Source organism: Muntiacus reevesi, chromosome 18, assembly GCF_963930625.1.
Source record: "Muntiacus reevesi chromosome 18, mMunRee1.1, whole genome shotgun sequence".
Taxonomy (NCBI): domain Eukaryota; kingdom Metazoa; phylum Chordata; class Mammalia; order Artiodactyla; family Cervidae; genus Muntiacus; species Muntiacus reevesi.
The window spans coordinates 55,746,483-55,818,571 of NC_089266.1; the positions used below are offsets into that span (position 1 = coordinate 55,746,483).

Below are 72,089 nucleotides of genomic sequence, written 5' to 3' on the forward strand. Positions count from 1 at the left end.
AGAGAAAACTCACTTTCTCTTTTGTAACTCAAGCAGACATAACCTGAATTTCCTGTAAATAAATTATGAGATAATGGCATCTTAGTTGCTCAGTCATGTCTGACTCTGTGTGACCCCATGGACTGTAGCCCACCAGGCTCCTCTGCCCTGGTATTTTTCAGGGAAGAATACTGGAGTGGGTTGCCATGTCCTCCTCCAGGGATCTTCCAACCCAGGGATCAAACCCATGTTTCCTGCGTCTCCTGCATTGCAGACAGATTCTTTATCTGCTGAGCCATGGGGGAAGCCACAAGATAGTAGATGCTTGCTTTATTAAGTCAGGGAATAGGAGGATCTTGAGACATAGTAACTCTGAGGTGGGCTGGCAGGTGAAACACAGGACTCTCAGTTAAATTAAATTTAAATTTCAGATAAATAATGAATAAACAAGGGTAGATGGAAAATGTTCCCTGCCACATGAGTAGAGAAAGGATGTTGTAGTCATCAAGCCGTCAGTCCCTGCAGCCATCCTGACTCTCACCCTGAGAGGATTCAGGATAAAAAAAAAACAGGATACTGGCCCTAGGTAGTTAGGTGCATATCAAAGAAATGATTTCAATGAGCCCAGACTCTTGCATCTTCCAAAACATAGAAAAGAGCTAAATTCATTCATTTGAGATGTCTGTTTTTTCTTTAATAAGCAATAATCTTTTCATGCCCTGACTATCTTTTGTTTGTTTGCAAAAACTCCTATATGGAGTGGCTGTCTCTCAGGTCTAAGTCCTCAATATATTCACCAAATAAAACATAATTCTGAACTTTAAGTTGTGCATTTATTTTTTCAGCCAAAACAACCAATACTTCGTGGGATGAACTTATACTAAGAAATTATTTGTTTTTAACTAAAATTCAAATTTCAGGCCGGTTGTATCTTTCTGGGACTTATCATCCCCTGTCCAGAAGACTTATCACCCTCCGCCCAAATGAGGTGGCACAAATGCCACCTCAACTGAAGAACACCCAAACACCCCGCCTGATTAACGTTTCCCTTATCGCTTCCACAAGCCTCTCTTTATTTTTTTTTTTTTTTTTTTAAATATTATTTTATTAGTTGGAGGCCAATCACTTTACAACATTTCAGTGGGTTTTGTCATACATTGGCATGAATCAGCCATATAGTTACACGTATTCCCCATCCCGATCCCCCCTCCCACCTCCCTCCCCACCCGACTCCTCAGGGTCCTCCCAGTGCACCAGTCCCGAGCACCTGACTCATGTATCCCACCTGGGCTGGTGGTCCGTTTCACCATAGATAGTATACATGCTGTTCTTTCAAAACATCCCACCCTCACGTTCTCCCCCAGAGTTCAAAAGTCTGTTCTGTACTTCTGTGTCTCTTTTTCTGTTTTGCATATAGGGTTATCGCCACCATCTATCTAAATTCCGTATATATGTGTTAGTATACTGTAATGTTCTTTATCTTTCTGGCTTACTTCACTCTGTATAATGGGCTCCAGTTTCTAATGAGATGGAAGCCTCTCTTTAAATATGGAGCCTCCCTGATCCCTCTGGCACCCAGCCTGGTCTTTAGGCTGACTGTCGCCCTTCCTTGCCTGAATAAAGGCAACCTACTTCCGTTGAGGTCATCTCTCCTTCTTTTCTGCCTTAGCCCGAACTATACTTTACACAGGGGATCTTCCCAACCCAGGGATCAAACCCAAGTCTCCCACACTGCAGGCAGTTTCTTTACCAGCTGAGCCACTAGCTACTGACAGTAAGGGAAAGAGTTGAATCCCATTCTGTTGTGTGCAGAGGTATCTGACCTGTGCAGGGTTGGGTGTGTAAAGGGAAGATGAGCCAGTGGAGGTTGAGGGGGGAATTGGAGACTCAAGTAGCAGAAGTGAGAAATTACAAAAGGTTAGTCAGTGTAAATCCAGCAGCCAGCTGTGTTGGGTAGCTGGCATTTACTAAAGTAAGGAATCTATCCTCCCACCAAGACTGGAGGACAGGCCTTTGGTTCCAATTCAAAGGAATAGCTTTCAGGGGAATTTCTTGGCAGTCCAGCGGTTAGACTCTGCGTGCTCACTTCAGAGGGCTCAGGTTCAGTCCCTGGTTGGGGAATTCAAGTCCCACAAGTCTCTCAGCATAGCATCCCTTCCCCCCAAAAAAGGAGGAGGAATCGCTTTCAGAAAAACACCCCCAAACCTATCGGAACCAAAGTCACCTGCCTAAGACAGGAAATAGTTTCCTGCTTACATTCACGCTGTCAGTAACAGGACTGAGCTTGGCACAAGCCAGACAGGCTTTTTTACTCAGTGGCCAGAGACTGTAGAAGAGGCGCTCATGACTCCGAAGAGAGGAAAGTAGGGGACTTCAGGGACAAGAGGCAGGTGCATCATCAGAAACTGGGGAGGACAGGGATCTCCAGGAACAAATGGCACATGCAGGCCCTCAGCCTCCCTTGCTCATGGCACAAACTACCCCTTTGGGCAGACATTTAGCAGGGCAGTGAAGCAAAGTAACTGTCAAGCACCTCCAGGTTTCACCTGAACAGGCTCATTCCTGTGGTCAAACCAGAGCCAGTTTGAAGCCGTTGACTATTGTATATCTCTCCAAGCAAAGCATCTCTGTCAGACATCAAGTACTCTCGAAACAAACAGAGACATAAATCAAGGCAATGAAAGTGGTGACTATCAGCCTACTTGGCCCACTCTCTTGGATCCAACTGGTCAGCTTTGGTTTGTTGAGGACCTTCATGGCATCTTGTTCATAAAACACAGTTAGTCTATATGATTAAAAACTGTTTTGGGTCCGGAGGCCTGACCTGCATAGTAAGGGTGACAGTTCCTTTTTTCATTCAAAATAGTATAAGATCTTTCCTAACCAAACTGTATTCAACCAGAATTTTTTACAATGTGAAGAAACAGCTTTTGATGCAAAGATTTAGTGTAAAAAAGAGAATAGAAAACTTGCTTAACTTGCTTAAAATATCATTATCTTAAGAAACTATGGGCAAGCAATGGACATACGGCATTTTAAATTAATCTTATTTTTTCATTAGGACATCTTTTAGCACCTGCCATCAATGTTTTTGTTGACATGGAGTTGGTGATCTATAGGCACAAAAGACAGATATTTAAATTATTCTAGGAGTTTTACTGTAAGTTAGCTCTCAGGAACTTAATCCAAAGATTTCTCAAGTTTCTGAATAGGTAAGGATACTACATTGATTTAATTTTATCTGTATTGCTACCAACCTGAGCTGAGTGTGGAGAAGAGCATATGTCCTAGTTTTGTTTCTCTTTACTCATTAGATTTCTATTTTTAAATCATACTGAACTGTGAGTTTAACTTAATGCTCACAGAAGCAGTCATGGATGGAACGATTCCTCCTTGAGTTTTCACAGATTCAGGCTTTGTATAAAGAGCCCTTTTATCCTTCTTGGATGAGCTCCCTTCTCCACTTTCCAATGACTTTACTCTACTCTGCTTCTGACCTGCATCACTTTTTGGCTGGATTATTCTAATCATGTTTCACCTGCTCGCTCTATTTCCAGCTTTAGTCACAGAATCCTTTAGAATAACTTGCATGTGAGAGAAGCCCAGAATAAGAGTGGTATAAATAAGACAAAACTTTATTTTTCTGTTGCTCAAAAGTCTGGCTGTCATGACAACTCTGAACCATGGGGGCCCAGTCCCTTCTGTCTTTCTGCCCTGCTCTGCCACATACTCCCCTACACTGCAGTTCAGTCTATGGAGAAAGGGACCTGGGTGAGGGGGAAGTCCCTCATCCATCATCCAGCAACTGCACTTCAGCTCACAAATCTCATTACCCAGAATGTAGTCATATGACCCACACTTAGCTATAAAGCATCTTTATTTTGTGCAACCATGCACCCAGCTAAAAAACTGGGTCCCTCTTAGGACAGACAAAAAGGAAATGATATATAACAGTGATGCCCAAACTGGTAGCCACTAGCCATGTGTGGCCATTTACATTTAAATTTAGTAAAATTAAGTATAGCAAAATTCAGTTTTTCAGATGCACTAGCCACATTTCAAGTGCTCAGTAGTATAAGTGGCTACATACCATGATTTTGGACAGCATAGATATAGAACATTTCTATCATCATTGAAAGTTACACTGGATAGAACTGACAAAGATAACCAGCAATCTTGTCCACACCCCTCCAGTTCTCCAAACAAATTTCATCATTTACAACTGACCACTTAACTTGTGTGTTTAAAGTTTTTCAACAGGTCTCTACTGATTTCAGAAAAAAATGCCAAATCTCCTTAGCTTAGCACATAAGTCCTTTGTTTAATCTGAACGCTTCTTATGACTCCATCTTCATCTATGACAATTCTCCACAAATGTCTTTGACCTAAAGCATGTGGAATTGCAGCTCTTAAAACATACCAAGCTTTTGCATATGCTGTGCTCTCTCTGTTACCCCCAAATCGAGTTTGCCTCTTGGTAGGTATCAAGCCAAAAGACACTGAACCTTACCTGCTTACAAAATCTCCCTTTGAGATACATCACTCTTCAGTCTCAAGCAGTACAGGGCCAAAGTCAAGTCTTCTGTAACTGCTTCCCACTGAGAATAGGTGTTGTAGTATCCCGAGTTAGATGAGTGAAACTCTTGATGCTCGAGCTAGATAAGTTTTGGAGTCCACTGAAGTAGCATTTGAACCTCACTTGAATAGGATTATTCTAGCATGTATAGGAGAGGCACAACAAGAGAGACAATTAACGGAAACTTTGCAATGTAGAGATATGAGCCAAGACACCCCTAAATCAAACTAGTTTTCTAATATTTCCCCTAAACTAGGAAGAGGTTTCCCAGATAGCTCAGATGGTAAAGAATCTACCTGCAATGCAGGAGTCCTGGGTTTGATCCCTGTGTTGGGAGGATCTCCTAGAGGAGGAAATGGCAACCCACTCCAGTATTCTTGCCTGGAAAATTTCATGGACAGAGGAGCCTGGTGAGCTACAGTCCATGTGGTCACAAAGAGTTAGACACAACTGAGCAACTAAATACAGGAAGGGAATAATTTAAAGATGAGATTTGATTTTATATATATATGTCATAAGTTGAATCACATTAGAAGGCTCATCAAGTATAAGAAAGTATCATTTCATACGTATTATATAATAACATAAGTTCTTTCTTGAGAGACTGTTAAAATATCAAGAGCCATATGTTTTCACGGGACTTTTTTGTTTTTTAATCATAGAGACATTTGAGTTCAGCAGATTGGCATCCTGATTACTATCTTTTAAGGCTTGCAGGGTAAAATTCCTTAAGGCCTCTGTGTGAATAACAATGTCCTCTATTTTTTTATTTCTAAATGTATTCCCCTCCTCAACAGCCAAAGCAGATGTACAATGCATGCTTATAGGTCACAAAACAGACCACTCTAGTCAGTGTAAAGTTTGATTTAAATCATGTGCAGGTCACAATAACCTCTTCAGTTGGAAAATTTCTATCTTTTGATTGCAAATCTTTTGATAGATCAAAATATTTGTCCCTACATGCAAGGGTGCTTGCTGCCTGCCATGACTCCATCATGTCCATCAATGCAAGGCCTCCTTTTTGTTCATATATTTGCCTCCTGCTGCTGCTACTGCTGCTGCTAAGTCGCTTCAGTCGTGTCCGACTCTATGTGACCCCATAGATGGCAGCCCACTGGGCTCCCCCATCCCTGGGATTCTCCAGGCAAGAACACTGGAGTGGGTTGCCATTTCCTTCTCCATTGCATGAACATGAAAAGTAAAAGTGAAGTCGCTCAGTCGTGTCTGACTCTTAGCGACCCCATGGACTGCAGCCTACCATGCTCCTCTGTCCATGGGATTTTCCAGACAAGACTACTGGAGTGGGGTGCCATTGCTTTCTCCATCATATATTTGCCTAGTCATCCACATTTGGGGAAAACTAATCAGACCCAGTGAACAAGCTTAGAGCTACGTTAATGGGGAAAAATGTTATAGACTATACATGTTATCAACTATACTGAATTGTCACAGAAATTTTGTACACATGCTTCTAGCAGTAGACTTAAAGCAAGTCATAATACAGACCATGAGTAGTTATATTCCGTGACAATTTCACTAGAGAATTTCCTTTCCATCCTAAACATTGAGGGAACTTCCAGTGTTGGTAATGAGACAAACATTTGGTAAAAAGCTCAGTTAAATGAGTAGGAGGGGTCTTGGTCTTGGTCCAGATTCCCAGGTCAGCTGTCTATCACTGCTGCTGTCTTTTCCACTCCTGGTGTGGATGTCGTCTGGGGTCAGCAGGCATGTGCATAGACCAGGTCAATGTAGCGGCCCTTCTGATAAGGATCACTTTAATAATTCAATTAAACTTTACAGTATATGTAAAGTAATTAGCCTCCAACTAACAAAAATAAAATGGAAAAAAAAAAAACCTTTACAGTACTATAACATAGCAGCAAGGAACTATCTGGAAAGTGAGTTTTAGGCAGTAAATACAGGCCTTAGTTAACAAAACTAGAATTCAATATCCATTGAAACATAATATTTTTCTTTCTAAAGTCACCCTCATTTTTACCAAGTATAGCCAAATAAAAACTAATTTGCTTGCAAAATTAAGTCTGGTTAATGGATCACGTAGGCTCTTTTAAGTTAGCTGTACTGAAACTTTTCATAAGGTAACTAATCCTTTCTGTTAATAGTTTTATGAAACCATTGGGGTTTTCACTAAGATGCTTTAATTTACTACCCAGTTCAGCAGTATGATCTGAAATTTATCATAAACAAATAATTGTCAAAAGTCCTTCCTGTGAATCTTCTTAAAGATAAAACACTTTTGCAAAAACATTGGAGTTAAACAAAAGCTGTCTATGAATAGCAAGAGACTTTAAAGGCATGATTAAATATTTGATCACAATCAATTGACAAAGAAACTTGGCTATAATAGCTAGAATTATGGTTGATAATACTATATATTATCAGGACATACCAGATTTTTAGGAATTTCATATAATTTTTAGAATACCTATATTAACAACATTTACCCATACAGCATAACCTGAGAAGGTTTATCACTGCTCATTTTACAATGTTCCCCACATAATTTCTGGAGAAAGGAGTGGCTACGCACTCCAGTATTCTTGCCTGGAGAATTCCACATACAGAGGAGCCTGGTGCGCTACAGTCCATGGGTTGCAAAGAGTCAGACATGACTGTGTGACTAACACTTTCCACATAGTTTAACATACCCAATAAACCTAATTAATTTAGTCTCTCTCCGAGATTCCCCAGGATTTCTCTGAAGCATCCCAAAGTTATCTGGTCAAAAGAACTTTAATTAGCATTTGGTATTTGGGAAGCTTGTAAAAAATATCAAAAAATTTCAAAACACCTAGTCAAATAGGATTAGAGGTCACTGTGAAATACCCATTCACTTAACCAAAGTGACAATAAAAGATCTCATTGGCAAATACAGAAAATTCCAATCTGACCTCTCAAAAGGCAAAGAAACTGATAAATTATTATCAGCAACTCAACACTCTAAGAAAACTTTGTTTCCCAGAAGGGAAAAATCCAAACCTCAGTCTTGCATCAGCCTACTCTGAATAACAAAATGTATTTACTTAATTAAGTTCAGTCTAATCTTAGCCAATCCTAACCATTTACAAAACACTGGAGTGGGTTGCCATGCCCTCCTCCATGGGATCTTCCTGACCCAGGGATCCAACCTGCATCTTCTATTTCTCCTGCATTGGCAGGAATGTTCTTTACCACTACCACCACCTGAGAAGCCTCCCAGAAAGCCAGTTGTTACTGAGTAGCAAATCCAGTTTTAAAATGTCAAAGGAGCCCCATCTTGGCATTCCAGGGTCAGATTTCCTAGTATCTTTCTTTCCTGAGACTCATTTGAGATTGTATTCCCTCTTGGAGAGCAGAACACCTTGGAGTTGTCAACACGAAGAATGTATCTGGTATCTATCAAAAATTCAATTGGTTCTTCCCTTATTTCTAAGGTAAAACAGGGCTCCTCAGGAAAGATTGAGATGGTGCTTTGAAGACACAGTTGGGGAACCCCCAGGGTCCACCAGCTCTCTTCTTTGGCTACTGGGAGCTGAAAGGAAGGCTGTTGAGTTCAGGCCTTCCCTCTCTGGGAACAGTCGGAGCATCCCCTTTACCAATATCCCTCTTTCTCAGTAAGCTCATTGACTAGGTGTCACCTTTGCTGGAGATCTTCATGTCCCATGTTGGGGGCGGGAGCACTACCCATACCTGAAGTGGTCTACTTTTTGTCTTCATTTTCTTCTTCCATCATGTCCCACTTTTTGAAAACTCTAAAGACCAGTGCAACTAGTTGGGAGATGAGAGTGTTAGCTGCAATATTTTGAAATTTGCAGCTAATATTATACCTGAAACATTCTGAGATATGACCTAAGTGTTTATTACCACTGCACTTCTTGGGTCCTCAGGGTCCAGGACGGGGTATTGCCTAAATCACTCTCTAATCTTCTCCAAAAAGGTGGAGGGGTTTTTATTCCTTTCCTTTTACAAATACTTCAAGTTGACAGATGGTGTTATAGTTTAATCAGCCACCCTCTGGCCATTTCTCTTAGTCACCTAGATTGTATTGTGGCCAGACAGTGTTACTAAAAAAAAAAATTTTGTCATTGGGATATAGCTATACAGTTTCCAATGACTCAGAATGTACCCTAATTTGATGTCTGAGGAGAAAATATCTGTTTTCCCATATCCTCAGATCCTGGTTGAGGATTTGTCTTCAACTCCAAAAGGTCTACAGTAGGGGTTGATGGAGACACAGATTGAGCCATTCTTAGCCCAGTGAAAATTTCCTTATTTAGAGAGTTAGTAATAATTTCTTTCAATTAATAATTTAAGTGTTGACTATTCACCTGAAACTATCATGGCATTGTTAATTGACTTTGTGTGTGTATTAGTTGCTCAGTCATGTCCGACTCTTTGACAACCCATGGACTGTAGCCCACTAGATTCCTCTCTTCATGGGATTCTCCAGTCAAGAATAATGGTGTGGGTTGCCATTTCCTTCTCCATAATTGACTATCAGTTCAGCTCACTCAGTCATGTCTGACTCTTTGTAACCCTGTGGACTGCAGCATGCCAGGCCTTCCTGTCCATCACCAACTCCTAGAGTCTACTCAAACACATGTCCATTGAGTCGATGATGCCATCCAACCATCTCATCCTCTGTCATCCCTTTCTCCTTCTGCCTTCAATCTTTCCCAGCGTCAGGGTCTTTTCAAATGAGTCAGCTCTTCACATCAGATGGCCAAAGTATTGGAGTTTCAGCTTCAGCATCAGTCCTTCCAATGAACACTCAGGACTGATTTCCTTTAGGATGGACTGGTTGGATCTCCTTGCAGTTCAAGGGACTCAAGAGTCTTCTCCAACACCACAGTTCAAAAACATCAATTCTTCAGCACTCAGCTTTCTTTTTTTTTTTTCAGCACTCAGCTTTCTTTATAGTCCAACTCTCACATCAATACATGACTAATGGGAAAACCATAGCTTTGACTAGATGAACCTTTGCTGGCAAACTAATGTCTCTGCTTTTTAATATGCTGTCTAGGTTGGTCATAGCTTTTCTTCCAAGGAGCAAGCATCATTTAATTTCACGGCTGCAGTCACCATCTGCAGTGATTTTGGAGTCCCAAAAACAAAGTCTGTCACTGTTTCCACTGTTTCCCCATCTATTTGCCATGAAGTGATGGCACTGGATGCCATGATCTTAGTTTTTTGAATGTTGAGTTTTAAGCCAACTTTTTCACTCTCCTCTTTCACTTTCATCAAAAGGCTCTTTAGTTCTTCTTCGCTTTCTGGGTGGTGTCATCTGCATATCTGAGGTTATTGATATTTCTCCTGGCAATCTTGATTCCAGCTTGTGCTTCATCCAGCCCAGCATTTCTCATGATGTACTCTGCATATAAGTTAAATAAGCAGGGTGACAATATACAACCTTGACATACTCCTTTTCCTATTTGGAACCAGTCTGTTGTCCCATATCCAGTTCTAACTGTTGCTTCCTGACCTGCACACAGATTTCTCAAGAGGCATGTCAGGTGGTCTGGTATTCCCATCTCTTTAAGGATTTTCCACAATTGACTACACTTCAATACAAAATTAAAAGTTGAAAAACATTTTTAAGTGTATATGCAGGTTGTTCAGGTATACCAAGCTGGCACTCCTCTAGAAATAATTTAAGTTACCAGAACCCCCTAATGAGGGTCAAAACCAAGAGAAATACAGATTGTCTCATTGAAGGGTTTCACAATCAGGCATCCCTGATCAGCCTCCAGGACTCGGAGGGCAGGGATGTCTTACAACCTCTCAGACCTCTCAGACTCTTCAAGACAACCAGAGCAAATCTGATTACTTATTCAGTTCCTGAATTATTCCTTCTCCCACTTTGAGACAGGGACAGAGCCTTGAAGTTAACTTGTGGAATAAATGTCACTCACCTCTCCAAAGCAACTCCTTAAATCAAGATGTCCACAGCTGTCCTCTGTGCACAGACTTGACAATCAGGTGCCAAGAGGGATTCTCCTATGCCCTTCCCCACAGTCCCCCAGAAAACACAGACAGATTCACCCAGGTGACCTACCGTAGCCCACTCCATAACCTATTAGGAGTTGGAAGAAGCCAAAGAGGTTAAGTGAGATATCCCATCAGGGCAAAACTTGTTATTGGAAAACTGAGTTCACCTTGGTGTTGGGACAAAAGACACAGACAAGCCAAATAGCAGGAGAAGGAAGGATTGCTTATTTACAGCATGCAAGGGAAATACTGTGGCTCTTTCCCAATGCAGTGTTTCCAAGAACAGCAAAACTGGGCAAGTTTTAAGCTAATGGTACATGTTCATATATTCATATTCATGCCTTCAGCAGAGGGGAATTCAGCACAGAATTGGGAGTTAGGTCAACAGAGTCCAAGCTTTAGCTGATTGAAGGCACAAGGGTCAATTAAGGTCAACATCCCCCAGATTATGGAAAGTTTTTCTCTCACTCATTTCCGTCTTGTAAACCAATATAGCCTCTCTGTCAGGGCCTCTTTTTTCTCTCTAGATCTTTCCATTGTTTTCTCCAACTGTTTTCATTGTGAAAGTCTAGGAAGTGGACATGAAAGAGACAGGTATTCCTTGAAGGTCAGGTTTTAGTCTACTTGGGCTAGTTAAAATAAATAAATAAATAAAGATTGGGCAGCTTATCAACCACAGACATTTATTTTATACGGTTCTGGAATCTAGAAGTCCAAGATCAGACTGCCAGAATGATCAGGGTCTGATGAAAACCCTCTTCAGGGTTGAAGACTGCTGACTTGGGTCTTCACATGATGAAAGAGGACCAGAGATCTCTCTCATGGCTCTTTTATGAGGGTATTAAACTCATTCATAGGGTGGTGGTTGACCTAATCACCTCTCACCCCTCCTCCCATCACCCCACTAATACCATCACATTGAGCATTAGGATTTCAACATAGGCAGCTTGGAGTAGGGACAAAGACAATAAGGAAAGGTGGGCAAAACACTAAGAACTAAGACTAAGATAGCATTCCTGTCTTCAGGAAAGGGAAAAAAGGATGGGGGCATTTGCATTTTAATAACTGCTTTACATTGTCCTATTTGTAAAGAGATACACTGAAAGCCAGTCATAGAATAAGACTTGCAATCAGGAGTTCAGGCAACCTCCTTGGTCATCTGGGGCCACAGTCTGCAGCAGAGCTGCTACTTTCTGATTGGATGATGGCAGCTGAAGAACTAGGTTTCAGGTGCTTCCTAGTATGGTCAGCATCCGGTCAGGAACTCTGTGGCCCTCAGCAAGCAGGGCAGGTGTTCTCCCAAGAGATTCCTCTGCAGCTGGCATCTGCTCCTTCGCAAATCCTTTCTTCCAGGCAGAGGCTATGCAAATAATTGTCTGCTGTTTTGAAGAAAGAAGAACTACTATATTAATGAGCTCAACAAAAATGTCACATCCTGCTAATGTGAAAAACTCCATTTTCTTCACTTCAAAATGCTAATCTCTGAGTCGAATCTAGTACCTCTTTTCTGAAAACATACTCAGGATTTCTCCTCAAAAAGATGAAAACAATAACAGAAAAGATTCAAATGGACAGTAAAAAAATAGGGAGGAGAGGCAGGTGTTTATGTAAATAATCCTAAATTCTTTCATGGTTTTTATCTTTCAAGAATTGCTTTCACTTGGGAGAGTCACCAAGAATGAGGTTGATTTTACTCTGTGATCATGTTATTTACACAAGCCATTTTTAGTTTGCTAATATTCCTGTGTATTATATTCCTACAATATTTCTGTGGAAGAGACCACTATAGGTCAAGATATTTTATTCTGATTTGATCTAATTTTTATCTCACTCATTTTCCCCCACTTTGATAAATGCCATTCATAATGATGTTTCTAAACCTAGGTGGCCATTCACAAGTTTTCCCCATTCTGACCATATCTCCCTATGTTTTCCAAGCTATTGTACTTTACGAAAGGATGTGTGCCAAGTCATGCCCATCATCTCTTTAAAAATGCATCTCCAGACTTCCTTCTCTCATGCGTCCCATTCCTTAATTAGCCTCACCACACTAAGTGTTTCAGTCTCCTGCACATTCCTAAATCATTGCTAGGATGTGACCTAGCATCTGCTGGTTCATTGTTTTTTCAATTCTTCCTATGTTACTTCATATTGTTATTTTTTTATCTGTTTTTATTAGTTATTTCCTTTGTGACCTTTCCCTCCCCCATCAATTCATTTAACCCAGTGGCTGGACAGAGCAGTTTAGTAAACCTTCAATCCATGGTCATTTTTCTGACTTTCAGAAAAAAAAAAAATTAAATATGCTACTTTGCAACCTAGGGAGAGGCAGTTTGGGGCTGAAAGGATCTGAGGCTTTAATGTTAGACAAAGCTAGGAACAAATCCTAGTCTTGCCTTTGGCAAGATTCTAAACTTCTCAGCCTCCTTATCCTTGAAGTGAGTAAGATAATGCTTATCTCCTGGGAAATTGATGAATAACTATGGAAAGCACCCTTCTAGATCCAGCCAACTTGGAAGGTGCTAAAGGAAAGGAAACCAGAATTTTGGGTGAACTACTTCTCAGCTTTTCAGTGTTCCCACTGCATGTCGTAATAGGCTGACCTACTGTCCCCCTGAGAGCCTGAAATTTGGGGTGTCAGTGATGGTGTGGACAGGATACCTGGAGAGAGCCATATCTAGCGAAGGAATCAAGAAATCAGCCATTTGGGACTTCCCTAGAGGTCTGGTGGTTTGGGACTCCTGGCTTCCACTGCAAGGGCACAGGTTTGATCCCAGGTTGGGGAACAAGAATCCCACAGGCCATGTGATGCAGCTGAAAAAAAATATTAAAATTAAAAAAGAAAACCAGGGGCTCCCCTGGTGGTTCAGTGGTAAGAATTCGCTTGTCAATGCAAGATACACGGCTTCCATTCCTGACCCATGTCAGTTCCCGCCTGTCATGGAGCAACTGTCAAGCGCCACAAGTACTGAGCCCACGGGCAGAAACTACTGAAGCCCCTGTACCCTAGAGCCCATGCTCCCCAACATGAGAAATCCTCACACCACAACTAGAGAGTAGCCCCCCACTCAGGGCAACTAGAGAAAGCCTGCACAGCAATGAAGACCCGGCACTAAATAAATAAATATATAAAAATTGAAAAACCAACTATCATTGAGGGCTTTGAAGATGATTAAAAGCTGTACATAGCTTAGTTCATCCGAAGAACTCTACCCCCAAATTAAAAAAAAAAAAAAGTCATTCATTAAATATTCTTTGAACCTCTTACAGGAAGCCCTCTGAGTTTAGATTTTTGCCACAGGACCCTGATTCAAATCTACTTTTGGGTGTATTTAGAAGTTGCTTGGAGTAAGCAAAGAGTCGGACACGACTGAGCAACTGAACTGAACTGGATTAAGCAAATAAATGAAAGGATTACATGTAAGCATCCCTACATGACAGGCGAGGAAAGATTTTAAAAATCTACCCCAGAACCTCGCATAACAGCCTCAGGGTAGCAGACCTTGAAAATGATGAAGGAATAAATGAACGGAGGGATGAAGAAACGAATACTGAAGAACGAAAGACACAGTCAGGGCTAGAACACAGACAGAGGTCCTTGTTTGTTGCTGTTTTCGCCACAGTCACTTTCAAGAGCCGTGCCTCACATCCTCCTTTACCATTTTCCTTCCTGTCATTGGGCCCTTCTATCTTCTCGCTCCAACTCCACCCCTGGAGCCGTGAGTCGCCCTCTGGTTCCCGCCCCGCCGGGAGGCCCTGTCCCTCCTGTCGCCCCGCCCCCGGCCTGGAGCCCCGCCCCCTGCCTGGCCCCGCGGGATGAATGGCAGCGCGGCCGCGGCTCTGCTCGGGCGCTGATTGGCCCCCAGGCGCGGGGCGCTCGGGCGGCCGCGGGAGCACGCAGGCGGGCGGGGCGCGGGCAGCGGGGGGCGGGGCTGGGCGCCGGGAGGGGCGGGGCCTCCGGGCCGGGAGCTGTGGGGCCGGGCGGCCGGAGGCGGCGGGAGGCGGCCGGGCCGTTTAAGGGCCGCCCTCCCGCCCCCAGGCGCCCGGTCTGGCTCTGGCCCGGTCCCGACCCCCGGCCCGGCCCCGTCTGCGCTGCCCGGTTCAGCGGTCCGCCGGGCCCGCGGCGGCCCCCGGAGCCGCCACAGCTCCTGCGGGCCGCGCGCCCGGCCGCCGGCGCTGACGAGACGGAGCTCGCGGCCCCCGCGGAGGAGCAGGAGCATCGATGCGGTTCCAGAGCCGATTCCAGCGGTGAGAGGCCAGCGCCCCGGGCCCGCCGCCCGCGCGTGTGGGGCCCGGCACCCCGCCCGCTCTTCCTCGTGTTCCTGGGACTCCCCGCCCCGCCGTCCCCGGGCGCCCCCGCTCCGGGAGCGGGGCTCGCTCCGGCCCGGGTCCCCGCTGCTCGCTGCGGGCTGCAGTGCCCAGCCCTCGGACCCCGGTTGCCCTCCCGGAGCGTCGGTGGCCCGCCCGGCTTCGTCCTGCAGGGACAGCCTCTCACTTGGTCCGGGGACCTGAACGCCGGCCGCAGGCACCGGCCCCGGATCTTCCGACCCCAGCCTTGGCCTGCACCCCTGCCCGGGCTTGGGGGGCCCCCGAGACGCCCAGACCCGAGCCAGGTTGCCCAGCCGGGGTGCTGAGGGTTTCCGGCGCTTTGTCTTTGAACGGCTGTGGCGGTGGGGGAAACTGAGGCAGGCTTCCCCGGTTTAGGCTTGCCTGCGGGGTTCTCGCGCTTCAAGCCCCAGCGTGTGCTATTTTGGGGCACCGCGCCGGGGCAGGTTAGCTTCTGGGCGGTGAGAACTGCAGTTGAGGCGCCTGGGTTAGGAAACGAGGAACCGAGGAGGCCCCCCGGAAGACTGGCCTGCTGCTCTTGGGTTGGAGGGCCGGTGGGAACTCCAGCCTGGGGAGACACCGTGGCCTTAATCCTGACTCCAGGTCTCTGCCATCTAGCAATGAATGGAGGCTGGCCATAATTCGAGAGGAAGCTCTGCGCTTTTTTTATTTCCCCCTCATTCTCCTTCGTGTAAGTGGGTGAAAGTTCACCTCTCGTGTGTTTGTGGTAATTCTCCATCCCTTTGTCTGAATCAGGCAGGCATCCCAACTCCCAGGCCTTCACCCTGAGCAGGCTAGCTTAGAGTGCAGTGACGGGGGGAATTTGAAAAAAGAAAAAAAAAAAAGCATGAAATCTCCCAAGGTTTTTGTTTGAGTTTTTAGGCATTGCTTTTTATTACAAGATTTTAAAGTACGCTTTTTTTTTTTTTTTCCTCCTTTCTTTCCAATGCTTTAATCCCTAGAAACCCTCTCACCTATTCTGCTGGTCTCATTCCTTCTCCAGAGTGACATTTGCACAGGGAGAGTTGGGGTGATCAGGGTGAAGACTTGGATTAACTTTTGAACATTGCTTATCACTCAGGGTGTTGAATGCCTGGCGGTGTTCACCTAATGGGAACATCATAGCAGTTCTTCCAAAGGCAAAAGGGAACCATGATGTTCTGGCTTTAGAACATGAAGTCAGCCATGAGGACTGGAGAGGCTTTACAGGAGGATGTAACACAGGTTCAGCAATGGTTGGCAAAACCCTGTATGTGTGGTTTGTTTGATTTGGTTTTACTTCTCTGCACATCTGTGCTCTTCCTGTTTTCCGGGAACAGTGGCAGTATTCTGTGCATTTACCGGTTTTTGTTAGATTAAAGAGTTCTATTTCTTTTCTATTCTTTCCATTCTTCTTCACAAAAAGAAGGGAAAAAAGGAACTTGTGTTATTGTTTGTTGTGCAAACATTAGCAGTATTAAGAGGAATGAAAAACAAACACATCTTTATTTAAGATCCTACCATCTCAGCTGTCTGAACTCTTCTATTTTGCTGGATATGAATCTATCCAGTCCTTATTATCACAATTGTAATGTGATTTTGTGCTCTACTCCGTTCATTTAAAAGTTAAAAATACAGGCATTTTCTTTTGGTATAGCATAGACATTGTAATTTCCGCAGCAACTGCACAGTGTCAGTGGATATTTCATAGTTATTTTCTTGATGACATCTAGACCTACCCTGATTTTCTTTGCAGAATGAATGATCCCAAAATTTATTGTTTGGAAAGATATTTCTATAAATCAATTTGAACTTAGAAATAAAGTCTGCAAATAAGTAATATATTGTGGTCTGTACATTAACATATTGAGAGTACTGTTCTGCACCTCTTAAAAGCTGTGTTTGTTGTCCATCTTGTGAGTATTTAGGATAGTTACAGGTTGTAAATGACAGAGGAACTAGAAAGAGGAACACACTTATCTTTGAGCCCCTGTGTTCCTTCTGATAGATTCACCAGGACTCCATTGGAGAGCAGTAAAAACATTTCATTAGCCCATCCTTTGTGGCTGTGTCTAAATTATAAGAAAACTTGAACCCCCTGCTGGCTTGTTCATAATGGAAACTTGGCGGTCACTGTGGCTTTGGATCAACTTCCAGAGCTCTGCCATATCTGGAGAAGAGCTGTAAGGATGCCTAACCCGGTATAGTAAGTGGAGGGCTTTATGCAGGCATAGCTCCACAAAAATCTTAGGATGTGAAAAATCCCACTGGGACACCTTTTATCTTTTGTGCTGTATCCCTTTCACACTTGATTCCACCCCCACACGGCACACAGAGTCATTCTCTCCCTTTCACAGCATCTCTGACTGATTAGAATACTTGCTAACGTTTATTGAATGCCTATCGGTGCCAGGCAGGTAGCTGGGTATTTGTAAATAACTCATCTCATCCCTACCTATAACCCTGAAAGGCAAACTTTCTACCCATTTAATAGAAGAGCCTTAGAGAATAAAAGAGCCTGCCATCATCACACAGCTGGAAAGGGGCAGACAGAAGGGTTCATGTCCCTTTCCGCCACCCATGCAGCCGTTTACCTCTGTCTCCCCGCCCACACACATCTCCGTGATTGCGCAGAGGCCTAGGACCCAGAGCTGCTAAAGTGCCTCACTGGTATCCTGTTGGTGTGTGCCTGTTTCTTGAGCCTGGCAACCAGAAATCCAAGGAGAAGGATACTGCTTTCCGTAGCTCCAGCCTCATGACCGCTGGTTAGTTTCAAATTGAATATGTGGGGAGGCGTATGATTCTAAAGCATTAGGAAGTGTTCCAGTGCTGCCTGTGGCCTCTCTCTTTGTTCCAAGTTCTCAGAGCATTGAATCATACATCGAGATTCAGTGAACACTGAAGAACATTGAAGTTTCCTTATATGTGCCATTTCCCTTACTTAGTAATTAAGTTAAATGTCCCCCACCGCTATCACCACCTCTGGCTGCAGACACTTTTTGCTAAACATCATGCTTGTTCATACAGGACAGCTAATCATAAGGTTGTCAGAGGGATCAGTTCTGTTGCTCCATCAAATGATGCTGAAGGAGCCCTTGAAATGTTCATGGTCTCATCCTTTGTCCATTTTGTTTTCACGAGATTGAGGATTCTTTTGGCTCTAAGACTGCCTGTTTTTATTGCATACAGAAATCCCCAGTGAAACTAACTGATGACAGGATCTCTCTCAGTTAGGATAATAAAATGCTTCAACAGCAGGCAATATCTCTGTCTTTTTATTCTCATTCAACGCTTATTTATTAAGCTCCAACAATCAGCAGGACTTTGTGTTTGGGCCTGGAAATGAAAAGGTAGACAAGGCAGCCTTCATGGAATTCACTTTACAGTGGGGAAAGATGAAATAAAAAAATACACAAGTTCAAAAACTCCAGTTCTTACTATGATAAGGGCTCAACTGAATCGATACTTAGGTAGAATGTTTGAGCTGAGTTTGACAGGTGAGAGGAGGGCTGAGCACACTGGAGGAGAATGTTCTGGGCAGAAGTAAACAGCAAACACAGATGCTCTGAGTCAGATCAGACCTGGTTGGTTTGAGGAGCAGAAAGGCTGCAATTGGCTGGAGGGAGGGAGAGGAAGGGAGTCCCCAGCTGGAGAAGTCGGGAGGGCTCGCGGCCTGCAGAGGAGGTGGTGTTCCCAAGCACTTTGGGAAGCTGGACAGGTTTTAAGCTGGGCTTAGCGTGTGATGTGATCTGGTGGTAACAGACTCGTGGCTGCTGGGTAAAGAAGAGAGTCCGTGTGCGGGCGGGCAGGGAGACCAGAGCCTATGTTTACAGACCAGAGGAGTCGGTGTCTTGATTTAAGGTAGTAACTTTGAAACTGTAGAGAGTGGGACTGTTTTGGAATATATTTTGCAGATAGCACAGACGTACTTGCACTTGGAGTATGGGGAACACAGGAATCAAGGACAGCTTCTGAGATTTGATCTCAGGCTCTGAGATCTGATGGAGCGTTGCGGATTTACCTTCAGAAGGCCCTGCTTTGGGCTAAAGATTTGGGGGGAGGTAGGGAGGCTGTGCTGTCTCTTCGCTGTAGCATGTGGGCCCTTTCTTGGGGCACAGAGGCTTCCTCCGGGCTTCCCATGAGACACTGCTGGCAAAGAACCCCCCTGCCAGTGCAGGAAACCTAAGAGACCCGGGTTCAGTCTCTGGGTCAGGAAGGTGCCCTGGAGGAGGGCATGGCGACCCACTCCAGTATTCTTGCCTGGAGAATCCCATGGACAGAGGAGCCTGGCGGGCTGCTTGTCTGTAGAGTTGCAGAGAGTCAAGACAACTGAAGTGACTTAGCAAGCACGCGTGGGCTTTCTCTAGTTGTGACACTTGGGAGGGGGGCTTCTGTGTTCCGGCGTGGGCAACACACCCGGTGTTAGAATGTTTTCTAGCATTGGATGGCCATCAGGACAGCTTTGCTTTAAGTGGAGGTGTCTTGCCTAAGTGGGTGCTGTTTCCCATAACTCTTGAGAACCTTCCTCATTCTTTTTGGGGGGAAGAGAACAGCCTCAGTGTGTGGGGTTTATTTGCATTTTACATCTGCTTTTCATGTAGGCCTTGGGTGACTAATTTCTTCTAATGATTTCTTCAAGAGGCAATGGGAGGCATGATTGTATCAGAGAGAAATGGAAAAATGTAAATTTCCCGGCGGAACCATGTGCCATCCCACGGGGCCCCAGACAGTGCCTGGCATACCTGCTCTTCCCTTTCCTTATTGCCAGGATCTTGACCCTGCCCTTAAAGGGAAGCTACCTTAAGTCACATGGGCAGAATATTTTTCTCTGCAACTTCTGAGTTTATATTTAACCTGAGTGATTCCAGGTGGGCACAAACATGTTAACACACATGGCCACTCAGCTTCCTTGCTTTTAAAGTCTATCCCTGTCTCTGTGTTATAGCCTGACTATTTTTAGACTGGGCTGCCAGAGATATAAATTACTATTTTAGTCTGCAGGCTGGTGGTGGGTGGACAAACCGTACTGAGCATGCCCTGCACAGAGAGCTCGCAGTTTAGGCTGCCCCCAGCCGCCCTGGAGCCCTGCTCTTTACAGTCCCTAGTGGGGGTTGCTGCTTATAGCCCTGTCGTTACGTCTCAGGCTGAGAATCTGTAGGCCCTCGAATGCTGGGGACACTTTTAAAGCCTCCTTCCCAAGAGTGTAATTATTTTCCTTTTTACTAATAACTGCCGTATAGCAACAGTCTTGTCCCTTAGGAAATTAGTGAAATTATTTAAAGGATTGTCAGGGGAGAAAAGATTTATTTATCTGTGTGTGAGAATATCTTGGAATAATTCTGCAGCTGTTAACTGTACACTTCTAAGTTTCCATGCCATGTGATGAATCCCATTCAGTATGTGTATCTTTTGCATGTTAGTTAGATAGCTGCCCATTGCTGTTCCAGGGAAGGTATCTTCACAGTGCCAAATTCATTCCCTAGGCGATCTTCCACTCAAACTTTCAACGTCGGATTGGCAGGGACTGCCACTTGATCTTTACTCATTTGCTCTAGGGATACCAGGCCCTTCTTTAATTCAGGGAGAAAGTGTTGGCTGGTCTTCTGTTCATAAACTGGACACTTTGGAATTGCTTGGCCACGTGTTTTAGTCAGTTTTGGGCAACCTGTCTGTGCCTTTCGGTTTAGCCTGGTACCATTTTTCCATCGTGTGAATTGATAAGACATGACTAGTCAGAACTCATTAGTGACGAGTAACAACGTCTCCTCCCCCTACCCACACCCCGTCAGCTAACTCAAGCCAAAACCTACATTACTGTGCAAAGCCTGTTGACATCTTGCAGGCCCCAAGCCCAGGAATGCTGCTTGAATGCTCAGACCTGAGCGTCACCAGGGCTCTCAGACCCAGATGCCACCACGGTGCCCTTACCGCTGTGTGCTCTGCATCTGCTGCATTCAGACAGCTGCCTTCTTACCTGCCTGAGCTTATATCTCACTCCTCCCAAAGAACACAGACTAAACCAGACTCATTCGTGAAACACGGCAGGGGTGTGAGTTGGGCTTGGGGACTCTCACCCACACGCTGAAACAGAAGGCAGCTGTTCTCTCTGTAATGCACAGCGGTATTGGTGCTCTTCACTGCTTTACTGGTTGCCACAAAATTAGCCCAGAGAGGGACTGGAACATGGACACGTGTCTGTCTGCATGGTACAGACCTTACACCAAATGTTGGTGTTCAGATACAGGCACACTTTGGGCTTCCCAGGTGGCTCAGTGATAAACAGCTCGCCTGCCAATACAAGAGACGCAAGAGACGCAGGTTCAGTCCCTGGGTTGGGAAGATCCTGGCAACCTGCCCCAGTACTCTTGCCTGGAAAATTCCATGGACAGCGGAGCCTAGGGGGCTACAGTGCATGGGGTCACAAAGAGACACGGCTACACACATGCACACATGAGTGTTATGGCCAGGGCGTCAGGCACTAGTCACACATTTAGATTTTGAAGCAAACTCTTTTAGTTCAGGAAGAATGCAGGTGAAAATGAACCCCTTGTTTCAAGTGGCCTGGAGGCAGCCAAGTATCATTTATTTAAGCTCTCTGGTGCCGGAACAGGTAATGTAATACAGGGAAACTAGTTTGGCAGCCCTGCTGATAATGGGATGGAGCCTTTAAAGATCTACATGTATAAATAAAGCTTTATACATTTTGAGAGACAAAATAGGAACTTGGAAATGCGTTGAATTCACTAAATCGTGGTTACTGGTATTTGTAAAGTTTAGGAAAATGACCTTGATTTTTTCGATTTCAAGTTTGGTTGTGACATTTTAATTTTTTTTTTTTAAACTATCCCAGTTGAAGAGTACCAGTTGAAGGGGATAGATGTGAGTTTTGTTTGCTTTTGGTTGGTAGGTTTTTTTGAATGAATTGAAAGAATACTTAATCCAGTTAACTAGGGCATTCACTTTAGACCATGGCTTTGGTTCAGTTTACACCAATGCTTTGTGGCTTTGGTTTTATTCCAGTAACTAGGTATTTCCAGCAGTCACCTCTTCAGTTCTGACAAGCTTTCCCATCGTTCTTTACACACTCTGAGCTTTTCTCATGGGATGTCTTTCTTTCTACAGGTTCATGAACCACCGGGCCCCCGCCAATGGCCGCTACAAGCCAACTTGTTACGAACATGCTGCTAATTGTTACACACATGCAGTGAGTACGAGCTTTCTGCCGTTTTCATGCTTCCCAAGCACTTTGGTGGGAAGAAGGGGCGATCATTTCTGTTAGTCTCAGCCCCGTTAATCCGGTTCACCCATCCCTGTGACCTTTCCTAACCTACTATCAGTTCTCGGTCATGTCACCAGAAACTGCGAGCCTGTCAGATACTTTGAATGCTCTGACCTACAGTTGATCCTGAATTTGCTTTCTCAGATAAGATCTTCTTTGAAAGAAAGTAAGTGTTTAGTTATAAGAAAAACCAAACGAAATTATTTGCAAAGATTGTCACCCCTGGAAGGAAATGAATTACCTTTTCAAGACAGTCAGCTGAGTTCATTTAGCAGGAAGAGTTCACCATTTGCTGAGAAAGGTTTTTTCCCCCAGTGATCCCTGAAAACAGGTAGCCACATCCTTCCCATCCCCACGGTCACCATTGCTTCTCAGAGCAGATGTTAGTCCTCACTGCAAAAGAAAAGTTTAATTCCTGAATTCAATTTTTCTTCCTCCTAAAAGCAAAGCATGTTCATTTTAAGAAAAATGGAAAATACTGAGAAATACATAAGAAAAGCAAAACTACCTAGAAAGTGAAGTTACTCACTCGTGTCTGACTCTTTGAGACCCCATGGACTGTAGCCCGTCAGGCTCCTCCGTCCATGGAATTTTCCAGGCAAGAACACTGGAGTGGGTTGCCTTTTCCTTCTCCAGGGGATCTTTCTGACCCAGGGACTGAACTCAGGTCTCCTGCGTTGCAGGCAGACTCTTTACCAACTGAGCGACCTGGGAAACCCAGTGTTTGTGTTTATGTGTATATTTTCATAGTTTCCCTATTAATTTCATTTTATTAGCACTTTCTTGTGTCATTATAAATTTCCTTTTATGTATGATTTCATTATTCCCTTTGAAAGTTGCATCTAGTGAAATTTTTTGAGGGGAAAATGGTGGCTGGTATATAGTCTGAAGATAAAAGATGGCAATCAATTTATCCCTTTAGTGAAGAGTGTATAAAACAGGCTGATTCAGTTATTTTAGACAGTGTTAGTATAATATGTAGGTTACATATAAATGTTACTAGAATAAAATTTGTTTGAATTCAAGTTGTACCTTTTCATTTCTTTAAGCCCCTTCTCCAAAGAATAGTCAGTGTTTCCTATAAAGGAACGTGATACCAAATAAGCCTGAAATAAACTAGTTTTGGTAGATTCCCTCGTAATCTAATAGAACAATGCTGTGTGGTCATTACTTAGCAGAAATCAGACTTTCCAAAGTATCAGTTCTATGTATTATAATAAAGTGACGTGAAAGTGTTAGTCACTCAGCTGTGTCCAACTCTTTGAGACTCCATGGACTGTAGCCCACCAGGCTCCTCTGTCCATGGAATTCTCCAAGCAAGAATACTGGAGTGGGTTGCCATGCCCTAGTATTATAATAGTAGAATTCAAATGTTATTTGTGGTATCGAAATGTTATTCTCTTTTATCACTGTCCTTTTTCTTTAGGTGCGCAAAAGATTTTTATTTAAATATTTGAAATGCTGAAATCTTGCTGAATATTTTTTCTTTAGAAAAGAGTTTCTACCTACTTTGTTTGTACATGCTTGCCCTGGATTTCAGTAATGAAATTTGGAGTAACCTCACTAGTGGACAGTCTCCCTGGACCTGTGGCTTAGATTCTCAGGCCAGGAAGGATTTGGTGAAGTTCTCTAGACTTGAGCTGATCCCTGTCTTTGCATTAATGACACACACTTTGTGAAGTGAGCTTCACAACACCAGAGGGTCAAAATGTGTAGAGTCCAAACTTAAAGAATGCACAGCCTAATTTGACTGTTAGCTGTACTTTCTAGATATCCATCTTTTATTCTTTTTTTTAATTGAAGTGTAGTTGATTTACAATATTATGTCAGTTTCAATGGTACTGTAAAGTGATACAGTTTTCTTTATATATACATATATATATATATATATATATATACACACACACACATTTTTCTGATTATTTTTCATTTGTTGTTGTTCAGTCATTAAGTCGTATCAGACTCTTGTGACCCCGTGGACTGTAGCACGCCAGATTTCCCTGTTCTTCACTATCTCCCAGAGTTTGCTCAAATTCATGTCCATTGAGTCAATGATGCCTTCCAACCATCTCATCTTCTGCCACTTTTCTTTTCCCTCAGTCTTCCCAACATCAGGGTCTATTTCAATGAGTTGACTCTTCGCATTAGGTTGCCAAGGCACTGGAGCTTCAGCTTCATCATCAGTCCTTCCAATGAATATTCAGGATTGATTTATTTTAGGATTGACAGGTTTGATCTCCTTATAGAAGAAGGGACTCTCCAGAGTCTTACCCAGCACCACAATTTGAAAGCACCTATTCTTCAGTGCTAAGCCTTCTTTATTGTCCAGCTCTCACACTTGTACATGACTCTGAAAAAACCATAGCCTTGACTATATGGACCTTTGTCAGCAAAGTGATGTCTCTGCTTTTTAATACACTGTCTGGGTTTGTCATAGGTTTCTTTCCAAGTCACAAGCGTCTTAAAATTTCATGACTGCAGCCACTGTCCACAGTGATTTTGAGCACGAGAAAATAAAATCTGTCCCTGTTTCCACTTTTTCTCCTCCTCTTTGCCATGAAGTGATGGGACCAGATGCCATGATATCATTTTTTGAATGTTGAGTTTTAAGCCAGCCTTTTCATTATAGGTTATTATAAGATGTTGACTATAGTTCCGTCTGCTATACAGTAAACCTTTGAGCTTTTCTATTTGTCTAGTGGTGTGTATTTGTTAATCCCATAGTGCTATCTTGTCCCCCACTCCCCTTCCCCTCTGGTTCTCATGTTTATTTTCTATGTCTGTGAGTCTGTTTCTGCTTTGTATATAGATTCATTAATTTTATTTTTTAGATTTCACACATAAGTGATATCATATATTTCTTTGACTTACTTCACTTAGTATGATAATCTCTAGGTCCTTCCATATTGTTACAAATTGGCAATATTTCATTTTTTTAGGACTGAGTAATATTCTGTGTGTGTGTGTGTATGTATATATGTATGTATGTGTATATGTTTATACATATCCCACCTTCTTTATCTGTTCATCTTTTGATAGACATTTGGGTTGTTTCCAGTTTTTATTCTTAACTAAATGTCTGATGAATTTAACAGAGCTAAAAGTAAAGTTATTTCTTAAGATAATTGTCCATAGGCCCTTAAGAAAATAAGCGTGTGTGTGTATGTGTGTGTATGTATTTAAGTCTACATCAGGATTAGGATATAAGGGATATGAAAGTTTGAATAACAGTTTATATGGCCTTTTCTTTCACTTACTGTTCCAGTATACAGCCATCATTTTATCCATTTACCAATTGCAAAGTACTGATAAAAGTTAGAAAAACAGTGTCCTGATAGTTTTCAAAATACTGACCTATAAAAGCAACCAGTGAAGTGCTTATTATTTAGCATAATGCTGAGCATTTAAATATAATTGTTTGGTTGTTGAGATGCACAGGTCACTTTTAAGAATAATATTTTCTTGAAATAGGCCTGAATAATCCTTTAGTTTATCTGTCCTGGATGGTCATCAGGAACACTTAAATAAACCAAAGTTAAGGAAAAACTGACAAAACATACACATTATTTTTTTAGAACAGAAAATGTCATCTTATTAAACTTACTAGACTGTATCCCTGATTTTTGGATTTCAGAGAGCATTAAAATTTCTAAAATCGACAAAACAAAAAACTTCCATCTAAATTTTCATTAACAGGAAGATACTTTAACATAAAAAAAAATAGAAAGGACATAATCTCAAAATAAATTAAAGTTTGTTTTATGAAAAACTTACTTTGTTGTCCCTGATTTTCACATTTTGCTCTGGGCCATTATAATCAGCATTTGAAATTCAGTGCTGATCCTATCTGGAGGATTTAATATTCTGTTGTAAGAGAGAAAACATAGGTGTTGAAAGCAAAAGTAGATGAGATTTCTAAAGTTTGCATTCTTTGCCAGGTATGTTTATTCTGGTATCTAATGAAGTAGTTTATTTCTTCGGATGAGTTCTATTATTATAAAATGTTTATTAGTCATACTGTTATGACTAGACTTTGCTCTTTGTGTCCATATGTAATGTAAAATATGGTGCAAAAGCAAAATTCCCTCTTAAGATTCTCGTCTCTTATAATTATTTGACTCGGTAGGAGTGGATTACCCTTGTCTGCTTGAAAGGTACTATTAAAATTGAAATAACCCGGGAACGTTCCTGGTGGTCCAGTGTCTGAGGATCCATCCTCCCAGGGCAGGGTGCCTGGGTGCAATCCCTGGTTGGGAAGCTAGATCTCGCACGCTACCACCAAGATCTGGCACAGCCAAATCGGTAAATAAATCTCAAAAAATGAGATAACCCAAAGACCCTTTCACCCCTTTCATTCTGCAGTAGCCCCCAAACTGGTGGAATGTAGACATCCTGACTAGAAATGAGGACCTATGATTGGACAAATGATTTGAGTGTGGTATGTGCATTATACTTACTGATTTGATTCATTTAGTTACCCTTTGCTGAAATTTGGGGTTTCAGTAGCACTTTGGGAAAATAGGAAAGACTATCTAAAGATCAAGTCATCCCTGGGAAATCTGGGTACATGCTTGGTAGCGAAATAAGGATAGAGGACGTTTGTTTTGCAACAGTTGAGTAATTTTGCTGCCTGACTGTCCCCATTGGCAGGCACAGGTTCCGGGCCCTAAATACAGTACCTGTTCTCACTGCGGCAGAACATCAGCTTCATCTGGTTCTTGTTCTAATTATCCAGGAAAGGAAATGTTTGTTTTAAAGTGATCTTCCTAAAGTTGTCCCTGGTAAACCTGGGTATTTTTAACAGTTCTCAGTTCAGTGTTTTACTGAATATTTATTTTTCTTTCCCTTTCTCTCAGTTCCTCATTGTTCCGGCCATTGTGGGCAGCGCCCTCCTTCACCGGCTCTCTGATGACTGCTGGGAAAAGATAACAGCTTGGATTTATGGAATGGGCCTCTGCGCCCTCTTCATCGTTTCCACAGTATTCCACATCGTAGCATGGAAAAAGAGCCACTTAAGGTACCGTGAATGGCAGTTGTTTCCACAGGTCACACAGAATAACTGGTTCGGGGTGGCCTTTCTTGCTGGCATGCTTTGGGCAGGGGAGGCAAGGAGTGGATGTTTCCCTTCCTGGCAGACTCAGCTGTCCCATTGCTCAGGAAATTTTCTGTGGACTGGAAGGAGTTTGAGGACCCCCATGTGTATCTTTAAAAGGCGCGTCTTTGTTCAGAAAACAAACAAAAACCACATTGCTGGGAATTCCCTGGCAGCTCAGTTAGGACTCTGCACCCTCACTGCTGGAGCCCCGGGTTCAGTCCCTGCTCAGGGATCCTACAAGCCCCGCTGCACAGCTGAAATAAAACCCAGCCAGCCAATAAGCAAACAAACCCACGTTGCTTCCCTGGGGCTGACCGTGTGGAATCCTGACGCCTGTTTTCCGATGCAGCTGCGGGGTGGTAGGCAGTACCCCGGACTTGAACTCATCAGTTGGGTTTTGAGTCCCAGCCCTGCAACCTAGCCTCAGTTTCCTCATCACTAAAATGAGAATGGTAATGCCCGACTGGTGGGCTGTTGTGATAGGTGAATGAGATTAGGCATGTGAGAGTGACTAAAAATTACAATCACTGCAGCTATACTGCAGGTATATTACAGCTCGGGTTACTGTTTTGCAAAGTTCAGCTTTCAGAATTAGGTCTGGTGTATCTACTCAAACAAAGCACACGTATGTTGCTACTTATTAGCTATTAAACGCTTTCCAAACAATACTGTGGTCCCTCGCCTCCCAACAAGAAGGATATAAAAACGCTCATCCTTTGAGTGACAGGTTAACATGGGGGAATACAAAGGTAGAACACACCATTTAGTTGCTTATGAAATAGATTCTGCACAACCCCAAAGGGCAAAGTTTCTTCTCCGAAAGGAAGATTTAGGGTAGACCTAAAGTGATTAGAAGGTAATTTTTGGTTTTATAGAATGTTCAAAGAAATCTCAAGCTATTTGGACAACCTAACATTAAAAAGATACGCTTTATTTAAAAGCAGGGTTTGGGATTCTGCTGGTGATGAGGTGGTTGCTAGCTTCCTCACATTTACAGATCAGAGTTTTAGAACCAGAAGGATCCTTAAGGAACATTTAATCCAAACCCCATCATTTTCACCTGGGGAAACAGATCCAGAGAAGCGCCCTGACTGGCCCGAATCATTGATAACCAGCAGAATCTGATCATCTCAGGTCCTCTGACTCTGGTTCTGAGGTTTACTTCCGCCACCCTTCACATTATTGCTTATAGTTTGTAGTCTGCTGCCTTCACCCAGAAGCTGACAGTTCCGAGCTTAAAACCACAGCGTTGAATCCTGAAGGAGCCGTGGGACACACTTAGGCTAGCCTGCAAAGTACCTTTCCTGACACTTCAGGACACACAGTCGCAGAGGCCAGAGCACCTCATTATCTTTTTGGCATAGTGCAGTGCCTGTGATTGCCTTGTCCGACTTGGCTTTGCTGGCTAGATTTCTGAGTCAATAAAGAGTTGTAGGTACCTACTTCAGTATTCAGGGCCTCCCTGCCAGGGCCTGAGAAGAAGGTGTAAGAGAAACCAGTCTCTCTTGAACCTTGCAATAGCACTGCTAGAATCATAAGCTATGGGTGGACTTTTGTTCTGCATTAATTCTTAAAAGTATCCCAGTATATCCTTAATTTAAGTAAAAGAGGGAAGGGAATGATCATTGCTTAAGTACCTACTGTGTGCTGTCTAATCACATGGCTACATCATCTCATTTAATGCTCATATATACTCTGATAGAGATGTTGTTATTTCTGTTTTACCTGTGAGGAGGGTGAGTGTCAGAGAGGCGGGTGGTGGGATTTTATTTTATTTTATTTTTTTTAATATTTTATTTGTTTATTGTTTTGGGGGCTGCACCAGGCGTTAAATGCCACAGGTGAACTCTTAGTTATGGCAGGTGGGATCTAGTTCCCAAGCCAGGGCTCATGCCCAGCCCCGTGCGCTTGCAGCGTGGAGCCTCAGCCCTGGGCCTGCAGGGCAGTCCCTGGGGGGTGGGTCTTGGACAAGCTGCAGTTTGACTTTGGGTGCTGCCACCATCTGGAAGCAGAATTAGAAAGGCCAGAACTGGCTCAGAATCACAGTCGTGCAAGCAGTTGAAAAAAGAGATTTCCTTCTTCCCTCCACCTCTGCCTCATCTTCTAGCCCTGTTAAGTCAGCATCTTCTGGACTGGAGTTTGTGACTGTATTGTAACTTCCCCGGGTGATTCTGAAAGGCATTCAGGCTTGAGAACATTAATGTAGTGACCAGCACTGCCCGGCTGAACACCCTCGGCCTGCCTGGCCGCTGCAGTGTGTGTGGTGAGGCAGGTCTAATGCTGGTGAACCACCAGGCCATCATGTCTACCCCTTGGGCCCAAAGTGGATTAAAGACAGTGCAGTGCGTTTGTCCTTTTTACGTTCCCTCAGCGAAGGGCAGATCCTGTCTTATCCGCTCTGTGAATAGACCTCAGAGAGCCAGATCGTGTATACTTCCTGACCCTTCAGTTGCAGAAGGAGAAAACCTGCTTAGAAGCGCAGGTGACTACCCTCGTGACAGCAGATACACCTTTTTCTCCCCTGGTTTGTGTCGTTGCTGTTCCTAAATTAGTTTCTAAATTTGCTTTATTGCAACTTACTGTCTGCATTAAGATATTTGGAGTAAAGGCTGCTTCAGAGACTTTCGAAAAAGACTGGCTTGAGGGAGTATTTTACTGAGCCTTCACAGATTTGTGCCCTGCACCGTGGTAGGGGTTGAGAGGTGGTCTGCCCTCATGGAACTTCATTTTCCTGTTAGATAGGATCTAAAAGAAACGGAAAACATCAGAAAGCACAGATTTTGCTTGTTAGTTTTTAACAATTTCAGAGTTTCTGATTGTTGTGGGATTCCTACATGAAGAGGATCTTCGGTATGTGTGATCTTTAATAATAAAATAAAGCTTTTATTTGTGGCTTCATCTTATTAAAAAAGCCGTGTGACTTTGTAAGCCAGTTTGCGTGTGCCCTGAGAACTGAGGACGGTGGCAGTCGTGGCCTAGCGGCGTGGTAACCCCTACTTCCGGTCTCTCATTTCCTGAGAACTTGGTCTGATGTGTCTCCCCCGCAGGACGGTGGAGCATTGCTTTCACATGTGCGACAGGATGGTCATCTACTTCTTCATTGCTGCGTCCTACGCGCCATGGTAAGATACAGTTTTTCTGTTTCTGAAGACAGCATTTTTATGAGAGAATTCTCAGTCCTTCCCTCCTGTCTTCCTGTCCCTGCCCTCCACATCCATACATGGTGTTTTTTTTTCCTTTCCCACTTTTATTTGCTTGAGTCAGATTGCAGATTTTAAGGAAAGAAGGTTGCTGACGTTCAGAACACACATCTGCACTGGAATGTTTGAGCTAAGTGCTACAAAGTTGTGTGTAGGCAGCACGCTCACTTTGAAAATGCATTACCTTTGCCTTCCATGTTCTTTCTCTGTGCTTCTGCTATTCAGAATACTTGGACATCTAATTGTTTAAATGGAAATGCTATAAATATACATATATAAAGAAAATAAGCTCACTTTTGAAATTTATATTGCTTGTCTTCACAGCACAGTAGCTACTATATGTGGAGTGCGTCTCTCATTTCTTCAGCTATATGAATAAGAGAGCTAGCCTAATTAGTTAGCTATTTAAAATGCCTAGTATTCAGTTCAGTGTCCTGGTTCTTCCTGTCTTTTTGGTATAGACAAGATAGAGTCTTTTGCTGTTTTGAATCTGTAATTAAAGAAAAATTAGTTTTCCTCTACCACGGTGTGGTCCAGTTTTAACCACTAGGAAATTCATATTATGCCGTCAACTACTATAGTCATTACAAACAGCCGGTCTCTGGATTCTGACTAATGTGGCATCCATCATTCAAAAGAAACCTAATTATGTGTTGTAGTAAAAAGTAAGTGCTGTCTCTCCCTAGTACCTGTTACTAAATTATAGGTCTGCATCATGTTGGAGCCAGAATACTTGGAGGCTTTTGTGAAGTATACCTCAGTTTAAAATAAGTAAATAAGAATTTTAAATGTAGACTGAGGAAACAGATATTACAGTAAACAGTTTGTTCACATGTAAGTCTCCGATATGCAGATGGTACCTTTTCCATTTGGAAATATTAATTTTATAGTAATAGTCATTCAGAATAACATTTTTTTCTCCATATCTATTCTTAATCAGAATTTAGTACAGATGAATTTGTAGCATTTTAAATTCAGGCTTCGCAGGAGTCCATGGTTAAATTCTAACAAAATATCTTACATGATGTATGTTGGGCTAATTCTTCTGATGTTTTCTCTTGGCAGAGATACTTGGTCTGTGTATTAGGTATCTGGTGTGTGTGTGTGTGTGATCCAGGTCAGGGTTTTGTTCTCAGTAATCTTTGCAAACAGTCTGCTCTCAAGTACGCAGTCAGGAATGAGAAGGCAAGTGCTTTGCAGCAGCCCGCCTAGTCAGGAAAGTCGGGTATCACGGTGTGCTGGGACTCAGCTCTACATGTCTCCTTTCAGCTGGTTCTGTTTGTAAACCACACTGAAACTGATTCTACGTCTTAGAGGTTGAACAGCAATTTTATCCTTAAGTTATTAATTTTACCCCAGTTGCCCAAATACCTCCACCACGTGTTGAGTGCTTTTCTTTCTGATCTTATCCTCGTACCCTCTCTCTCAGTTTTCAGGACTAGAGGAAAACACAGGTTGTATGAATTCCTTTCATTTATCACTTCTGTTCTCTGTTGTCATGTTTACATTTTTAGGTTAAATCTCCGTGAACTTGGACCCCTGGCATCTCATATGCGTTGGTTTATCTGGCTCATGGCAGCTGGAGGAACCATTTATGTATTTCTCTACCATGAAAAGTAAGAGAAAATAATTTACATTTAATACCTTTAAAATTAACTTCCTAAATTTTATCTACATTACAGTATGATTTACTTTATATTTGCACTTCAAAATAGTAGAAATACATAAACAGAATATATATTGTTTTAACAAATCGTCAGAACCATTTTCTCTTTATCATTGGTGGACAGATTGCTGCAGCCAGATGAATGGTACCTGTGTAACACATGATGTAGCCGAAGGACAAAGTAGACTTCTCCCTCATCGGCAATGGCAGTTCAGTTCTGACTCCGAAATGAGTCAGACTTCACTTCACATCCTCAGTCAGACTAGTCGTATCTGCAAACTAGCCTGATTCTCTGTGACTTACAGTTACCACATGAGAAAAATAACTGCTTTTCTAAGTTTCTAGGAAGGTTGAAGATAATCGATATTAAGCCCCCAGCATAACACTTAACCTAGTTAGGAACCCAGAGGCTGTTCTAGGACTCCTGGGAAGGGGGATGTTTGGAAGGGTATACAAACTCTTAGTATCCTCACCATGGAACACATTTTTTTTAACCTGTTATTCATAGGTCCTAGTGTGTGAAGCAGCATAAAAAGAAAGCTTATTGAAATTTAGTGTCTTAGTTCTAGAGGAGACCTTCAAGTCATCTATTTCTGCTTCATGCTTGAAAACTGAGAACATTTAGTACATGCATGAAATCAGTGACACATCTGGAATTAGGACCCAGGTGGCCTAGTTCCTATTCCATGGCTCTTTTCATCATTTCATATGCCTGAATTTGAGAAACTCACAACTATGAAATCATTTATTTGGATACAGTTTATTAAATTCTTTATCTGTTGTTTTTGGCAGAATGGCCCTCAGAATTGAATATAACGTGCGCTTGTCACAAAGTAATACATTGTTTTCTCTTTTCAGAAGAAAATAGTAGTTTTAGCTAACTTCTCTCTAACTTTGAAATTCCCTTAAGTGCATTTTTGACCATAATTAGCAATTCTGAGTGGTGTTATGCATTATATATAGCCAAGGGAACAGTTTGCTTCTCAGACTCAAACCCCTAATTTATACCCTTGGATAAAATAGGAAGTAAAGTAAGACAACTATTTTTTCTCCTATTTCAGGCCTTCTGATGTAAACCAAACCCACATTCTTCCCCAGTTCCCTGATATGCTTACTTCCTGGTGAACTTTGAGCACAAAACACTAAGAACAAGATGCAAGTCACCCTTGGCCATTCGGTTTGGCAGGTATTAGGGAAAACCTAAATGGTGCCACATACTGGTCTAGGCCCTGCAGGTCCAAACATAAATATACTTTGGTCCTTGCCTTCGAGGAAAAGTGTAGTTTGGCTAGGCATAAATATAACTTGAATTTCAGTACAGTATGTTTTTATAGCATTTTCAGATAATCTGCATCTAAGGTGATGAGGCTTACAAATTAAGAGTTTGTGCAGATACAAAATAGACAATCAGAAACACGTTCCCTTAGTTCTTTAAGGCCCGCATCCCTTGGCCACTGACAGAGGAGGCGCCAAGCTATTCCTCGTGCAGCTTCTTAATTTCAGTGTCTTATAGTGATGGATTGGAATGGTGGTGAAGGCAAACACTGGGATTAGGAAGGGAAAGTGCATGGTTAATTGGACTCAGGGATAACTTCTGGCTAAGAACATTTTCCATGTAGCATGTAGAATTTGATGCCTCATCAATCCTGAAAGGGCTTCCCCGGTGGCTCAGTGGTAGAGAATCCACCTGCCAATGCAGGAGATTCAGCTTCAGTCCCTGGGTCAGGACGACCCCCTGGAGAAGGAAATGGCAACCCACTCCAGTATTCCTGCCTGGAGAATCCCATGGACAGAGGAGCTGGGAGGGCTAGAGTCCATGGGGTCACAGAAGGGTCAGATAGGATTTAATGACTAAAACAACAACAATCCTGAAAGAAATATTAGTTCATTGTTACTCAACTACAGTATTTCAGTTAGAGGCTTAATGGTCTCCTATAGGGAAAATACATTTCATTTGAAATGAAATATATTTCATTAAGAGTTTAATTTGTTTTTCAAAAGAAAAAAAATTGGTAAGGAAGTGGTGTAAGTGGTGTAGGAATAGATAAATTATGTTAACACCTTTCTCTTCCGCAGGTATAAGGTGATTGAGCTCTTTTTCTATCTCACAATGGGCTTTTCTCCTGCCTTGGTGGTAACCTCAATGGTAAGAAGCTTCTTCATAATTTAGTTATTTCACCTTATTTTCTTTCCAATTACTGTGACTTTTAATATATCTATAGATAAAATCTGTAGCTTCTGTAGCTTTTATTTCTGAAGTTAAAATATGCCTATTAATTAGAGACTCAAAAGAAAAAATATATAAATTACAAAGTGCCACAACTTGCACTACTTGCTGTCTATAGTTTGGAAAAGCTATATATCTAAGTGTCTCCTTCCATATGGTAATCTGCTGTATTTGTTCTTTGGGATAACCTTTCTATTCACCCCATCTCCACTTCCACCCTTTACACAAAGAGGTGTGAGATAATGTGGAGGTGGGAATAAGTTACTTAGTGTCCTAAACTTAAATCCATGGACAAGGGTAAATTTTTTAATTTTTTAAAACCTTTTTATTTTATATGGAGTATAGCTAGTTCACAGTGCTGTGAAGTCTCAGACGCACAGCGGAGCGCCCCTGCACACACGTGTGTCCGTCCCCCCAGCGCCCCTCGCAGGCATCTGCTGTACAGCGGGCCTTCTGGGTCCATTTTACACACAGCAGCGTGTGCGTCTCAGTGCAGACTCCCTCACGTCCCTTCCCGCCCGCCTCCCCACCCGGCAGCCATAGCTGCCTTTTCTGAGTCTGTGGATAAGTTCATTTGTTTCATTTCTTTTTAGATTGCACATAGAAACGATGTCATAAATCTTTCTCCTCTGACTTACTGCACTCAGTATGGCAGTCTCCAGGACCATCCATGTTGCTGCAAATGGCATTAGTTCATTCTTTTTAATGGCTTGTAATATTAAAAACATTACTCAATTATAGTGGAGTCATATTCCACTGTATACATGTACCACATCTTCTTTATCCATTCCTCTGTTGATGGACATGTAGGTTGCTTTCATGTCTTGGCTATTGTAAACAGTTAAATTAATGACTCCTTAAAATTTAAGCATTGGAAGGACTTCAAAAGGTCATTTGGCTCAACATTTTATTGGGTATTCCTTAATCCCTTCACTCTTACATTTCCTTTCACTTGCTTTTAAGTCACGCTATTTCTCTTTCCCAAGAAAGTGCTTTTTTTTTTTTTTTTTTTTTAAACTTGGCCTGAAATTTTCCTGGGGACTTTAATGAGGGAAAGTGAGGCATTACCTGTAGGAGTCAGTTGCACGTATGTTTTGTAGCCCCAGTCAGACTAATCAGTGTTGAGAAATCCATGTGTATTTGTCAGTTTGGAACAGTAATGTAATGACCTCACAATCCCGCCCACTTGTGCCTTTAGCTTATGTATTTCCAGTCTATACTCCGCATTTTTGGGTACTGACTATGGGTATTAATTAAGGAAGTCATGGTTTGTTTACTTGAACTCTCTTCTTAGCCTGCAAGGGTCAGAAATGTACCCATAATTTCACTCCTGAGCTCGCAGGTACTCTGTAAGAATTTTTCTGTGTATAGTTCTCACCCTGGTCACAAAAGTACCTGTAAAAGATTTAGGATTTATGTTTGCTTATGTTTTTTCGGAGGGTATGTTTTATGAGATTGTAACAAGATATGTTCTTTGAGATAAGAGATTTATAATGGCTTTAGTAATTTACCTTGCACCAAAAATATATGTAGTTTAGTTGGTAAAGGCAACAGGGAATGATGAGAGGAGGGAGGTGAAAGACGAAGTGAGAAAACCTGCCTGGAAGGCGATTGAGGACACCCAGAGCAAGGTCTGTTTGATGGGTTACTAATCATTAGAGTGAAGCTTCAAGTAAATTCCCTCTGGGTATCGTAAAAAACAAGTTTATCCAGTATTTTTACTAGTGTAATCTTTCATGGACATTTTCAAGTGGTACAATAACAGGTGACTACTGTTCATGTTAATCAAACAGGAAAATTCCCACCCTTGCCCTGACAGAACTTAGAATCAAGCAGAAAAATACAGTTCATATAAAATGAGAAGCGGCCATCAAGTTTTATGTCTCTTGACTGGGGAAGGTGCAGCCTGCTCTGGGAGCACCTGTCAGAGGTGCCAGAGGAAGTGCTGTTTAAGCTGATTCAGGACTAATAGGAACCAAGAGATGAGAGTGGTACAAGTGGCATGGAGGATGGACACAGCGTGAAGGAAGTCCCGGAGCACGGGCACGGCATTAAGGAAGTCCCTGAGGATGGACACTGCATGAAGGAAGTCGCGGAGGATGGACACAGCGTGAGGGCAGTCCCGGAGGGCGGGCACGGCGTGAAGGCAGTCCCGGGGACGGGGAAGCAGGAGCGACTGAATGTGCTTTTACATGTGAGGGGTGTGACCGTGCAGCTAACACAAGTTCTGTGATGAAACCTGTGAGCGGGACAGAGACCAGGTCAGAAGGAAGCACACGGGCCATCTGAAGCAACAGGAACAGTACAGACGATGAAGACTCAGACCTTCGGTGTTGCAGTCAGAATAACGGGTATCAGAATCACCCTTCTACCACAAAGAGCAATAAAAGTGGGTAAAGTGCATGAACAACGATTTTTTGGCATTGGACACAGACATAGAGGACTATGATTCTTGAGGAGAGAGAAACCAAAAGATGAGCTTCAAATGCACTGCAGTTTTCTCCCTGTTTGGAGTCCAGGAGAAGCTGTCTGGGCGGAGGAAGCAAACCAGCAATTCAGCCCCCCGGGCTGGGGCAGGGTCCTGGAGACGAGGGAGCTTCACAGAGAAGAGTCTCCGGAAATCTAGAAAGGGATTTCCTTGAGTCCTTGCCCAGATACTAAGCGGCATTTGTGCAAGGCAAGACGCTGCATATCCTGGCTGAAGATAGCTATTGAAAGGCTGTGAAGCAAGTGGATATAACTGAATGAGCCCAGTACTGGAAACCCCAGAGTTCCGACCAGCCAGAATGGAGAGACTAACGCAGAGCAAAACAAGTATTCCATGTGATCCTAGCAAGATCACAACAATAGATGGGATACTGCAGAAAACAAGATCAATGAACTTTAATAGGTCTCAGGCTGGGAGAAATTATTTGCTTTCTCTTTATGTATCTGACAAAGGATGTGTATGAAATACTGTAGCACTCTAAATCAGTAATAAAAAAGAGATACAAGTATCCAGTAAACCCTTGAAAAACTGTCCAATGTCACCAGTCATCTAGGAAATCAGGGAAATGAAAATTAAAAGCTTACCACCACACCATACTGAATAGTTAAATTAAAAAGGCTGACACCACCAAATACCAACAAGTTTGTGAAATAACTAGAACCTCGATCCATTGTTGGGGAAAATATAAAATGTAACCACTTTGGTAATTTGCTTAGCAGTTTATTATAAAATTAAGCATATATTTATAGTTCAGCAAAAATGAAAACATGTATCTACAAAAGGACTTGTAAAACAGTAAAAGTATTAAATTTTATTCATGATAGCCCCCAAATGGAAAGGATAAACAAATTGTTTTTTTTAATTCAGTGAAATGCTAAGTAATAGAAAGGAATGAATGACTTATATACATTAGCATCTGCATGCATATATGTGTGTGCTTGCATGCTAAGTTGCTTTAGTTGTGTCCAGCTCTTTGTAACCCCATGGACTGTAGCCCGTGAGGCTCCACAGTCCATGAGATTTTCCAGTTAAGAATGCTGGAGTGGATTGCCATTTTCTCGTCCAGGGGCTCTTCCTGACCCAGGGATTGAACCCACACCTCTTACATCTCCTGCTTTGGCAGGTGAGTTCTTCACCACTAGCACCGAAAATATTATATTGAGCAAAAAAGAAGCTAGACCCAAAACTCTACATACAGTATAATTCCATTTATGTGAGGTTCTAGAATGGAGAGGCTTAGTCTGTGATAATAGCAACAAGAACAGTGGTTGCTTTAGTGGAAGGGGTTGTCTAGGATTGGGAAGGGGTACCAAAGAACTTTGTGGAGTGTTAGGATATTTGTATATCTTGATAAGGGTGATATGAGTTACATAGAAGTGTGTACTTCACAAAACCTTACAGTCCACTTAATATCTATGCATTACACTATATAAGTGAATCATCAATCTTTAAAAGACCTTCTTCCCTCCTACAAAAAGGACTATAACTTCAGGAAACAAAACACCTTGGTCTTGGTTCAAATCCTGATTCTGGTATACTTAAAAGCTCCGTGGCCATGGGTAAATTATTTAACCTCTATATATTCTAGGTTTTTCATCTGTGGAGTTGGGATAAAAATACTACCTAATTTAGGGTTGTGAAGATTAAATGAATGTTTCAAACATTTAATAGGGACATAGAAACACAGTAATGGTGTTGATAATGAAGCAGACATAATCTGGTTTTAAGATTAACTATGTTCTGGTTCTTTGAAAGCTGATAAAGCAGTACTTATTTCTCTGACTTTAGTCTCTTCATCTCTAAAATAAGGAGGCTGTGTTAGATGAGTGACTCTTAACTGGGGGGTCAGATGCTCCTGTAAGAATCCTACCCCTCCCTTAGGAAAACGTAACCCTCTCTAAAGAAAAAGTGTCCCTAATACACGTACACAGGGAATTTTGTATTAATGTATATTAATTGCTTTATGACCTCTAAGAAATAATAAATGTGTCTGGTGTTTTGTTTTGCTATGCTTTACTTTTTAAATAAAATGAAATCTAACTGGAGTCCCATCTTACCAAGGTTAAGGAGCGGTCTAAGAAGTCTCCTTCCTCATTGTTTGATCCTGCAAATACCACGGTGCTCATGTGAATTTTGAAAATGGGGCTGACCCCTCACCCCGGCCTGGGTCCCCATGCCTGGCTTTGTGTCCAGTGCAGCCATTGCCCTAGCCTCGGCCCAGGCAGGCCACAGCACTGGAGCTCCCCACGTCCCCTGTTGGACTTGCCGTGGGGACCTGCTCCAAGGCTCCCAAGGTCGCAGCCGCAGGGCCCAGGCCTCCGGAACACCCACACTGTCGTCCCTTCCAAGGCCTGCCACGATCTGCCGTAGGTTCCCACTCATCCTGCAGCACCTGAGACCTTCCGGTTCCTCATCTCCAGAAATCCTGGCGAGTTTGTCCACCCGAATCTTTTTTTTTTTTTTTTTTTTAATTTATTTATTTTTTTTAAAATTTTTCAGTGGGTTTTGTCATACATTGATATGAATCAGCTATAGAGTTACACGTATTCCCCATCCCGGTCCCCCATCCCACCTCCCTCTCCACCCGATTCCTCTAGGTCTTCCCAGCCCACCAGGCCCGAGCACTTGACTCATGCATCCCACCTGGGCTGGTGGTCTGTTTCACCACAGATAATATACATGCTGTTCTTTCAAAACATCCCACCCTCACCTTCTCCCACAGAGTTCAAAAGTCTGTTCTGTACTTCTGCGTCTCTTCTTCTGCCCTGCATATAGGGCCATCGTTACCATCTTTCTAAATTCCGTATATATGTGTTAGTATACTGTAATGTTCTTTATCCCTCTGGCTCACCTCACTCTGTATAATGGGCTCCAGTTTCATCCATCTCATTAGAACTGATTCAAATGAATTCTTTTTAATGGCTGAGTATTATTCCATGGTGTATATGTACCACAGCTTCCTTATTCATTCATCTGCTGATGGGCATCTAGGTTGCTTCCATGTCCTGGCTATTATAAACAGTGCTGCGATGAACATTGGGGTGCACGTGTCTCTTTCAGATCTGGATTCCTCAGTGTGTATGCCCAGAAGTGGGATTGCTGGGTCATATGGCAGTTCTATTTCCAGTTTTTTAAGAAATCTCCACACTGTTTTCCATAGTGGCTGTACTAGTTTGCATTCCCACCAACAGTGTAAGAGGGTTCCCTTTTCTCCACACCCTCTCCAGCATTTATTGCTTGTAGACTTTTGGATAGCAGCCATCCTGACTGGCATGTAATGGTACCTCATTGTGGTTTTGATTTGCATTTCTCTAATAATGAGTGATGTTGAGCATCTTTTCATGTGTTTGTTAGCCATCTGTATGTCTTCTTTGGAGAAATGTCTGTTTAGTTCTTTGGCCCATTTTTTGATTGGGTCATTTATTTTTCTGGAATTAAGCTTCAGGAGTTGCTTGTATATTTTTGAGATTAATCCTTTGTCTGTTTCCTCATTTGCTATTATTTTCTCCCAATCTGAGGGCTGTCTTTTCACCTAACTTATAGTTTCCTTTGTTGTGCAAAAGCTTTTAATTTTCATTAGGTCCCATTTGTTTATTTTTGCTTTTATTTCCAGCATTCTGGGAGGTGGGTCATAGAAGATCTTGCTGTGATTTATGTCGGAGAGTGTTTTGCCTATGTTCTCCTCTAGGAGTTTTATAGTTTCTGGTCTTACATTTAGATCTTTAATCCATTTTGAGTTTATTTTTGTGTGTGGTGTTAGAAAGTGTTCTAGTTTCATTCTTTTACAAGTGGTTGACCAGTTTTCCCAGCACCACTTGTTAAAGAGGTTGTCTTTTTTCCACTGTATATCCTTGCCTCCTTTGTCAAAGATAAGGTGTCCATAGGTTCGTGGATTTATCTCTGGGCTTTCTCTTCTGTTCCATTGATCTATATTTCTGTCTTTGTGCCAGTACCATACTGTCTTGATGACTGTGGCTTTGTAGTAGAGTCTGAAGTCAGGCAGGGTGATTCCTCCAGTTCCATTCTTCTTTCTCAAGATTACTTTGGCTATTCGAGGTTTTTTGTATTTCCATACAAATTGTGAAATTATTTGTTCTAGTTCTGTGAAAAATACCGTTGGTAATTTGATAGGGATTGCATTGAATCTATAGATTGCTTTGGGTAGACTAGCCATTTTGACAATATTGATTCTTTCAATCCATGAACACGGTATGTTTCTCCATCTGTTTGTGTCGTCTTTGATTTCTTTCATCAATGTTTTAGTTTTCTGTGTATAGGTCTTTTGTTTCTTTAGGTAGGTATACTCCTAAGTATTTTATTCTTTTTGTTGCAAAGGTGAATGGTATTGTTTCCTTAATTTCTCTTTCTGTTTTTCCGTTGTTAGTATATAGGAATGCAAGGGATTTCTGTGTGTTAATTTTATATCCTGCAACTTTACTATATTCATTGATTAGCTCTAGTAATTTTCTGGAAGAGTCTTTAGGGTTTTCTATGTAGAAGATCATGTCATCTGCAAACAGCGAGAGTTTCACTTCTTGTTTTCCTATCTGGATTCCTTTTACGTCTTTTTCTGCTCTGATTGCTGTGGCCAAAACTTCCAACACTGTGTTGAATAGTAGTGGTGAGAGTGGGCATCCTTGTCTTGTTCCTGATTTCAGAGGAAATGCTTTCAATTTTTCACCATTGAGGGTGATGCTTGCTGTGGGTTTGTCATATATAGCTTTTATTATGTTGAGGTATGCTCCTTCTATTCCTGCTTTCTGGAGAGTTTTAATCATAAATGAGTGTTGAATTTTGTCAAAGGCTTTCTCTGCATCTATTGAGATAATCATATGGTTTTTATCTTCCAATTTGTTAATGTGGTGTATTACGTTGATTGATTTGCGGATATTAAAGAATCCTTGCATTCCTCGGATAAAGCCCACTTGGTCATGGTGTATGATTTTTTTTTTAATATGTTGTTGGATTCTGTTTGCTAGAATTTTGTTAAGGAGTTTTGCATCTATGTTCATCAGTGATATTGGCCTGTAGTTTTCTTTTTTTGTGGCATCTTTGTCTGGTTTTGGAATTAGGGTGATGGTGGCCTCATAGAATGAGTTTGGAAGTTTACCTTCATCTGCAATTTTCTGGAAGAGTTTGAGTAAGATAGGTGTTAGCTCTTCTCTAAATTTTTGGTAGAATTCAGCTGTGAAGCCATCTGGTCCTGGACTTTTGTTTGCTGGAAGATTTTTGATTACAGTTTCGATTTCCTTGCTTGTGATGGTTCTGTTAAGATCTTCTATTTCTTCCTGGTTCAGTTTTGGAAAGTTATACTTTTCTACGAATTTGTCCATTTCATCCAAGTTGTCCATTTTATTGGCATAGAGCTGTTGGTAGTAGTCTCTTATGATCCTTTGGATTTCAGTGTTGTCTGTTGTGATCTCACCCTTTTCATTTCTTATTTTGTTAATTTGGTTCTTCTCTCTTTGTTTCTTAATGAGTCTTGCTAATGGTTTGTCAATTTTGTTTATTTTTTCAAAAAACCAGCTTTTAGCTTTGTTGATTTTTGCTATGGTCTCTTTAGTTTCTTTTGCATTTATATCTGCCCTAATTTTTAAGATTTCTTTCCTTCTGCTAACCCTGGGGTTCTTCATTTCTTCCTTCTCCAATTGCTTTAGGTGTAGAGTTAGGTTATTTATTTGGCTTTTTTCTTGTTTCTTGATGTAAGCCTGTATTGCTATGAACCTTCCCCTTAGCACTGCTTTTACAGTGTCCCATAGGTTTTGGGTTGTTGTGTTTTCATTTTCATTCGTTTCTATACATATTTTGATTTCTTTTTTGATTTCTTCTATGATTTGTTGGTTATTCATAAGCGTGTTATTTAGCCTCCATATGTTGAAATTTTTAACAATTTTTTCCCTGTAATTGAGATCTAATCTTACTGCACTGTGGTCAGAAAAGATGACTGGAATGATTTCAGTTTTTTTGAATTTTCCAAGACCAGATTTATGGCCCAGGATGTGATCTATTCTGGAGAAGGTTCCGTGTGCACTTGAGAAAAAGGTGAAGTTGATTGTTTTGGGGTGAAATGTCCTATAGATATCAATTAGGTCTAGCTGGTCCATTGTATCATTTAAGGTTTGTGTTTCCTTATTGATTTTCTGTTTAGTTGATCTATCCATAGTTGTGAGTGGGGTATTAAAGTCTCCCACTATTATTGTGTTACTATTAATTTCGTCTTTCATACACGTTAGCATTTGCCGTACATATTGCGGTGCTCCTATGTTGGGTGCATATATATTTATAATTGTTATATCTTCTTTTTGGATTGATCCTTTGATCATTATGTAGTGTCCTTCTTTGTCTCTTTTCACATCCTTTATTTGAAAGTCTATTTTATCTGATATGAGTATTGCGACTCCTGCTTTCTTTTGGTCTCCGTTTGCGTGAAATATTTTTTTCCAGCCCTTCACTTTTAGTCTGTATGTGTCTCTGGTTTTGAGGTGGGTCTCTTGTAGACAGCATATATAGGGGTCTTGTTTTTGTATCCATTCAGCCAATCTTTGTCTTTTCGTTGGGGCATTCAACCCATTTACATTTAAGGTAATTATTGATAGGTGTGGTCCCGTTGTCATTTACTTTGTTGTTTTGGGTTCACGTTTATACAACCTTTCTGCATTTCCTGTCTAGAGAAGATCCTTTAGCATTTGTTGAAGAGCTGGTTTGGTGGTGCTGAATTCTCTCAGCTTTTGCTTGTCTGTAAAGCTTTTGAATTCTCCTTCATATCTGAATGAGATCCTTGCTGGGTACAGTAATCTAGGTTGTAGGTTATTCTCTTTCATTACTTTCAGTATGTCCTGCCATTCCCTTCTGGCCTGGAGGGTTTCTATTGATAGATCAGCTGTTATCCTTATAGGAATCCCTTTGTGTGTTGTTTGTTGTTTCTCTCTTGCTGCTTTCAGTATGTCCACCCGAATCTTGAGCCCTGCCTCTGTTCTCTTCGCCTGTCATTCACACAGCCCCGTCTCATTTGGAGATGAGTCAAGGTCTTTGAAAACCAAGAGTACTTTATAAAGTCTGCTTTTTGTGCTAAAGCACACCTGACTGTTAATTTCCTGCTGAGCTAAAAAAACTCCCAGGCACAAAGACCAAAAGGCCTGGAGCATCTAGAAGGTTAGGAACTGTATTGTGCTCTGTGATCTCAGAGGTCACTCCTAGCAGTGGTTTTCCGAATGGCTATGCCACAAGCTCCCAGAAGCAGAGGAAGGGTCTGAGAAAAGCGGTTCATGTAGAACAGAATTTGAGGACGACAAAGGGAGTGAAAACCGTGCTGGAGATGTGGGTTATAAGCAGAGCGGCTTGAGTGTACGTTAGTAGGGAAGAAGGTTCCTCAAGAGAAAGATGAAAGCCAGGGACTGTACTTTATTAAAATGAATGACCATTCATTTTAGATGCGATTGCAGTCTGCTTAAACAAGCTACAGATGAGCAGAAGATGCTGCTTTTTGCCACAGGACCTATAACCTGATTGCTTGGTGAGATCCAGACGGCCGATTCAGAGGGTAATCCAGGTCAATTTCAGTGTAGTTCGTGTTTCCAGATAAGGAGTCTGTCTGCAGAGCTGCTTTGTTGTCTGGAAAATCAGGAGACTTAGGGGGCATTTGCAGGGATGTTTTTAGCTGTCATATCAGAGTAACATCAAGATCTTTTCTTTTTTTTTCCTCTGTTGACAGAACAACACGGATGGACTTCATGAACTTGCCTGCGGGGGCTTAATTTATTGCCTGGGAGTTGTGTTCTTCAAGAGCGATGGCATCATTCCATTTGCCCATGCCATCTGGCACCTGTTCGTGGCCACGGCAGCTGCAGTGCATTACTATGCCATTTGGAAATACCTTTACCGAAGTCCTACAGACTTTATGCGACATTTATGACCAATCTGTACTAGGTCTCCAAACCAGTATTATTTCAATTATGGCACTTAGGAGTGGGATAAGAGCTGAAAATTGCACAGAGGAAGAAAAAAAGAAGACAATTGCACTGACTTTCTTTATATCTTTTGAATATAATTACTGTGAAAGTATGAAAGCTGTGTTCTGGAGTTTTCCCCCTCACAGCAAGTAAATAAGGTAGTGAATTAACTATTCATTCCATTCCACTATCATGAAGGACTCTGGAGAGACTTGGCCAACTGATGTTTACAAACCAGAATTTTGTAATTTAATTTTACAGATTTTACTACATGATTTTTCTAAATTACTAGGTCAGATTGTAAAAGTCAGTGCAATAACGAAACTTCCTTTTTAAGAGAAAATTATTTCTATCACTTTCCCATTAGCTGTTAAAGAATCATGAACAGAACTTACACTACTTTTTACCATGTTTCATCTTGGCATACGTGGTTATTTTTAAATAGAAACTTCAGTTTTTTGTAAATTTTTAAAAAATACTTCATTGATGCACATCTCTGTGGTTCTTCATTCATGTGAATTTTTGCAGCAATCTTTCAACATTCCACAAATGAACAAACATTATACCTCTTCTCTGATAGTTTTATTAAGCATGGAGAAATTGCCAATTTTTAAAAACTGCAAGTTTTCCAAAACTTTCCTGCCAACCTCTGACTCTGAATTCTGTGCTGCTTTGGGCCACGTATTTGACCTAGTTTGGTTTCCCAGCAATAGAAAAGTATTTTGATATCACTAACTTTTTCAAAAGATAGAACTTTTTCTCTATGTCTTTGCCATGTCTCCTTCAGGGTCTTTTCCCACAGAAGATGAGTATCTAGTCTGTATTAAGAGAGGATTGCTGGCTTGGCCATCCACTGAACACTCCTGAAGAGCGTTATGAATTACAGTGAATAGCGGTCATGCCTGTCTGATGCCCAGTGATTAAGTTATTGGCACTTAGCTTTATATTACCAGTTTGATAGTCATTTTAAGTTGTGGAGCTAAATGCATAAATTCACATTTCTACTTTTCCTTTGCATCTCCTGATACACTTTTTTTCATAGAAAAGTATTTAAAGCACTGTTTGGCAAACTCATGTATCTATTGTCCATCAGTTATATCCTGGCTCAGTGGAGTGATATTTAATATATTGTTTTTGGTTTTCCTTCAATGTCTTATATTAAGATTAACATATTAGTTGCTTTTTGGTTAATCTGCTGTTGGTGTTTTAATAAATAACCTTGCGTTTAGATCTGGTGCTGATATTGCCTGTTTTTTGGTGATGGATTTGATCACTGGAATTGTTAGTTTGACAGTATATTGAATTCAGTTCATTGAAATTTTGTACTGATGTAGCCTTAAAGGTGTGTGTATGTTTAGAACTCTGACTTTGATAAATTATATGGGAATGAAGAACAGAAGAACTGCCTTTTGCTGGTGAATTCTTAAATAGGCAAAAGTGAAAATGATAGTCGCTCAGTCATGTCCGACTCTTTGCAACCCCAAATAGGCAAGGTACCCAGTGAAAACACCAACCAGACCATCCCTTCTGCATGATTCTGAACATCTGGATGCCTCTTGTTTTGTTGTGTATATTTAATTTTAAGTGTATTAACTTTTGTGGATTCATTTGAAGTCTGCTCAAAAGTACCACTGTCAAAACCACTAAAATGTATGTAAAAAAATTGTGCTGTAGACTAAAATAAAATTGTTACTTGGACTTGTTCCACTGTCTCTAAATTAGATGACTGTGAAAATGATAATGCATTTTTGAACGCCTGAGCTCATCTAGCATATGTAATTCGTATACTAGCCTTTTTTTTTTTTTTCTTTTTTGAAAAGTCAGGATGGAAAGAAAAACAAATGTACCTTGTCATACAGAATTTTCTTGTCCACTTTTTGATAATCAAATTGCCAGAACCAGTGCAAACATTAAAATCAAACCACATTTTCAGCTTAAAATATACTAGTCTGGGCCTAAGGATTATACATCTTATAAATGATGTATCTTTACCCAGAGAAGCCTTTTGGTTTAGTTTATATAATATCCTGTAAGATTGAGCTTACAAGCTGTTTTGTTACCAAGCCAGACACATGTTGTGAGTAACAACTCTATGAGTGTTGGATTTCTCCCTCTTCTGCAGAGTAAGAAACAGTCAGGTTTACCTGCCTCATACTCATTCAGGGAACTGGGAATGGAACCCAGCTTCTCTCCAGGTCTGAAGCCTCCTGTTCACTTTGTATCATAGCACTGTCAGAGTCAGCAAGAACAAATGGATCAAGAAATTTGAACTGAGAACTCATCAGGCATGCACATGGAAAAGAAAACAATTTTCATGCAGTTTAGGACCTCAATAAACCCTCAGGCAAACCTCTGTCAAATCTTAATTTTGAAGATTGGGTGTCTTGAGATTTTATTTCGAATTCTGTTGTCTAGTCCACCAGGGTAACCTCATCTCTTCCTGGAGCGTCTGCTCACTCTGTATCTCCTTCCTTATCAACTGTTCAGTCATTCAGTCCTTTCCGACTCTGCGACCCCATGAATCACAGCACTCCAGGCCTCCCTGTCCATCACCACCTCCTGGAGTTCATTCAAACCCATGTCCATCAAGTAAGTGATGCCATCCAACCATCTCACCCTCTGTCGTCCCCTTCTCCTGCCTTCAATCTTTCCCAGCATCAGGGTCTTTTCAAATGAGTCAGTTCTTCACATCAGGTGACCAAAGTACTGGAGTTTCAGCTTCAGCATCAGTCCTTCCAATGAACATTCAGGACTGATCTCCTTTAGAATGGACTGGTTTGATCCCCTCACAATCCAAGGGACTCTAGAATCTTCTCTAGCACCACAGTTTGAAAGCATCAATCCTTATCAGTACCTCCAGGCTAAACTGTTTTCTGAAGGCCAGGTCTCTCTAAATCAACTGCCTCTTCCCCACCTCCAGCACATTGTACTCTCCCAGTCCCAAGCTGAGGGCGTTATCTTCATTCCCCCAACAAAGCCATTTCTCTGAAGTGTTCTATCCTGGTTAATGGCATGGCTCTAGCTGTCTGCATCCTGATTTCTCTCACTGCCCCCAGGTACCCCGGATTCAACCAGACAGCCAAAGCTATCACCTCTGCCTCAGGCCCAGCTCCCTGATCTGGTTCCTCACCCCATTTCCCGCTGCAGGTCCTTACAAAGCCCTAGACGGTGATTCTAAACCTCTTCCTCATTTGTGCCCGCCACTGGTCACACTCAGACAAGCTCATCCTCCACGCTTACAGTGTCATCTCCCAGAAAGAATGAGGATGTCTCTCCCCTGCTTCAGGACTGCCACAGACAGCTGTATGGGTCTGTATGGCTCAGGCCACCTTCTTGTGGCCTCATCACATGCTCAGTTCAGTTCAGTCGCTCAGTCGTGTCCGACTCTGCAACCCCATGAATCGCAGCACTCCAGGCTTCCCTGTCCATCACCAACTCCCCGAGTTTACTAAAACTCATGTCCATTGAGTCGGTGATGCCATCCAACCATCTCATCCTCTGTCGTCCCCTTCTCCTCCTGCCCCCAATCCCTCCCAGCATCAGTCTTTTCCAATGAGTCAGCTCTTCGCATCAGGTGGCCAAAGTATTGGAGTTTCAGCTTCAGCCTCAGCCTCAGTCCTTCCAATGAACACCCAGGACTGATCTCCTTTAGGATGGACTGGTTGAATCTCCTTGCAGTCCAAGGGACTCGCAAGAGTCTTCTCCAACACCACAGTTCAAAAGCATCAATTCTTCAACCCTCAACTTTCTTCATAGTCCAACTCTCACATCCATACATGACCACTGGAAAAACCATAGCTTTGACTGGATAGACCTTTGTTGACAAAGTAATGTCTCTGCTTTTTAATATGCTGTCTAGGTCGGTCATAACTTTCCTTCCAAGGAGTAAGCGTCTTTTAATTTAACGCTGACTCTTCCTTATTCTTTCCCCGACCGAACCCCAGGGACTTGCCCCGAGCCGGACGGCGCCTTCGTACTTGTGATTTTGTACCCGCTCTTCCTCGGCTTGGAAGGCCTTTACCCCCAGCCAGCGAACACCTGCTGGGTCCAGACCGCCACCAGCGCCCCCAGGCTCCGGCCCCAAGCGCCCTCCCTTTTGGGCCTCAGCTCCACTGCTCCTCTGTGGCCCCGCCCTTGGCCCTGGGGAGCGTTTGTCTGTCTGCCCCCTCTGTGGCCCCGGCCGCCCCTCTGCAGGCCGGAGCTGAGTTTCACCCAGGTTCGTCCACAGCCCAGCGCCACCCTGACGACGGAGGTGGAAAGCGGGCCTGGGGATGAGGGTGGGAAGGGAGGGGCAAGTTGGAGGGTGGTGTCGTGCACGAGAAAGGTTGAGCATCAGGTGTTTGCAGGACACACTTGTTTATACCCAGTGGATCTGGTCCCTGAAAGCCGATGCGGCTCTCACGGCCTGGCCGGAGCCTGACTTCCGTTCCTTGGCCTCGCTGGCTTCCCTGAGCAAGGGTCCGCCAGAACATTCATAGCAACCACAGTAAAAGCTGATGAGAGACTGGCGTGGCAGCAGGAGACAGCGTGTCCTAAATAAGGGGAAACCCCAGCTTAATTACCGAAGGGTTCAGAGGACCCACTACCCAACATTTAAAAGACGCATGCCCCACAATGTTCATTGCCGCCCTGTGTACAATAGCCCGGTCATGGAAGCAGCCTGGTGCGTCCGCAGGTGAGTGGATAAGAAGTTGTGGTGCATATAGACGATGGGATATTACTCAGCCATAGAAAGGAATGAATTTGCGTCGGTTGAACTGCGGTGGATGAACCTAGAAGTTATTATGCAGAGTACAGTAAGTCAGAAAGAGGGGAATATTGTATTCCCCTATATACACATATATATGGAATCTAGAAAAGCGGCGCTAATGAGCATGTTTGCGGGGCAGGGGTGGAGGTGCAGACGTGGAGGGCCGACTTGCGGATGCCGCAGAGGAGGGAGAGGTCGGGCATGACCTGCGGAGGACAGACAGCTAGCAGGAATGCTGAACAACAGAAGCTCAGGGCTCTGTGACCACTGAGAGGGGAGGGATGCGGGGGGATGGGAGGGAGCGTCCAGAGGGAGGGGGCACGTGTGTACCTTTGGCTGATCACGTCCTACAGCTGAAACAAACTCGACCCCTGTAAAAAGCAAGTATCCTCCCATTAAAACCAAGTTTATAAAAGTCTCGGAAGCTATTCTGCCTATCCTGCATCTCTCTGGTCCTCTTTCCTGAATCTAATAATAAACTGTAATAACACTCGGTTCTGCAGCCCGTGAGTCTCAGCGCAGACTGCACTCAATTAGAATGAGTCGGCTCATCCTAAGTCATTATCATGTATTTCCTGCCATTCTTTCCCAGCTATTTAAGGAATTTGGTTATTGTTGTGTACAGTTGTAAATATGCCACACATGCAATTATGTAACTGCTTTTTCCTGCTTATTATATTATAAACATTTTAAAAAATTATTATATAGCTTTCATAGCCAAATTTTTAATGGCTCCATCATCTTTCCAGACCAGACATGCAACCTATTTTGTTTAGTCATTCACCTAATTGGGGATTTTTAAATTCAGATTTTTCATTACTGTAAACAGTGCTATATGAACATCTTTGCATAAAGTTTTGTCCCTATTTGTGCCTGGGTCTTTGAGATAATAATAAGAAACAATTGAGTACTTCCTATGTCTGGGGGACTGGTATTGTGGATTATCTTACTCTTTACAAAAAACCTATGCGTAGATAATTTTCTTATCTCCATTTTACAGATTAGAAAACAAGCACAGATAAATGAATTTCTTTGCTCAAGATAAGTGTTAAGAGCCAGATTAAACCCAGGGATCCTGGAGTCTTGAGTGTTTTCATTCTCAAGAGTGCAATCCCTGGGTCAAAGTTTTATTCATGGTTTTACCCAAAGTGAAAGTGAAAGCCGCTCTGTCCTGTCCGACTCTTTTAGACCCCACAGACTATACAGTCCATGGAATTTTCCAGGCCAGAATACTAGAGTGGGCAGCCTTTCCCTTCTCCAGGGAATCTTCCCAGCCCAGGGATCGAACCAGGGTCTCCTGCACTGCAGGCGAATTCTTTACCAACTGAGCTACTAGGGAAGCCTTTTAAAAATGAGACTCATTCCAAACCTCCAGATTTTTGCTTGACATTTTCAGGTTATGTCTACTCTTCTTGTGTGCCAATTAAATGGAAAGTGAAAGAGGAAAATGTCCAAATGAAACTGACCTCGAAGAAGCCAATTCACTTCCTTCCTTGGGAAGCAAAATAAAGTTTCCCAAGAGGACCCGAGAAATGTTTTTAGTTTAACAAGGTTAGAATTACTTCATTCCTGTCTTTCTACTGCTTTTGCTAGTCGGAACAGACAGTGCCAACCTCTTACATTCTGTGCCTCTTCCTCCTACATGCTTCCCTGTGATGTATCAGCGGGATGATTTTTCCAAGAAGCAGTACCACTGTGCAGTCTAGCCGCTTGCAAAGTGAGTCAAAACTATTCCCATCAGGAGCCTGTCCAACACAACAGCTCTCTCGTTCTCCTACACAATTCACTGTCCCTCAGGCTTTCCCTGCACTCGGAAGCCAAGGCAGAGCAACTGGCCAGGCCTCAGAGGGCCTTGGGAAACACGCTCTCAGCCCCACCTGGGAGAGGTTGCAGCTCCCCCTGCTATTCTGTGCCAGATCAAACTTACGACACCCAAACAATGTCAGCCACCAAAAAGGTCAGGAAATGCTATCCCTCAAAAAGATTTGGTTCTTTGAAAACATGAGTGTTTTCCGATCTCATCTGCAAGCTGCGTTTTGAGTCGGCATGGATCAGCCAGCCTGGGACAGACTGGCCCGCAAAGATGAGCTTAAGTAAATCCCGTGTGACCTTGGAGCCTCCATGCCTACCTGCAGAAGGGGTCCAGGACCTCCCTCGGGGCGCAGCCCCAGGATGAAATGACATCCCAGAAGTGTCTAGTTCATGCATTCTGGCATATGACTGGCACTAGACAAATGCTAGCTTCCTTCCATATGGCTGAGCTTTTAAAATGATTATAGCCCACCTGCAGAGATTTTCAAGCAGAAGCAACCTGAAGGAATAGTTAGTAACGCTCTTAAAAAGTCTCCTGCAGTTTTTAGCTCTTAAAAGTTCATGGGACTGTGGCTGAAGCTAAACTGAGGCATGTGGTCACCCTTGGCTTTCTAGTGGCTTCGTGCCCTCTGTTACCAATGTTCTTTAAATATTCGATATTTCTTGAAACAGATCCAAAGCATGTGGACAAAGGGTGGGCAAGGAAAGCCGGACAATTCTCCTTCTGTGCCAGAGGGGAACATGCACCCTCCACTTAGTCACCCAGAGACCCCCAGTTGACTGGGCCACGCTCCCGGGCAGCAGTCTGGTCCCCGCCTGCTGCTTCACATGCCACTTCGGAGGCTCACCTACCGGACCCACATCTGATGGCTTGTTAAAGAATCAGGCCTAGGAACTTCCCTGGTGGGTCAGTGGTTAAGAATCTGCCTGCCAATGCAGAGGACATGGGTTCAGTCCTTGGTCCAGGAAGATCCCCCCCCACCACGGGGCAAGTAAACTCATGGGCTGCAGCTACTGAGCCCCGTGCCCTAGAGCCTGGGCCTCACGAGAGAAGCCGCCACAGCACAACCAGGACCCAGGGCAGCTACAGATAAACAACTTAGAAACTTTTAAAAATTAAGACCTACTGTTAACTACAATACCCAATGTCTCCTCCACCTTGTCTCTTTCCCACTGAAGTTGCACGGTCATCCATCATGTGTTTGAAAATAAGTGTTAGTCACTCAGTTGTGTCCAGCTGGAGTGGGTAACCATTCCCTTCTCCCGGGGATATTCCCGACCCAGGGAGCAAACCCAGGTCTCCTGCATTGCAGGCAGATTCTTTACTGTCTGTTGTTCAGTCCCTCAGTCCTGTCCAGCTCTTTGCGACCCCATGGACTGCAGCACGCCAGGCTTCCCTGTCCTTCACCATCTTCCAGAGCTTGCTCAAACTCATGTCCATTGAGTCAGTGATGCCATCTAACCATCTCATCCTCTCTTGCCCCCTTCTCCTCCTGCCTTCAATCTTTCCCAGCCTCAGGGTCTTTTCAAATAAGTCAGCTCTTTGCATCAGGTGGCCAAAGTACTGAAGTTTCAGCTTCAGCATCAGCCCTTCCAATGAATATTCAGGACTGATCTTTAGGATGGACTGGTTGGATCTCCTTGCAGTCCAAGGGACTCTCAAGAGTCTTCTCCAGCACCACAGTTCAAAAGCATCAATTCTTTGGTGCTCAGCTTTCTTTGTGATCCAACTCATGTCTTAGCCACTATCAACTGTTTCGTGGGTATCAGATCTGTGCTAGAGGCTGATCTCCTACTGCGGATGCTATAAAAAGACAAAACTCCTGCCTGTCACTCAGGGAGATGATCCCGGGGCTCCACTCCTTTATCTGGTTCCAAGGGCTTAGTGGAGTTTTGCTGACCTGTTTTCTGGCACTTTCCAAACGACGGTGGCCAATGAACATACCAGTGTGAGCAGACAGGTAGGAAATGGCTGCTTTAACTAGCCTTTCAACAGCTGCCTTGTTCGGAGCAGTAGATTTGCTGGGCCAGATTCGAATTCTCTGTCTGAAAATCAGCTGTTGCTTTGGAAGAGCACGCCTTAGAGTAAGCCTGTGTGAACTCAGCTCTCAGAGGTGTGACCCCTGAGAGGACGTGAGCCTCCCTGCACCCCAGAAGCTCAGAAGTTCCAAGTATGTCAGGCACTTTTGAAGCAGGCTTTCCCCAGCCTCCCAGGCAAGGGTGAGGAGAGACACCTGCCCACTGAGACGTTTCCTTTGGCGCGGAGTGTCGGGACTGCCTGCAGCCCTCTGTCATTCACCAGGTCCTGGGCTGTGTTGGTGTGTGACAGTGGCTGGGGAAACGGCACCAAATAAGGTGAGTCTGTGCCCTCCAGGCCCCCATGTTCTCCTGGGGAGAAGACTTGGGAACAAATTAGTAATTATAATACAACCTAATTGCAGTGTTTGTATTGGCTGCTATTATTGGAGGAGGAGTGATTAACCCTGCCCAGGGGAGTCTGAAGTCCTCCCCGTAGACAGTTTCACCTGAGACTTGCAGGGTGTGTGGGGACTTACTAGGGAGATGAGAAAAGAGGGGCCAGTGGGTAGAGCCAGGGTAGGGGAGAGATGATATCCTGGGCACGGGGAAAGAATGAGCAGGGGCGCGTGGCAGCGGAGAGTCCGACAGGTTTCCTAAACAGCATGGGTGCTCCTGAGAAACGCCGCGTGGGGCCTCTGGAGGGAAGATGATGCTGACGGCAGACAGTAGTAGCAGCTTGTGTGGTTGCCTACTAAGGGCCTGTTGTACACAACCTCTCGGGAGAAGAGAGAGGGCGTGATGCTGAGCAGAGTGCTGTGAGACTCCCAGGCACAATGGCCTTTTTGTACACCATTTCTTGTAGGCAAGACTCCAGCCTCCATGACCTTCTCTGAGTTCCAAAGAGCAGATTCAAACAGCTGCTAATCAAGGGAGGAGCCGCCACAAAACCACAGGATTAAAGGGCCTGGAGAAACTCATCAAGATTAGGAGACTGGACCACCTGGACCCTGCACACACCCTCAATTGTCAGCAACCCTACCCTTCTGAAATTGCAGAAGACTGAAGTAGACTGTTACTGCCTTGATCCTTATCACATACATCTGCCTAAACAGATAATCTCTTTCTATTTGGGCTTCCATGGTGGCTCAGTGGTAAAGAATCTGCCTGCCAAAGTGGGCTTGATCCCTGGGTCAGGAAGATCCCCTAGAGAAGGAAATGGCAAACCACTCCAGTATTCTTGCCTGGGAAATCTCATGGACAGAGAAGCCTGGCAGGCTGCAGTCCACAGGGTCGCAAAACGTTCAGACACGAATCCGTGACTAAACAACAATTCACCAGGAAAGGGGCACAATTCTTGAGGCACTATCCCTCTGTGTTCCCCCTTTGCCTGGCAAAGAAATAAAGCCACTCTTTCCTTGTCCTCCATAACTGTGTCTCTGTATTTCTGTTTGTCATTGGTGCACAGAGAGTCAAGATTTTGACAAAAGGAGGGTGGGGCACTCATCTATTCTTCTGGTGATTGAGGAAGATGACCCTGAATGCATGTGAAATGTTCTGCAGCAAACTCCTAGATGGGTTTCTTTGTTCCAATATTTCTGGGTTTCCTTTTCCCATTTTCAACCCCTCCTAAGCACATAACACCTTAGAATTCTTATGGGTGGCAAATAGTCCATGGTTCATCTGACCTGAAGCTCCAACACTTTGGCCACCTGATGCGAAGAGCTGACTCATCGGAAAAGACCCTGAGGCTGGGAGGGATTGGGGGCAGGAGGAGAAGGGGACGACAGAGGATGAGGTGGTTGGATGGCATCACTGGCTCGATGGACATGAGTTTGAGCAAGCTCCAGGAGATGGTGAATGATAGGGAAGCCTGGCGTGCTGCAGTCCCTGAGGTCACAGAATCGGACACGACTGAGTGGCTGAGCATCTGAGGTAGTTCTTGGGTTATTGTATAAAAGTTGAAATAACACCTGGTAAAAGTAAGTTATGAGTTGGTTGGAAGGGTCTTCTGACACTGGGGACTGTCATCCTTTGCTGTGGACGTAGATAATCAAGATCTGAAGGTATTATGGAGACCCTCAGCATCCAGGCATCCGATGCATTCAATAAAGCGTGAGCCCCTCTGACATGCCAGATGCTGTTCCAGCTACTGGGCAGACAGTGAACAAAACAGACACAAGTTCCTGCCTCGTGGGACTGACAGTCTCCTGGGGGAGAAAGGGACTATAAACAAAATGTACAAGTAAACGGCATGGCAGATGGTGATAAGTGCCGTGGAGGAAGGCACTCGCGAGAGAGGTGGGGGCGGGGGGCGGTGGACCAGTGCTCAGGACAGGCGCTCTCTGAGAGGGGAGACTGTAGGGACCCTCGGGGCCGATTCCCACTGCAAAAGGCCTTCCTGGGGAGCGACCTCGCGAGCACAGAGGGGCCGCGAGGAGCCCTGTGAGCCGGCGGGGAGCACTCTCGGCAACGGAGTCAGGGAGGCTGACAGAGCCTATCTCCTTTGACCGAGGTCGATCAGCCTCCTGAGTTCTCTTTCTGCCAAGTCCCTGACCTTGGTCTCTGTCCTTGGCCTGTTTAGTCCAGGCTTAGCACGAATTCTGCTGGGTCAGTTACAGGGAAAATCCTCACCCTTGGGAGCTAATGAAATTCCTCATCCCCCAGCACTGGTATTTTACTACCCTGGCCTGCTCAGTCATTTGCCACCTACTGATTACCCCACTCCCGCCCCCAGCCCCTTTTCTTGACTATAACCCCCTCCCTGGTCATTGCATTGAGCTTAGAGGCCCTTACTCCAAAACCCCATTGCAGTAGTCTCTGAAAGAGTCTGCCTACTCCTCTTTAACAAGTGTCATGGATTATTTTTCCTTTAACAGGGGAGCTGCATGGTGGATATCTAGGGCTTTGGAAGCCACTGTAAGGTCGATGGGCACATGGAATTCCTTGAGGGATCATCCACATCTCGGGGGCTAGAGAGATTCCAGTGGTCTGCTCTCAATAATGAACTGAGTTTGGGCTCCTAAATAGCAGAAAAGCACATGTGCAAGACCGCAGGTCTTGGTTTATCTTTAAAATGCAGATTTTAGCAATAAAACTAATCTCAGAGGATAGTAAAACACTGTAAAACTATTAATTTAAAAATGAGCACCGATCTTAGAAATAAAAAGTGGGCCCGTGTATTTCCTCACAAGCAGCTTTGAACTGTCTGATTGTTTAGGAGTGAGATTTGCAGATTTTCTCCCCTGCCTGCTCCCACCTCCACCCCTCCCTAGCTGATCTTTGCTCCTGAAAAAGAAAGCTGCTTTGTGCAGTGTCTTATCTGTCTTCTGTCCATTGATTTAACTTGCTCTTGTGGTGGCCTCAGTGGTGGAAATCTACCCTGTGTCTGACCCAAGCCTATCTTTTTTCCTTATCAGCTTTAGAAACTTGAGCCAGTGAGAGATAAAAGGTTGGCTCTTCACAGATCTGCTTTGGAGGCTGTGACCTGGCCAGTGGAAAAGAGAGGAATAAGTGACTCGATTAAGCCTTGAGATCCTCTGTTTGAAAGGGGGAGATTATGCTGTCCCCTCTAGAGCTATGGTGAGATTATTTGCATGAGATGTCTAACATAGGACCTGACAATCAGTAGGCAGTGAATTCCATTCCCAACAGTTCTTCCTCATCAGGGGTGCCCTGGAGAATGTGAACTAGCTCCTGGCTAGGAACATCACCCTTATGGCAGAAAGCAAAGAAGAACTAAAGAGCCTCTTGAGGAAAGTGAAAGAGGAGAGTGAAAAAGTTGGCTTAAAACTCAACATTCAGAAATCTAAGATCATGGCATCTGATCCCATCACTTCCTGACAAATAGATAGGGAAACAATGGGAACAGTGAGAGACTTTATTTTTTTGGGTGCTCCAAAATCACTGCAGATGATAACTGCAGACATGAAATTAAAAGATGCTTGTTCCTTGGAAGAAAAGCTATGACCAACCTAGACAGCACATGAAAAAGCAGAGACATCACTTTAACCAACAAAGGTCCTTCTAGTCAAAGTTATGGTTTTCCCAGTAGTCATGTATGGATGTGAGAGTTTGACTATAAAGAAAGCTGAGCGCCAAAAAATTGATGCTTTTGAACGGTGGTGTTGGAGAAGACTCATGAGAGTCCCTTGGACTGCAAGGAGATCCAACCAGTCCATCCTAAAGGAAATCAGTCCTGAATTTTCATTGGAAATTCTGATGCTGAAGCTGAAACTCCAATATTTTGGCCACCTGATGTGAAGAACTGACTAATTTGAAAAGGCCCTGAGGCTGGGAAAGATTGAAGGTGGGAGGAGAAGGGGATGACAGAGGATGAGATGGTTGGATGGATGGCATCACCGACTCGATGGACATGAGTTTGAGCAGACTCTGGGAGTTGGTGATGGACAGGGATGCCTGGCATGCTGCAGTCCATGGGGACACAAAGAGTCAGACACAACTGAGCGACTGGACTGAACTGACCTGAGGAACTAGAACAAGGAGGTTCTCCTTCCCAGCTCTTTCCATCTCTCCCATCAATGAAGGGCAGCCCTCCTCCTTGCTAAGGCTGTTCCTCAAGCTTGTCAGCTATGTTACAGGCCTTGCTCTACCAACCAGGCCCCTTATTTTTGGCTTTTCTCAGACTTACTCTTCCTGGGAACCTGACAGCTCTGTCTGCTGTCTCTTCTGAAGTCTGCCCTGGCCTCCTTAACATGCTGCCTCCCGCTTCCCCACTGCGCTTCTGACTTCTCTTCCTCAGTCTTCTTTCCTGGATTGTCCTGCTCTACTTCACCTAAAACATCAGTTTCCTGAGGAGATGGTTCGATGGCATCACCAACTCAAAGGATCCGAATTGAACAAACTCCGGTAGAGAGTGGACCACAGAGGAGCCTAGCGTGCTGCAGTCCATGGGGTCACAGAGAGTTGGACACAGTTCAGCGACTGAATGACCCTCAGTTACCTGGGGCCCTCTGTGGCCCTCCTGCTTCCTCTCCCACCCTACTCATCCTGGGAAACCTCGCTGATGCCCACAGTGAGGGTCTCTAGCCCCAAACACACTGTTGTCTTGCATACTGGCTATTTCCACATGGATATCCCATACTCACCTGTCTTTTCAAAGCAAAATGAATCATCTTCCCCCTGTTCCCAGCCAGCAGGCCGGTCATCACAGTCACCTGCGCCAGCAACCGGGGAGTCAGTCTAGACTCCCCCCCTCACGTCTGTCCCCCACCTTCCACCAGCTCTTTATTCTCATCCCCTCTGCTCAGATCCCTCTCTCCTCCAGCCACACCTGCTGAGTGGCGGCCTTTATCCATTCTCAGCTCATTCACCATGAAAGTGAAACCGTGAACCTCTGACTGGGACTTGAACCCATGGGCTAGGACTCGAATCCAGCCAAAACCCACACTGGGACTTGAACCCACAGTCTTTTAACTGAGATCACACCCCGTCTCGGAACTTAATGACACTCAGGTTCTTGATGTCTCATCACAGAAAGAATCCAGTGAGAGAAAGTGATGGGTAAGAAGTGGATGTAATTGGAATGAAACACACTCCACAGACAGAGTGTGGGCCATCTCAGATACTGAGAGCAGCAGGGTGTGGGGCTGTCAGTTTTTGTAGGGCTGGGTAATTCCATAGGTTAAGGAGTGGCAGGGTTATGCCCACTGTTTGGGGAAAGTGTGAAAGTGCTAGTGGCTCAGTCTTTGTGACCCCAAGGAATGTAGCCCCCCAGGCTCCCCTGTCCATGGAATTCTCCGAGCAAGAATACTGGAGTGGGTTGCCATGCCCTCCTCCAGAGGATCTTCCCGACTCAGGGATCAAACTTGGGTCTTCTGCATCACAGGCAATTCTTTACCGTCTGAGTCACAGGGAAGGGGCAGAGACTTCCAGGAACTGGGCCGCCACCACGTTTTGCCTTTACAGTCAGCCTTGGAACTGTCATGGTGCCCATGAGTGTGTCCTTTAGCTCGGTGATGTGTTACAATGAGCACACCCTGAGGCTCAAGGCCTAGCAGAGGTAGACCCATCCACCATCTTGGACCTATCTGGTTCCAATTAGTTTATGTCACGTCCTCAGGCTATGTCATTCTTTTATAGACAAGCCCTGTCCCCTTCCCTCCTGTTTCAAGTGTTCCCAACAGTTCTCTCTGTCATCCACCCCATTCCTTCAATCTCACATGTCTCTATTCTGGTCTCTACTGTCCTGCCAGAGCATTCTTTCTAAGATGAGAATGACTTGACTCCCCAAAGTTGTTCCCCACGTCCTTCAGGAGAAGCCCGGTGCTGGATCTGGAACCTACTTACCTACCTCTGACTCCTCTACCGCCAATCCACAGGTACCCTCCGGCCAATCAGACTCACGCCTGCATGCCTTTGTACATGCTGTGCCCTCCTCTTGGAATACTTTCCCTCACCCCACCGTCACTTCTATCCATCTACATGAAAAATTCCCACTGAGGCTACAAGTCCAAGTGTTAACTCCTCCTGGAAGACTTTACTGACTCCACTGGGTTTAGAAAGGTCTTCTTCAGTCACCAAAGGCATTCCACTATGACAGCTATTAATCACACCATATGGAACTCATCTGTTTCCCACAACAGATCTCAAGGTAAAGGATGCTTTCTAATCTTTCTATACCTGATCCTTAAGAAGTACTCCACACAAAGCAGCTACTTGGAGCATACGTTGAATAAGCAAATGAATGAATGATTAAATGAAGTACTGACGGTCAATGGCACTGAAGGGAGCATGTGTTGAAAGAACATCTTCTTGAGAAGAAACTGGGAATCCAGGCTTTAAAAGTGAAACCATTTACCACAGATTGGGACCCGTGTGCTGGGACTCAAACCCAGCCAAAGCCCAGTTTGGGACTCAAACCCACGTGGCTGGGACTTGAACCTGGTCAAAACCCTGCCTGGGACTTGAACCCATGTGTCTGGGACTCAAACCCAGCCAAAACCCCCAGTACATGGTTTCAGGACCTAATGAAGCTCAGATCCTTGATGTCTCATCACAGAAAGAATTCAACAAGAGACAAAGTGATCAGTAAGAAATGGATATATTCAGATTCAGAGAGAGGCACACTCCATAGACAGAGTGTGGGCAATCGCAGACAGTGAGTGAAATGTGGCATGGTTAGTTTTTATAGGCTGGGTAATTTCATATGCTAATGAGTGGGAGGATTATTCCATCTGTTTTGGAGAAGGGGTGGAGATTTCCAGGAATTGGGCCACCACCCACTCTTTGGTCTTTTGACAGTGCCTTAAAACTATCATGGCCATGGGTGTGTATTTAGCTTGCTGACTGAGGATCAAGGTCTAATCAAAGCCAACCTGTCTGCAATCTTGGACCCATTTGATTCTGATCCTTTATGTTGTGTCCTTGGGCTATGCCATTCTTTGAAAAGTTTTGCCCTGCCCCTTTCCCTCCTGTTACAAGATAAGCCAACAGCACCTGTCCTGAAGCCTTTGAAAGTGAAAGCAAAGAAAAGTCTTGAGCCAGGCTTAGTAACCCCACCTGACCTTCCTCCCTCCACCCAAACGCTATCTTGGTCAACCCTCTTCCATTTTACAAAGTTAAGCCTGAGCAACAAAGTTAAGGATATTAAAAAAAAATGTATTATTGCAATGTTGAATTAAAATGATCCCACTCCTTGGAACTTCCCTAGTGGCCCAGTGATTAAGACTTCCAATGCAAGGGGCATGGGTATGATCAATAGTCAAGGAACTAAAATCCTGAATGCCAGCAAGGTAGATAAATAATCCCACTCCTTGAGATGACCTGTTCTTTGAGATTATGATCTGCCCCTTAGCATGGATAATCAAGGACTGACCACATCTCTTTCTCAGGACACTCTGCTTCCTGAATCATCTGTGCAAATAAATAATACCTCCTGGGGTGAAATCTGTGTCCAACCAACCAAATCAACCAGAAGACATCCATCTTCAGAAACTCTGAGATCCCAGGCAGCTTGACCACTAAAGTCCTTTCAACTTTAATTCCAATGCAGCAGGGGCTGCCAGAGTCCCAGACTGTAGTAACCCACAAACTCAGGTGAGTCCAAAGAATACTCTAATAATAACATCTCCCAGTTTAAGACATTCTACTTTGGAAAATTTTCAAGTGCCTTCAATGGCTATCACCCTGCCTTCTTTTTCAGTTTTCTTGGGAGGTCATTTGGTGGTAAACAGTATTATTCCTAGGTTACAGTCGAAGAAAGTGAACCTCTTAGGAGGGAAATAATAACCCAAGATCATACAGTGAAATGGACATCAAGCCAGGACCTGCAAATAACACCTCCTGAAAGGCTGCTCCACAAAGTCTTCTATGAAGCATCAGCTGCTCCTTATTTAAGTCTGGGGGAAAATTAAATTTGGGAAAAAAAGAATAGAAACATAATTAAATGATCTGGCAAGAGAATATAAAACCCGGAGGAACAACTCATCCCTTTGTGGTTTTTTTTTTTTTTAGCTGCTTGTGTATGCACGTGATTTTTCTTATTTCTTATTCCCAAATGTTCTTTTCTCTTTTCTTTTTTAAAAGTCAAATCTTAAAGCACTGAAGCCCAAACCCTTCAGCACCTGACTTCCTTGGGGCCTGACCTTCCCTTGGTTCTCCCTGCTGGGGGCTAGCCAAGCCACTCAACCCCATCGTTTAATTTTTTAAACTTTTCTGTTATGTAAAATTTCATATGTATATAAAAGTACAGAGCAACTCAATTCTAAATGGAATGACAAATAATGCAAAATACAAAAAGCCTAGGCCTAAGGATGCGTTTTCATTAGGAAATCATTAGCCCATTTTTCTTGAACTGCACTGAGGCAGCATGAACTCAAGACTTGAAGGAAAATGTCTGTACCCAGTTTTCTCCTCTTCTGAACTGCATGGCTTTTGGAAAGTTGCTCTGAGGTTTGGTTTCTTTGCTTGCAAAAAAGGAGTGATCAAGCCAACCGCACAGAATGGCTGTGACAATGAAGTGAGATAATGTCTGGGAATATGTCTTGTAAGTTATGAAATGCTCTTAAACTGTGAAGAACTATTATTAATCTTTCATAGGACCCTTGGAGCATCTCCATGTGAAAGTGCAGTTAATATGCTCAGGAATGTAGACAGAGGTTTGCGGGAGAGAAGCCCTACCATGGCCTATCCTCTGCTCTGACTTGGTCCGAAACTGTTCATCTTATGTCACTTTGGTTTTCACCCCTTTGATCTTGCTGCCCTTCTCACTTCAGGGACAATTTGTCCATCAACCTTGTCTTCCCAACTTTCCCAGATTTTTCTGGTCAACAGTTCTGTTTTTCTAACCAGACTAAACCAATTCAAGATGCCTTTATTTGGAAAGCCCTCTTCAAAGTGACACCTGTGATCCTCTTATCCCAGTAACATCCTGACATCCACCAAGTGGTCAGGACACAGGCAAGAAGCACTGTGGACTTAGGAAGGAGGCAAGAAAGGGGGACCCCCCCCCCTGCAGACTCAGCCTCTCTCTTGTAGGTCAAGGAGGAGCCCCACTCTACTTAGAAGGTGGGTCAAGGACCAGTGTGAACAAGATGAAATCCATGACCCCATGAAGCTGATATTCCAGAGGGGGAGCCAACTATAAATGAGTAAACATATAAATACATAATAAGCAAAATAAATAATAGTTCGAACTGTGAAAGGAAGAATGCAGAGAGACTGGAGGTGGGGGGTGGCTAATTAAGATAGGATGGCCAAGGTCATGAGGTGTGAGTGCCCTCCCCATCCTGCCTTATCACGAACAAGGAAGCTAAGAACTCCACTTGCTGCTGGCAACCATCCCATACCCTGAAAGGAGCTAGTTATAGGATGAAGCCGACACTACAGAAAACAGAAAAAGGAAAAATTGTATCCTTGATGCTGTGGTTGAACCACTGTATCATGGAACCCTGAAGACCTCCTAGCCCTGGACCTCCCAGTTAGGTAAGCCAACAGCTTATCTAGACCATTTTGTTTCTACTTTTCAATGTCCAGCAACCAAAGGCATCAGGACTCACAAATGCCTCTTGTGGGTTATAATCCCCACCCAAGCAGCTTGTCCATCCAACCACATGCAACTCTTCCAAGCCATGGAGATTCTGACAAACCTGTTTCCCCACTTCTTACTTTTTCAGAGACGTCATTACCCAGGTGAGGCACTCACATGTCTGACGTGTTAATGATTCTTCACAAATGTCCATGGAGCTGAATTCAGTGAATAAACCAGAGCGCTGCTTAAAAGGGGATGAGACACAGGAAGTCCTAATCTCCCAGAAGAGAAGCACATTCTAAAATAAAACATCGCAGCCCTTTCTAGGTCACAGAATGCTTTCACATACCTTCCACCGTTTAAGCTTGTACTACCCTGGGACCATCATTATCATCAGTACATGGCTGAAGAAGTAAGGAATGAGAAAGGTCAAGTCAAAGAGCATGGCGATCAGATGACACTCAAAGGTATTCACTCTGACTTCCAATCTCCCACTCTTTTCTGGATTCCGAAAAGAAGCTAGCTGATGTAGTGGATATTCTGGTTCAAGGAACAACCAAAGAGCTGCTAACAGAGTTATTAACCTCAGAGAGCAAAGATTGTGGAGACAGTGGTGTGGAAAACGTGTTTATCCAGAACCAGCCAGACCCTGGAGGGGCCACATATTTGTGACGGGCATATAAGAGCTCTTTTCTGTGTTACTTCAACCAAAAGTGACTGACTCCCACTTGACTCACAGGAAAGTAGGATAAATTCTTGTATAGCGCCTTCCTCTCACCCCTACCCTGATAACACCAGCAATAAATGCCCAGCACTGTTTTTCATTGTGCAATTGATATATTCATTTATTTGGCCACACTGTACAACAGGTGGAACTTTCACGGCAGGTATCAAATCTGTGCCCCTGCAGTGGAAGCGCAGAGTATTAACCACCGGACAACCAGGGAAGTCCCAGTTAGTCTTTGTTTAAGATCCATATATTTCCCACAAGTCTTTAAATTTAGAATCATTTGAAATTTGCAGAACATGACAATAGTATTGAGTTCCCATATACCCTCTCACCCAGCTTTCCCTGTTATTAACATCTCCCACTAGAATGGTATATTAGCCATAATTAATGAATCAAAATTGCTTAATCATGATTAACCAAGTCTATACTTGATCCAGACTTCCCTAGTTTCTGTCTCATGCCCTTTATCTGGTCCAGGATCCCATCCAAGGTACACTGAGTCACCACGTCTCCTCAGGCTCCTCGCGGCTGTGAGCTTCTGACTTCCCTTGTTTGTCACGACCTTGACGGTTTTGAGGAGGATGAGCCCGTAGAATGTTCCTCGCCTGGGATGTGTCTGACATTTATCACATGGTAAGACAGGGTTCTGGGTCTTGAGAGGGAAATCAGCAGATGCAAAGTGCCATTCTCATCATGTTGTACCAGGAGCGCCTGCTATCAACACGACCTACCTCTGCTGGCATTGACCTGGTCCCCCTGGCTGAGCCATTGCTTGTCGGCTTCCTCCACTGTGAGGTTACCCTTTCCCCTCTTTCTCCACCCTGCACTCTTAGGAAGAAAGCCACCATGCCAGGACTTCCCTGCTGATCCAGTGGTTAAGACTCTGCACTCCTAGGGCATCCTAGAACCCAGGGCCATGGGTTCGATCTCTGGTCGGGGAACTAGGATTCTGCATGCTGCATGGCACGTCCAAAATGAAAAGTCATCACACACACGTGAGCCCACACCAGGGAGCGGGGAGTTGGCTGCCCATCCTGAGGGCAGAATATCGACATCAATTATCTGGAATCCTTCTACAGGGTAAATTGGTTATTCTCCCCTACTTAAAATTTTTTTTTTAATTTATTTATGTTTTGGTGCTTCCGTGGTGGCTCAGACAGTAAAGAATCTGCCTTCAATGCAGGAGACGTAGGTTCGATCCCTGGGTTGAGAAAATGCCCTGGAGAAGGAAAGGGCAACCCAATCCTGTATTCTTGCCTGAGAAATCCCAAGGAGAGCGGAGCCTGGCGGGTTGCAGAGTGGGACATGACCGAAAGACTAACACACACATTTAATTTTCGATTGCACTTCGTCTTTATTGCTGTGCACAGGCTTTTTCCAATTGCATCCCTACTTTATTTTGTGTGACTTGACTTCTTCTCTATAAAAGTCTCTATCCCTTGCCTTACCCCCTTCTGACTGAATCCTCAGCCAAGCCAGTTCCAGGCTGTCCTGGTTAATCCCATGTCTTCTACTTTTCCTTCCAAGCACTTGCAAGGACTGCATCTGAGTTCTGAGCATCACACAGTGAGTGGGCATTAGAGGTGGGGGAGGCATCAGTTGCTTGGGGGGCACCTGTCAGCACTGTGCTGGCCTCTGCCTGACCTCTCTTCTGCCTAACCTCCCATGTGGTTAGTAGACCAGCTCGCCATCGTGATGCAGACACCATCAGGTCTACCAGTTCTCTCACGCTCCTTGGTGGACACACTGGGAAATGTAAGTGTCTCCCTGGGAAGGTTCCCGGAGCTTAGGAGACTGAGCCACTGGCTGCTTTGGACTCTCTCTGCTCTCAGTCTCTAGCATTATAATCTCTCCCTCCTGCTCTCAAGCCGTAGGCATGTAAGGAGCCACTGGGGCTCAGGCCTAGGGCAGGGACCCCCGCTGCTGGAACTCACACTCTTCTGGGGCCACCCATCGCACCCCCTTTGAAGCTGACTCTGGGGAGGAGCGCCCCTTCTCGGGTACACTCACCGCCTGCTATCTTATTTTCCTTCCAACCCTGTGATGTTCTTCCCCTTGGGAGATGAAGGTGGGCAGAGGGAACCCAGCTCAGCAAGCTGTCCTTGTTGTTTTGTTCTTTAGTTGCTAAGTTGTGAACTCTTTGTGACCCCATGGACTGTGGCCCCCCAGGCTCCTCTGTCATGGGATTTCCCAGGCAAGAATACTGGAGTGGGTTGCCAGTTACTTCCCCAGGGGAGCTTCCTGACCCAGGGATCAGTCCTGCATCCTCTGCATTGGCGGGTGGATTCTTTACTGCTGAACCACCAGGGAAGTCCCCAGCTCAGCAAGTATCCTGAGCTAAATCATTACAGCTCGAATGATCTTAATACCTGATAATTTAACAATGTTATTCTTGCTATTCAGAAATCTTTTATGTAGTGGCCTGTGTATAGAAAGATCTCAGGACAGTAACAGAAGGTTTGGAGGGGAAAAAAACAGACATAGTGATTGGGTAACACCCCAGAACCAAGGAGCATGCAAAGAGGCATCTCCTCCCTCCAGAAACATAATGTGGTGAAGAAACAGGACGAGCCAGCACGAGACTTCATCCACGCCTCATCCACACACGTCACTTCTCACCTGCCCCCACAGGCAGTACAGCCTCCTGCATAAAGGAGGTGTTTCCTCTCTTCTCATCTTTGTCATCTTCTCATCTTTGTCAGTGACCTTCTGAGAGTAAACGATAATAGGACCTTAGGTTTGCTTAACTCCAGTTTATGGCACATTTTACATTCTTTAGTGCATTAGGTTATCACCATTTTACAGATGGTATCATCCATTTTAGGGCTTTCCAGGTGGATCAGTGGGTAAAGAATCTGCCCGCAGTGCAGGAGATGCAGGTTTAGGAAGATCCTGGGAGGAGGGTTTGGCAGCTCACTCCAATATTTTTGCCTGGAGAATCCCACGGACAGAGGAGCCTGGCAGGCTACAGTCCATAGAGTCGCAAAGAGTCAGATATGACTGAAGTGACTGAGCACGTACTCATCACCCCTTTTACAGAAGAGGACACCAAGATTCAGAGAAGTTAAAACACTGAGTCCAGGAAAACCAGAGAAAGATAACAATCACCAGAACTTACAGTGTTCTGCTTCTAATTCCGTTGTGAAGGGAACACTCAGCAGTGTGCCTATCACCTTTGGAGAAAGAACAAATGGCAAGGCAGAAAGCCCATCTCTTGTCCTTCAGCTTTAGAAACATTACCATAGCATGACAATTGCAAGAGTGCAAATTCTTTTTTTTTTTTTTTATGGTTTTTTGTTTGTTTTCAAATTTTTATTTATTTTCCTTTTCAGTTTTATTGAAGTAAGATTTTTCAAATGAGAATTGTAGCAAGATGGTGGAGTAGAAGGGTGTCTGCTCATCTCCTGCAAGAGCACCAAAATTGCAACTAGCTGTTGAACAACCATCAACAGGAGAACCATCCAAAAAAAAGAAAAAAAAATAGATATGCCACCTCCAAAGATGAAGAAGCTGCAGTGAGATAGTAGGAGGGACACAGTCATGACCAAATCAAATCCCATCCCCGCCAGGTGGGTGACCCACAGACTGGAGAACAATAATATCAAAGAAGTTCTCGTGCTCTTGTGAAGGTTCTGAACTCCCCATGGCTTTCCAGGGAATTGGGAAGTCCCTTCAAAGGGACTGGGAATCCCCAGAGAATCAGGCCTTGAGGGCCAGTGGGGGCTGATTGTAGGCCTTCCAGAGAACTGAGGGAAAGAGACTCCAGTCTTGGAGGCACAAACAAAGTTGTGCACGCACCAAGACCCAGAGGAGAGGAGCAGTAACCCACAGGAGACTGAACCAGAGGGCCTGCTAGTGTCGGAGGGCCTCCTGTGGAGGTCTGGGTCAGCAGGGGCCCCACGGGGAACCCCTTCCCTGTGGAAGACAGTGGAAGGTCTGCCTTAGGGTCAACCCTCTTGGAGGTTGCCATTAACCCTACCATAGAGCCCAAAGACCCCAGGGCTGGGTCGCCTCAGGCCAAACAACTACCAGGGAGGGAGTGCAAGCTCACCAGCAGGTATTTGGATTAAAGCTTTACTGAGCAAAGCCCTGCCCACCAGAGCAAGATCTGCCCAACTGGTGGTTCTTCCCACCACCAGTCCCTCCCATCAAGAAGCTTACACAAAGCCTCAGCTTCATGCATCAGAGGGCACACAGAAGAAGCAAGAAGAAGCACTGTCTCACAGCAGCTAGAACAAAAAACATACTACAGAAAGTTAATCACGATGCAAAAGCAGCAAGTTATGTCCCAGATGAAGGGACAAGATAAAGTCCCAGAAAAACAACTAAATAAAGTGTAGATATGCAACCTTCCAGAAAAATAATTCAGATTAATGATAGGGAAAATGATCCAGGATCTCTGGAAAAGAATGGAGGCAAAGATTGAGCAGATGCAAAAAATGTTTACCAAAGACCTAAAAGAACTAAAGAGCAAACAGATGAATAATATACTAGAAGGAATCAGTAGCAGAGTAACTGAGGCAGAAGAATGGATAAATGACCTGGATGACAAAATGGAGTAAATCACTGCCACAGAATAAAAAAGAATGAAAAGAAATGAAGACAACTTACGAGACCTCTGGGACAACATTAAACATGACGACATTCATATTATAGGGTCCCAGAAGGAGAAAGAGAGAAAGGACCTGAGAAAATATTTGAAGAGATAATAGCTGAGAACTTCCTTAACATGGGAAAGGAAATAGTCAATCAAGTCCAGGAGGCACAGAGCATCCCAGAAAGAGTCCCAGGAGGAACACACCAAGACAGATAGTAACCAAACTGACAAAAAATAAAGATAAACTATTAAAAGCAAAAAGGGAAAACAAGTAACATACAAGGGAACTCCCATCAGGTTATCAACTGATTTCTCAACAGAAACTCTACAAGCCAGAAGGGAATGGCATGACGTATTTCAAGTGATGAAAGGGAAAAACCTACTACCAAGAATACTCTACCCAGCAAGACTCCCTTCAGATTTGATGGAGAAATCAAAGGTTTTCCAGACAAGCAAACATTAAGAGAATTTAGTACCACCAAACTAGCTTTACAACAAAGGAACTTCTCTTGGCAGGAAACATAACAGAAGGAAAAGATGTAAAGAAAACAAACCCAAAACAATTAAGAAAACAGTAATAGTATCATACATATCGATAGTTACCTTAAATGTAAATGGATTAAATGCACCAACCAAAAGACACAGACTGGCTGGGTGGATGAAAAGATGTGCATGTATGCATTTCCACTTACTACATCCCTCTGCTTGACCCACCCCTCCCCTCTGCAAATTGTATGTAATTAATGTAATTATTTCATATTGTTAAGTTAATCATGTTCCTATTATGGCTTACAATTGTAATTATCATTTATTCTTTGTCTGACTATTGATTGTGAAAACTGACAAACCTCTTTTACTATTGTGATTATTAATATCATTACTCAATACCATTGTATCACGGTTGGTCAACAGAAAAATAATAGAACTCTATATCACCAAAACTAGATAGAATAGAGAAACCTGTAATCACTTTTTAAAATCCAGGTGTGTATCAGAATTATCTTGAAATTCTTTGAAAAATACAAATGCTCAGGTATTTCTTTTTTCCTCCGGAGCTGCAGACATGTTTCTAATGAGCAGTCATGTTTAAAAACAACTGGACTATATGATGATCTTTTACTTTTATCTAGTTTATTTCACATTTTCTATTTCACATTCAGTGCTCCCATTTTATTTAGTCTATGTTCTCTAATTTCTCCATCTCTTCTTTTTTTTAAATCTTCTTCCTCAAGCCTTTATCAAGTATAGTAGAAAAGCTTTTGTATACATATATAAAAATAAGTGTAATATATATATTTTGGAAAACTTATGAATTTTTGACTAATTAAAAAAATTATGACATTTTGATTCCATTTGTTTGACTTAGTGTGAATAGAATGCTAGATTTCTAATTAAAAAATAAATGTGTGACAAGCAACAACGGTTTACCATATAGCACAGAGAACCAGAGTCAACACCTTGAAACAACCTAGGATGGAAAATAATTTCAAAAATAATATATATGTATTTGTGTGACTGAATCTCCTTGCTGTGACCTGAAACACTGTAAGCCAACTATACTTCACTAAAATATATATACATATATATTTTTTAAATTTGTATGTATTTAGGTTGTACAATATGATTTAAGATATACCATGTGATGTTCTGATACATGTATACACTGTGAAAGGATTAATACAATCACATTAATTGACAGATCCATCATCTCACATAGCTACAATTTTTACTAATTCTTCAGTGATAGTGAACTGCTGCCCTTCAGGTCCATGGAGGAGAACATGTCATAACAAAAAGGCACAAACTTGGGTATTAATCATGTGCTCATTGGGGTAGTGCTCTAGGTTCTACGGATAGAAAAAGATGAATAACAAGATTTCAGGAGTTTACCAACTAGCAACAAGAGATATGTATACATGTATGTATATAACTGAATCACTTTGTTGTACCCCCAAACCTAACACAACATTGTTACTCAACTATACACCAATATAAAATTAAAAAAAATTAACTAAAAAAAAGAAATATGAGCAAGTAAATAAAATTCAGTATTTATATGAGTCTTAGAAGTTGATACACAGTTCAGCTCAGAGAAGGCCTGGTCAGTGCTGGGGACCAGAGACAGAGGCTTAATGGAGGAGGTGCCTCTTGGACTGACTTTACAAAAATAAGTGGGTTTTGCCATATCAGGAAGGAGATGTGGGAGAGGGGACTGCGGGGAAGGAGGTGTCGTGGGGGGAGGTCCTGGGGCATGGAAGGACGTGAAGTATCTCAGGAAATGCACTTCTGTGTGCTGAACCGTTCAGGGGAGCAGGGCGGGGAGCTGGGGCAGTGAGACCCGGGAGGAGGCAGGTCCCAGAGCCGGGCTGAGGGTCAGACTCGCTCTCCAAGCCACGCTGACGGCTGGCCGCAGTGCCGCACGCCACTGGAGAGCTTCTGAAATCTGGCAGCTTGACTGAGAAGTTCATTTTTAATTCATTTAAAATTTAAAAGTGCTATTCCATTCAGCCATTGAAAAACCTTTCAGTATGTTTGGAGCACCTTGAATAAGTACATCTACTTTTTCAACTTGCAAATTTTATGAAATCTAAATATAAACCAAATATTTTCAATGAAAACATCTGAAATGAGATACACAGTAAGCGTGAAGATATATACCAGATCTCAATGATTTGGGGAAAAAAGCAAAGTATCTTATTAATTGTTATATTAATTGCATGTTGAAATAATATTTAGATATATAGGGTTTTAATAATTATTATTTAAATTTATTTTTTTAGACTAGTTATTTGGCTGTGCTGGATCTTAGTTGCGGCACTCCGGAGCATTACTTGTGGCATGTGGGATCTTTGAGTTTCTCTCTTTTCTCTTTGAATTAGTCAGTTCTAGTTGCACCGGCTCTTCACTGAGGTGTGGGGGCTCCTCTTCCCTGCGGCTCGCCGCAGGGGCTTCGCTTGCGGGACACAGACGCGGAGAGGCGCGTGGGCTTTGGGGGTCGCAGCACGTGGGCTCCCCAGTTGTGACACAGTTGCTCGGAGGCAGGTGGGATCTTCCTGGCCCAGGGACTGAGTGAGCCCACGTCCTCTGCATTGGCAGGTGGATTATTATCCACTACACCACTAGGGAAGTCCAGTTTCTTTTTCAACTTAAAAAACTTTCTAGTAGCCACATTAAATAATTCTATGAGCCTGCATTATATTTTCTTGGGAAGAGGGCCCCTTAGGCACTGGGGAAACACTGAAGAAAATTATTAGGTTGGTGAAAACGTAACTACAGTTTCAGATTGTGAATTTTAAATCATTATAACTAGGCTCAAACACATTTTTATTAATCAAAATCAGAACCATTACAATCAATACATCTTTGCCAATGAGAAGTAAGTTTGTTTATTGCTGTTGTAAAAGCCTGTGCTTCAGGGTTTGGACATGCAGTCGGGTACTG

At 43.4% G+C, this 72,089-nt stretch overlaps 1 protein-coding gene across 2 annotated transcripts; it reads left to right on the forward strand.

The window, feature by feature from the left end:
* The first annotated feature begins 14,505 nt into the window (after window positions 1-14,505).
* MMD (monocyte to macrophage differentiation associated) lies at window positions 14,506-46,455 on the forward strand. Of its 2 annotated transcripts, none has more exons than XM_065909924.1 (7): window positions 14,506-14,791; window positions 21,971-22,052; window positions 26,984-27,144; window positions 30,270-30,344; window positions 31,937-32,038; window positions 34,165-34,234; window positions 44,515-46,455. In XM_065909924.1, the coding sequence occupies exons 1-7, from the start codon at window positions 14,766-14,768 to the stop codon at window positions 44,713-44,715; spliced, it is 717 nt and encodes a 238-aa protein (XP_065765996.1). In that variant the 5' UTR covers window positions 14,506-14,765; the 3' UTR covers window positions 44,716-46,455. The 2 variants fall into 2 exon arrangements, with proteins under 2 accessions (XP_065765996.1, XP_065765997.1); XM_065909925.1 differs by lacking the exon at window positions 14,506-14,791 and adding an exon at window positions 26,490-26,565 and having other exon boundaries at window positions 21,979-22,052.
* Window positions 46,456-72,089: the final 25,634 nt, after the last annotated feature.

What these genes read in the sequence shown, in the direction of transcription:
- MMD (XM_065909924.1), top strand. Translation starts at nt 14,766, where the DNA reads ATGCGGTTCCAGAGCCGATTCCAGCG. An exon ending in TTCCAGAGCCGATTCCAGCG is followed by an intron (nt 14,792 to 21,970) that starts GTGAGAGGCCAG and finishes TTCTTTCTACAG; the next exon opens with GTTCATGAACCACCGGGCCC. An exon ending in CCTTGGTGGTAACCTCAATG is followed by an intron (nt 34,235 to 44,514) that starts GTAAGAAGCTTC and finishes CTCTGTTGACAG; the next exon opens with AACAACACGGATGGACTTCA.